General features: G+C 46.1%; 4 protein-coding genes and 1 pseudogene across 7 annotated transcripts; 2 read left to right on the top strand and 3 right to left on the bottom strand.

Moving 5' to 3' along the window:
* Positions 1-292: 292 nt before the first annotated feature.
* On the bottom strand, positions 293-17,922 carry LOC120643741 (disease resistance protein RGA5-like). Of its 4 annotated transcripts, none has more exons than XR_005663154.1 (7): positions 16,931-17,922; positions 14,327-16,342; positions 3,027-3,070; positions 2,165-2,276; positions 1,589-1,909; positions 1,231-1,416; positions 293-690 (listed from the first exon to the last, which is right to left on the bottom strand). XR_005663154.1 is itself a non-coding variant. In XM_039920212.1 (7 exons), the coding sequence occupies exons 1-7, from the start codon at positions 17,719-17,721 to the stop codon at positions 646-648; spliced, it is 1,866 nt and encodes a 621-aa protein (XP_039776146.1). In that variant the 5' UTR covers positions 17,722-17,922; the 3' UTR covers positions 293-645. The 4 variants fall into 4 exon arrangements, 3 of the variants coding, with proteins under 3 accessions (XP_039776146.1, XP_039776144.1, XP_039776145.1); XM_039920212.1 differs by having other exon boundaries at positions 2,165-2,295; positions 14,327-14,674; XM_039920210.1 differs by having other exon boundaries at positions 2,165-2,295.
* A 1,250-nt stretch (positions 17,923-19,172) lies between these two features.
* On the top strand, positions 19,173-20,483 carry LOC120643744 (glutathione S-transferase T3-like). Its single transcript, XM_039920216.1, has 2 exons — positions 19,173-19,604; positions 19,695-20,483. The coding sequence occupies exons 1-2, from the start codon at positions 19,209-19,211 to the stop codon at positions 20,292-20,294; spliced, it is 996 nt and encodes a 331-aa protein (XP_039776150.1). The 5' UTR covers positions 19,173-19,208; the 3' UTR covers positions 20,295-20,483.
* A 103-nt stretch (positions 20,484-20,586) lies between these two features.
* LOC120645366 (protein ALP1-like) lies at positions 20,587-22,293 on the bottom strand. Its single transcript, XM_039922158.1, has 2 exons — positions 21,701-22,293; positions 20,587-21,625 (listed from the first exon to the last, which is right to left on the bottom strand). The coding sequence occupies exons 1-2, from the start codon at positions 21,946-21,948 to the stop codon at positions 20,587-20,589; spliced, it is 1,287 nt and encodes a 428-aa protein (XP_039778092.1). The 5' UTR covers positions 21,949-22,293.
* A 3,413-nt stretch (positions 22,294-25,706) lies between these two features.
* Positions 25,707-30,806, top strand: LOC120643745 (disease resistance protein RGA4-like). The gene is made up of 3 exons (XM_039920217.1): positions 25,707-25,861; positions 27,281-28,109; positions 28,506-30,806. Exons 2-3 carry the CDS (start codon positions 27,334-27,336, stop codon positions 30,595-30,597), a joined length of 2,868 nt encoding a protein of 955 aa, XP_039776151.1. The 5' UTR covers positions 25,707-25,861; positions 27,281-27,333; the 3' UTR covers positions 30,598-30,806.
* Positions 30,807-54,107: 23,301 nt separating this feature from the next.
* On the bottom strand, positions 54,108-57,919 carry LOC120643746 (annotated as a pseudogene).
* Between the last annotated feature and the right edge of the window lie 13,194 nt (positions 57,920-71,113).

Here is a 71,113-nt window from a genome sequence, read left to right on the forward strand (position 1 = left end):
ACTCCGGCGTCCGGTGAGCCGGCGAGGGCGAGCACCTGCGGAGCCGGACGGCTCGGGCCTTGGCGGCGGCGTCCCGCCCATCTTTCGAGTGCCTTGGAATCTTGGATGTGTGGAGGGAGGTACGTCGCAAGTCGGTAACTGATAATGCCAGAGAGTGAATCGTCTCGATGACCCACTCGACTATATTTCAGAGTTCAGACTTATCCAATTCGAGTTCGGTTCTACTGAATTACGTAATTAACATGACCATGTGGGATGCGAATTGGGAAGATCATTTCTTGGGATCAAGTGGTTTTTTTTTGTGGGTGGGAGTTCTTGATCCCCATCCTATGCATGGTAAAGGAAGTGGTTTTTGTCAACAAGAAAATATTCTGGTCACCCTTAGTAATAAATCTAAATGTTTTTCTTTTGTTCCGCCTCATTTCCCACCTAGTAAGTAGTCACCCTGGAGCTGGAGCTTGCATCTATCAAGGACTAATTTTACAACCTCTGCCCTGCGGTTTTCTGGCAAGGGTTTTTGTCACTCTCCCTAAGCCTCCCTCCAGTACATTGTGACCTTTGCCATCGTCTTCTGGCTGGCCGTGGACATCCGCTTCTAGAACGATACAATCAACCCAGGCTGATCCAATCTTCAACTACAGGAGGCTACTTCTGTAGTCTGCCTCTGGACCACCCGAAGCATGAGCAGCCCTGCATGAGAGCAGAATTGTGAATCAAATATGCTTCTGTAATATTTTTCTTTCAACATACTGTAAAATGTTTCACTTAACACGATTGAATTATGGAAAGCTACTTCTAGAAGCAACTGCCGAACTTGCCCTCGGGAACAAACCCAAACAAATGCTACGTCAGTTGTGAAAAACAATGTACTGGTGAAGTGGTGATTAAATAGCTAGTATAGAAACCATAACGCAGAGATTAAGCTCATGTAGTTTGCAGCATGGCTTGCTTGAGTTTGGTCAATTTTCAGTTATTGCAGAAGTGTGCATGGGGCAATGATTGCTAAAATCATTAACGATGCATCAAGCAATTGAATTAATTAGTCCACTACGTATGGCCCATTTCTGAAATCAAGTTGTAGCCATTTTCAGTTTTCAGAAGGACATAAAAAAGCAAGAAAACTAAAAACTGTATGAGGCATATGCACGACAAATGCTCTGATCTGTATATTGGATCAAGATATAGTTCAAATCAGCAGCATGGAAATAAGTTTGAAGTGGACTCGCTCACCAATTTATATTTGCGGCCTTGATCAGAGCGGTTATAAGCTGCACCACTGGTCCTAGCTGGGGCATCGCTAGACTGTTTCTCCTCCCTCACTTTGTTAAATATGGCGCTGAAACCGTCGTCACTTACAGAGGCGTCATTCGATTCTTCCCAATCTCCAAATTTTGGCACAGCTGATCCTCTCTCAGGCTGTATGTTCAAGAAATAAATGCACATCTCTTCAGAAGTTTCAACTTTATTGTTTCAGATGAGACACACGTCAAATAGAAGTTTCAACTTTATTGTTTCAGTTCCGCTCCAACTAAATGTATCATAAGGACAATTTAGTTATGTTGTAGTACTTCAACAAAATTAAGCTTACTGTTTCATATCCACGGCCACTTGATTTCACCTTGAACCTTCCAGGTGTTGTCGGTGCGGTTGTACGGTGTTCCCATGAAAGAGATGAAACCCCTTCTTGAAGTACAATTCTTGCCTGCTGCCGACAAAGATCATCTTCTCTATTTGCACGTCTTTCATTCCTGGATTTTTGCACCACTGGATCTGACCCAGTTCTCGTGGGAGAAGCTTTAGCTGATGGTGGATCCTTGGAGAGCGCTTCGGGATCTCCCTTCTTGTAATTCTGACTAGCAGATCTGCCTGCAGATTTAGCCTTACGAGCAATAGTTGAAACTCCTTGATGCTGGTACAGTAGAGTAAAAAAATAATTGTTATCAGGCAGTTGTTGGAAAACTGATTTAACAACTAGTACTCCTTATTCTTCAAACGTAAGTAACACTGATTGGTGATTTAGCAGGTACCCAAGGTCCATGCATGTGGATTAGTGGTTTTGTAAATCTCCACTACTATTTAATGTACGTGTTCTAATACTATTTTTATTTCTAATGTAACTTCTACGTTTAACAAATAGAATTATTACATGGATTGTCAAACGTACCTCATCTGTCTGTTTGACCGGATCATTTCCCCCCCTGTATTCACTGCTAAGGGACACCTCCCGAACCTCATCGATTTCATTGGGTTGAGCAGTGACATCAACCATAGTAGACCTATTCATCAATAATTCATCTGAAAAAAATTAAAGAGTAACAGAATAGGAAATTTAGTTGTTTCAGTAAAATTATAAATTGTGAAAAGGAAAAAGTCTATTTTACTATTCCAGCATCCATTTTGTGTGCTAAACCTCCGAACCAAATTTAGGCTTGATATAATACCTCAAACTCTTTCAGTTGGTCTAGTCAACCCCTAAAGTGATTTTTTTCCATGTAGAAGTTGAGTTTTAAGTTATAGTAGTCATGAATAATATAAAGAGCATACAGAGGACAAACATGAATTTAACATAATGAATAGAAACAAGAGTTGGAATTCAATCAACAACAACGACAAACATCCCTGAGTTTGAAAAGTAAGAATGTAAGATTGAGAAATCATAATAACCTCTCAATAGTTAATAGAAAAGGCTATATGGCTTATCTGTCTATGTTAGATTTTTTAACTTTTTAGATTAGTTAGTATTACCATTGTATATTAGTAAACCTATATTTCAAATGTTAGAATTGAAATTATAAAATAAAATACGTCTTTTTTTAATCATAGACAGGCAACCATATTTTGATACATTGTTGAGCGATAGATATAGAAAACGAAACTATATTGTAAAACTATTAGAGCAATTGCGTGGCCCTTTCTGTCTAGTTTTTCTTTATATAACTGTCAATGTAACACTAACTTGATCTGTAAAATATATTTTTCCTACAAAATAAAATTTGTTATTTTTTGGTGGAGTGAAGGAGAACTACCTAACTGGGACGAACTTGGAGCCAGATCAGAAAATTGAGGAATCCTGTGAAAATAGCACCCACTTGGTTAAACACAGTTAGGGATAAGAAGAAAAACAATTAACATATCACATAGTTTCTACTTTAGTAGTCATTGGAAAATTATATAAATTTAAGATTGTAGTTGGCATTTGACATCCAAAACATACCAAGCAAATGTAGGCCATCAAGGTTGTTCACAAATCAATGTTTCAACTTTTGAATTAATTTTTTTGGTTAAACTACCCTCTCGAGATATGACTTTGATTATTACTTATATATTAATAATATTATAATTCTTATAAATATGAACACAACATGCTGTGATATTGGAAACATTTCATTCCTTGAGTTCAAATAAATCTCAGCGGTACTAAAAAAGAGAAATGTACAGAAACTCTACCATTAATTACGAAAGAGTGACCTCACTCAAGATATATATTTTGGTCGTGCACCTATATCACCGACACAAACATATTTTTGAATTTAAATGATTGCGCGCATAGTTTACTGATTATTAATGGCAAGATAATGAAACTGTAGGACCGAGAAATGCGACCAGAGGGGGGGTGAATGGGAGCCTTCGGAAATTATCGCGATCAAAAACTTCGGCTCACAATTCAAGAGTGCACCCCAACCCCAGAGTTCTAGGCGATGTGCAGAGTAGCTACAAGGGAGCTACACTAACACAAAACAAGCCTAGGAACCAAAGCGATCAAGCGCGGAAGCAATTGCACGAAAGCAGTGCAAGAACCAAGCAAGGTATATATCATCGGTTGATCCGACGCACACGTTTGAACGACGTCGGTTAAACCGGTGATACAGAGCCTGCAGCAAACAACCAGTAAGCACCGGTTGAACCGACGCTGGGTTTTGAACCTCGTCGGTTAAACCGGTGATCGAACGTCGGTTAAACCGACAAAATCGCAAACTCACGTCGGTGCAGTTGTCCAGAGGATCAACAAAATGCACCAAACCAAGCAATGAACACCGGTTAAACCGATGCTCCCAAAAACTCCATCACCGGTGCAGTTGTCCAGAGGGTTCACAGACCGAAGCAAATGAACGCCGGATGAACCGACGTTGACAAACCCTTATACACCGGTCGAACGCCCTCAACAGCAAAACCAAATTAGTGACGCCGTTTAAACCGACGTTGGGGAAACCAAAGCACCGGTGCAATCACACAAAACCCCAAAAACCCTAACCCGTGACAAAAGCACTCACCGGTTGATCCGACGCATGCGAAGGCTAGCGTCGGTTCAACCGGCGTTAAGGAAAAATCTGCCCGAGCAGAGCAGAGTTTTTCCAGCCCGCGACCTGAGAGAGATTTGACGTTTGAAAGCCCAAATCAAGTCGAAATCTAACCAAATTTCGCAGGCACGCTCACAAAGACCTTGTGAACCTACCCACCAAAGGAATTGACGATCCACTCCATGGATTGTGAGGAATCGACGAAGAACGAGGCAAGAACGGGGTTTTCAGAATTTTCCTAAAACTGAGTTCTTGAAGGCTCGCGATCTAGATGAATTCTAGCACTTGGTTAGGATGATTCTAGTCGCCAAGAAAAACCTTAAGAGCCACAGCAACAAGTAGTGGAAACACCAGAACAAGGAAATCAAGAACTAGGATGATTCATGCAAGTAGAGTTCAGATGAACATGAAACGAACCTTGATTTCAAAGCCCCGAGGGCACAAGGAGGGATGGGCCTCCTTTCCCACAAGATCTCCTTACAAGTTCTTCAAAAATCCATTCCAAGAATCCTAGAGATGGAAGGGGAGAAGAAGAACTTGAGAGAGAGAGGGCAGGGAGGAGGTGGCGCCTGGCTTTGTTCTTCTGTTCACTCCGGCCACCGCCACCCAGGGAGGGGCGCCATCCTTTTTTACTAGCCAGGCCAGCTGCCCTCCCACTTTTCCTTTCTCTCCAAGCCATCCTCTAATGACTAGACTACCCCTAAGTGCTGAAATTAAACTACAAGGCCCTTAGGGGCAAAACTGGAAAAGATACATTGAAGATCATCCGACGGCTGCGACGACTTGGAGTAGTTTGCTTCGACCCGACGCAATCTTCCCGATGTCGCCACGCGTCCTTCTGGAATCTTCGCGGGGGCAGTTTTGGGAAAACTGCCGAAACCGAGTTCGGGTGCGGTTTTTGAGGAACCGCGAAACCTTCCCGCGCGATGTTTCCAGGCACACCCGCCAAGCCCGATGACGCCACGTGTTCGACCTCCCGCCGAAACCTCTTCGACTTGGCCGACGTCGACGCATCCTGCCGTTGGTTTTTCCCGAGGTACCAACAAACTCCACGCCGTCCCGCCTTGGCGCCAGGAGTGGATCGCCTCGCGGCCCAGCAGTGGCCCAAGCATCTGGGCCGCCCTTCTCCACCGCACGGTCATCCGGTCGGGCCTCCAACGCCACCGCAAGGTCTCCCGCCTTCGCATGGTCGTCGAGCTCCCTGCCACCGCAACGCCGCCGCATGGTGCATCGGCACGCGCCACGCTCTTGTCCAAACCATCTCGCTGCAACCGCGCCATCCGTGTACCTGCACACCACAGACCAAGAACTGGCGCAATCTCCACGGAGTCGCGACTACACACTGTTAGTCCACTCCACATGTTGACAATCACTCATCACACTAAGGAGCAGGCCTCCACTGCCTCTCAATCTCCCCCTTGATGAGTGCATTGTCAACACCACACCCCACACGGGCACTGGTGAACACAAAGGATAACCAAAAAGAAATAGAAAACAAGAGAGAACTATCTCAGCGACCAAAAGCCAATGAAAGCAAGAAAAGATCACTTGAAGATAGCAAAGCCAAAAGAGTCAGCCCCTAAGACAAAGGCAACGGCTCGACGCACTGACTCCAAAACATGCTTGACCCCTCAAGAAAGAGGCAAGGCTCAACACAGCCAAGCATGTGCAAATCTGGTTCCTCCAGAAAGAGGCCAAGCTCAACGCAACCAGAAAAGAGCATGAGAAAGGCTCAAAAACTCCCCCTGAAATGCAGCTCCCCCTCACTATGCAACTCTCCCCCGATGTGTGCACACTCAAAGTCTGAATCTCTCCCTGAGATCAAACAAACAAACTCTCCCCCTTTGGACAAGGATCAAGAAATTTCACCCTAACCCCTAAGGTGAGACAAAAAAACAACATTCTCTCCCCCTTGTTGACAAGGCACACGTCAAGGAAACTCCCCCTGCCTAGATGCTCCCCCTGGAAATATGCCATGAAGTGCATGCGTGCCTAAAAGCTTCCAGGTACAGAACAAGAGCATTTGCAAGGGTCAAATCAGCACAGCTTATGAGGGTGCATATACAAAGACAATGCATGAAGAAGCTCATAAGAATATATCTATACAGATCATGAGCAAGCATTTGTCATTTGTAAAAGAAAAGCATCACCATAAAGGACCTAGCATACTAGAAGGCAAGCAAGCATGCTAGAGCTAGCAAGAACATACAGGTGAGCTACCCAAACCATATCACAGCAACTGCCACTCAAGCGGCCTTGATACCAATTGAAAACTTTCAAATTTCGGTGCCAGGGGTTGAAGGCTTGCAGGCGCTTAACTTAACGAATGTGCCAAGCCTAGGTCAAGGACCATCAGAAGCTTAAGACACCACTCTCAGTCATCCACAGCCTTGTCCAAGTTCTCCAGAGGAGCAGTCTCGATACAAGAACAGTGGTGCAAGCAATCCCACCTGGATCTTTTCACTCAAAGCAACCCAAGATAAACCAAATTGTTGGACTTTTTGAAATTAGATACCAATTAAACTATTCCAACAGAAAAGAGGGCATCTTGTTGCATGTGAGAGCAAGGGACCTAGCCACTAAGCATGATCAAGATAGCATAGGCATACAAACCTACACATGCTAGTAGCAGATCCAGAAGGTGACCATGTTTTATGATTTTCAAAGAATAAAATAGCTAAGCTCAGAGCCAATATACAACATATTCAAAGGAGCTAGCTACTCATGGTCAAAGCATATATACAACTCATAGCATAGCACAAGGCACAAGCAAATGCAGATATCATACATGAGAAGCTTAGTGCAAGTGTAATGCATATGAGCAAATGCAATGCAAGATGGTATGTACACAAAATGCAAGAAAAAGCAGAAAGAAGGAAAAACAAAACCTAAACTACAAAAACAACTACCCAACTCAAAATGGGTAGCACACGCCAAGCTCTCCCCGCAAGCGAGCATAGGTGGCTTGTTCTAGGGGCTTGGTCAAGATGTCGGCTACTTGATTTTCAGTGGGCACATGGGTCAGCTCGACATCACCCTTCTCATAGTGATCTCTCAGAAAGTGGAACCTCACGTCTATATGCTTGGAGCGAGAGTGTAGGACGGGGTTCTTGGCTAAGCTAATGGCTGAGGTGCTGTCAATGAAAATGGGAACTCTGCCATAGGTTAGGCCATAATCACTGAGAGTGTGTCTCATCCAAAGGATCTGGGAGCAACAACTAGCAGCAGCTATGTATTCGGCTTCTGTGGTGGAAAGGGCTACACTAGTTTGCTTGCGGGCAGACCAAGACACAAGAGAAGTTCCAAGAAACTGGCAAGTGCCTGAAGTCGACTTGCGATCAATCCGACACCCACCATGATCAGCATCAGAGAAGCCAACCAACGCAAGAGAAGAGGAAGAAGAGTACCATAAGCCAAACTCAGGAGTGTATCGAAGGTACCTGAAAATCCTCTTTACAGCGTTCCTGTGAGAAGTGCGCGGAGAAGCCTGGAACCTCGCGCAGAGGCAGACCGCGAACTGGATGTCGGGTCTGGTGGCCGTCAAGTACAGGAGCGAGCCGATCATGCTCCTATACTCCTTCTGGTCCACAGCAACACCTTCAGTGTCCTCATCCAGCGCCGTAGAAGTGCTCATGGGAGTCGGCATTGGACTGAGGTCCCCGAAGTCGAACTTCTTGAGCATGTCCTTGGTGTACTTGGCCTGGTGGACGAAGGTGCCATCCCGGGTTTGCTTGATGTGCAACCCGAGGAAGAACTGAAGCTCACCCATCATAGACATCTCAAACTCCCTGCTCATGTCATCAGAAAAACTAGAAACAAGAGAGTGAGAGGAGCCACCAAAGATAATGTCATCCACGTAAATCTGAACCAACAGAAAATCAGCACCACGCCTGAGGAGAAACAAAGTCTTATCTACCGATCCCATGACAAACCCCTGTTTAAGCAAAAAGGCTCTCAATCTCGCATACCAGGCTCTAGGGGCTTGCTTCAGACCATACAAAGCCTTCTGAAGCTTGAAGACTCGGTCTGGAAACTTGGGACTCTCAAAGCCAGGAGGTTGCTTCACATAGACCTCCTCCTCTATAAACCCGTTCAAAAAGGCACTCTTAACATCCATCTGATACAGCTTGAACCCCTTTGAAGCTGCAAAGGCTAAAAAGATCCTGATGGCCTCTAAACGAGCTACAGGTGCAAAGGTCTCCTCATAATCTATCCCCTCCTGCTGGCTGTAACCCTGAGCTACTAACCTAGCCTTGTTTCTCACAACCATCCCATCCTCACCCTGTTTGTTCTTGAAAACCCATTTGGTACCTATAGGGTGGCAATCTGGTGGAGGCTCTACAAGGACCCAGACTTGGTTTCGCTCAAAGTTTTCTAGCTCCTCATGCATGGCATTGACCCAGTTAGAATCAGATAAAGCATGTCCAATATCTTTGGGCTCAAAGGAGGCAACAAACGCTGAATGAGCAAAGCCAGCGATACTTGTTACCTTGGACCTCGTGGTTCGTACGTTGAGGTCACCTAACATTTGTTGAGGTGGATGACGACGCTGAATGTGTCGTGGTGCTTCTCTTGACGAAGTCGCCTCGCCACTGCCCTCAACATGGGTCCCGGAGGAAGAACCTTGAGCTGGACGTGGATCGGCCGTAGTCGAAGCTGTGGGGAGCGGGCCGCCATCATCGTCAGAACTCGAATCTCCAGGAAGTGGGCCTGCAGCCGGCGCAGGGACACCACCATCATCCTCAAAGGCCTCAGGCTCATCCTCATCCTCAAAGATGTCCTGGCCAAACTCATCATCACCTTTCCTCTGCTGTTATCCCCGAAGGTGATGTACTCTTTGTCCTTCATCGGGGTGAGGCTGGAGAACCATCTGTGACTTCCGGTCATGTGGCGCGAACAACCGGAGTCCATGAGCCATATGTCCTCCAGGCCTCGAGTGTCCTGCTCAGTAAGAAGAGAAAGAGCGGGCAAATGGCCCGACACTGGGGTTAGCACAGAAAGAAGCAAACCAGTGTCGTGCCATCTGCTCGAAAGCAGGGTAAGTATCCTCAAACGAAAACTGTGGCTGGCGACCACCACGCTGAGGAAAACGTGGTGCGCCTCCGCCACCAAAGCTTCGGCCTCGCTGACCACCACCGAAGGCACGGTGTGGAACAGGGCCGGCAAAACCACCAACAGGAGCACGGTAACCACCACCGCCTCCCCCTCCTCCACCTACACGACGTGGCCTGGCATCCCGCCTCTGCCCACGTCGAGCTGGAGTGTGTCCACCTGTAGCCTGGTGGAACACTTCCGGAGCACGCCTCTCAGACTGCCTGCGCTCAAACCTCAACCTCCGGAAGCAAAATTCTGCCAAGTGACCCTCCCTTTCGCACCACTCACACAGGTAAGGCTCTCTCTTGTGTGTAGGCTGTGGTGTAGAAGCTGGGGCTCTCTGAGGAACTCTGGGGGGCTGAGTCCTCACCTTGGGCTTAGGAATTGGCTTACCACTAGGAGGGAGTGTATCCAGTCGGTTCTTGAGATGGTTAGGCTTGGGAACCCACACTGGATTTTTAGGTGGAGCTTTAGGTGGCTCAGTGAGGATTCCGTCCTTAACTGGTGCTGGCTTAGGAACTGGTGAAGCTGTGGAAGAGAGTACATTCACACTCGGCTCAAGTATCTCACCAATCTTACCATAGGGTTGGACAAAGTCAGCAGGAGTAAAAGCAAAACCAACCCCAACACCATCAGGACGCTTAAACTGCTGAACCATCATGCCCAACTGAGGCTCGCGGGCGGACACCCAACTGAGAATCTCCCGAAGGTGGGAGTTCTCCTCCTCCATCCGGGTCTTATCCTTCCGTGCCTCCTCAAGCTCAGAGATCAGGCTTGGGCACACAGTACAATCAGCAGAGCAAGAGCTAGGAACTGCGGATTTCTCCAACTTCCTCAAAGCAACATTCTTCTCCTTAAGCTCTTCTCTAAGTGCTGGGCACTCCTTGCAAGCACCCAAGAGGGTAGGCCGAGACTTGAGCTCATCCATGGCCTTCTTGCCCTCCTCGAGCTTGAGCAAGTTTTCATCATACTTGCTCCTGAGCTCGGACAGGTCAGACATCAAACCGATGCACTGACTGCACTCATCCTCCTCAACACAATCCTCCACTACGGGGGAAGACTGAGCAATCTCTAAAGCTAACTTAGCTTCCTTCAGCTCCTGTCTCAACGCCCTAAACTGCCTCTTAGCATCCTTAATGATCAAATCCTGATTATCTAAAGCAGTGTAAAGATCCTCCAACTCCTCAGGAGTGGGGTGCTCAGGACGTACCTCAGAGCTTGACTCTAGCTGAGGTGCAAGCTCTGCAGTAGTGGAAGGAGTTCCGTTGGCGTCGGAGTCGATGGCCATGGTGCAGAGACCGGCCGCCTTCCCAGCATGAAGGCAAAGGCCAGTGAAGCCCTCTGTGGCCTTCTTCTTGGAGCTCCGCTTCTTTTCGCCGCGGTGGTGTGAGTCGGAATCACTGGAGCTAGATGAGGACGAAGACGTCGAACTCTGGCTGGTGGAGGAGTGATCCTCGCTCTGGGCGACGAACGCCTGCTTGTCCTTGTACTTGCCGACGTTCTTCTTCTTCCGCTCGTGGTGCCGCTTGGAACGTCCGCCATTCTTCTTGTGGGAGTGCCCACTCTTGTGCTTGTGGCGGTGCTCGCGGTACTCCTCGTGCTTGGAGCGGCCGTCATCATCCCTGGAACTCTTCTTCCTGGGGCACTCGGCGGCGAAGTGGCCGGTCTTGCCGCAGTTGAAGCAGGTCTTCGCTCGTACTTGTCTGTTGTTGAAGGCACGCTGGAACTTGTGGATGATCAATGCAAGCTCCTCGTTTCCCAGCACCTCCAGCTGCTCATCTGTCACAGACACAAGAGAAGACAAGCAAAGACCTCCAAGAGAAGGATCAGGGTTAGCTCCAGAGTTGCCTACCAGGGCCATAGACTTGGAGGCGAAGGCATCAGCATGATTGCCTTCCATCTTAGCTCGAGAGAGCTTCTCCACCTCCGAAGCCTTGAGCTTACTGAACAGCTCATCCACAGTGAGGGTCTCATAGCTAGCAGACTCTATGATAGTCTGGACCTTCACCTCCCAGACCTTGCGATCAAGAGCATAGAGAAGCTTCATAGCCTTCTCATGATCGGAGTAGCCCTGGGTACCCTGTGGCTGGTTCGCACGCACCTTGTTCACAATCGACTGAAAACGACTGAACATGGTGTCGATGCTCTCACCCGGCAACTGAGAAAAGTTCTCGTACTCCCGCCGGTGAGTCTCATACAGCCTCGACTTGACATGGTTGGTTCCTTCATGGAAATTGGCCAACCGTGTCCAGATCTCCCGAGCTGTGAGAAGGTCGCTGACACGATCGAACTCAGGACGAGAGAGACAGGCTATGAGAGCGTTGTACGCCTTGCTATTGACCTCATGTCTCCTAACCTGAAGCTCGGTCGTGCGAATCGCAAGGTTCACATAATCAGGGTCCACGCAAATCTCCCAGACCTCGGAACCTAGACTCAAAAGATAGGCACGCATGCGCACCTTCCAATAGTCGTAATCGGATCCATCGAAGATCGGGGGTTTGCCCGGTGAACCCATGGTCGCACAACGGTTTCGAACCGAAGAAGGCTATAGAGAAACCGTCCCGGCTCTGATACCAATTGTAGGACCGAGAAATGCGACCAGAGGGGGGGTGAATGGGAGCCTTCGGAAATTATCGCGATCAAAAACTTCGGCTCACAATTCAAGAGTGCACCCCAACCCCAGAGTTCTAGGCGATGTGCAGAGTAGCTACAAGGGAGCTACACTAACACAAAACAAGCCTAGGAACCAAAGCGATCAAGCGCGGAAGCAATTGCACGAAAGCAGTGCAAGAACCAAGCAAGGTATATATCATCGGTTGATCCGACGCACACGTTTGAACGACGTCGGTTAAACCGGTGATACAGAGCCTGCAGCAAACAACCAGTAAGCACCGGTTGAACCGACGCTGGGTTTTGAACCTCGTCGGTTAAACCGGTGATCGAACGTCGGTTAAACCGACAAAATCGCAAACTCACGTCGGTGCAGTTGTCCAGAGGATCAACAAAATGCACCAAACCAAGCAATGAACACCGGTTAAACCGATGCTCCCAAAAACTCCATCACCGGTGCAGTTGTCCAGAGGGTTCACAGACCGAAGCAAATGAACGCCGGATGAACCGACGTTGACAAACCCTTATACACCGGTCGAACGCCCTCAACAGCAAAACCAAATTAGTGACGCCGTTTAAACCGACGTTGGGGAAACCAAAGCACCGGTGCAATCACACAAAACCCCAAAAACCCTAACCCGTGACAAAAGCACTCACCGGTTGATCCGACGCATGCGAAGGCTAGCGTCGGTTCAACCGGCGTTAAGGAAAAATCTGCCCGAGCAGAGCAGAGTTTTTCCAGCCCGCGACCTGAGAGAGATTTGACGTTTGAAAGCCCAAATCAAGTCGAAATCTAACCAAATTTCGCAGGCACGCTCACAAAGACCTTGTGAACCTACCCACCAAAGGAATTGACGATCCACTCCATGGATTGTGAGGAATCGACGAAGAACGAGGCAAGAACGGGGTTTTCAGAATTTTCCTAAAACTGAGTTCTTGAAGGCTCGCGATCTAGATGAATTCTAGCACTTGGTTAGGATGATTCTAGTCGCCAAGAAAAACCTTAAGAGCCACAGCAACAAGTAGTGGAAACACCAGAACAAGGAAATCAAGAACTAGGATGATTCATGCAAGTAGAGTTCAGATGAACATGAAACGAACCTTGATTTCAAAGCCCCGAGGGCACAAGGAGGGATGGGCCTCCTTTCCCACAAGATCTCCTTACAAGTTCTTCAAAAATCCATTCCAAGAATCCTAGAGATGGAAGGGGAGAAGAAGAACTTGAGAGAGAGAGGGCAGGGAGGAGGTGGCGCCTGGCTTTGTTCTTCTGTTCACTCCGGCCACCGCCACCCAGGGAGGGGCGCCATCCTTTTTTACTAGCCAGGCCAGCTGCCCTCCCACTTTTCCTTTCTCTCCAAGCCATCCTCTAATGACTAGACTACCCCTAAGTGCTGAAATTAAACTACAAGGCCCTTAGGGGCAAAACTGGAAAAGATACATTGAAGATCATCCGACGGCTGCGACGACTTGGAGTAGTTTGCTTCGACCCGACGCAATCTTCCCGATGTCGCCACGCGTCCTTCTGGAATCTTCGCGGGGGCAGTTTTGGGAAAACTGCCGAAACCGAGTTCGGGTGCGGTTTTTGAGGAACCGCGAAACCTTCCCGCGCGATGTTTCCAGGCACACCCGCCAAGCCCGATGACGCCACGTGTTCGACCTCCCGCCGAAACCTCTTCGACTTGGCCGACGTCGACGCATCCTGCCGTTGGTTTTTCCCGAGGTACCAACAAACTCCACGCCGTCCCGCCTTGGCGCCAGGAGTGGATCGCCTCGCGGCCCAGCAGTGGCCCAAGCATCTGGGCCGCCCTTCTCCACCGCACGGTCATCCGGTCGGGCCTCCAACGCCACCGCAAGGTCTCCCGCCTTCGCATGGTCGTCGAGCTCCCTGCCACCGCAACGCCGCCGCATGGTGCATCGGCACGCGCCACGCTCTTGTCCAAACCATCTCGCTGCAACCGCGCCATCCGTGTACCTGCACACCACAGACCAAGAACTGGCGCAATCTCCACGGAGTCGCGACTACACACTGTTAGTCCACTCCACATGTTGACAATCACTCATCACACTAAGGAGCAGGCCTCCACTGCCTCTCAGAAACTGTCTCCACAAATACTATAATCGTTCATATGGATTTCAAATATATATCGTAGTGATTCAAATTACAAAATCAGTACTGATGAAGACATATTAAAAACAATAATTCTCACTTCTACTGTTAATCTAAAAAAGGGTTTCTTATGTTATGTTGGTAAAAAGCAGTAGAAAGGACAAATATTTTATTTACAAGACTTCAAAGAATTTTTTAGGAAAATATAGGCACGTACTCTTCCTCAAAGGTGTTTGCCCTTCGTACACTGAAGCTTAGATGCCTTGAATGCTTGCTAATGGTTTCCTTGAGTACAGATTCCGCGGCCATCTTGTCGGATTCCTCTGCACCGGGAGCTGCCCCAACTCGTACATCGATCTCTTGGAGGTTTGACAAGTGCTCAATGCCGGTGAGCATATCACCGTACTGCTCTCCACTGTGGGCATTGAATTCTAGTTTGAGCCTCCATAGGTTTGGAATTGCTTCTGCTTGAAAGGCGAGGCGCAGAACGCCACATCTGAATTTGAGATACTTTAGAACTGGGAATGCAGCGCAGTTGAAGATAATGCTTTGTGCAGTTGGTTGCCTGACATACAATGAGAGAATAGTGAGTGCCTTTAATCCAGCAATTCTGTTGACATCATCCCTCCTAAGTTTCCTAACAACAATTTTCAGAATGCATAGCTTTTGGAGCTGTCCAATCCATTCAGGAAGTCTTGAAAAGAGGCAAATGGGAGGCAACAGTTTGAGTTTCTCAAGGAAAACGGGTGGAGAAGATACTATAAGTGAGCAGTCTGTGTAAATGCTTGGGCACGAAACTCCTGGAGCAAGGGTAAGAGTTTTTAGGTTTTCATGTCTCCCAATCAAAGAGGCTAGAGCAATCAAGTTTCTCTCCAGATGGTCAGACTGTGCTGTACAACAGGTTATATGCAGTTCACGCAGGTTCGTCATCTCACCAAGGGTCCATACATTGTCTTCAGAATTACTGCTCAGGTCAAAAGACTGCAATGTGCGTAGGGATCTCAGTTGGCCAACATAATCGGGCAGCTTTAAATTACCTTGAAGGTGGAGGTGCAGCAGTTTTGGGAGGTGAACAATATCGGTTGGAACAGTCAATACACTTGCATATATTTCCAGTGTTTCCAAATATTTTAGTCCTCGCATCTTTACTGGTAGCTTTATAATGAAGTCAGTTGTAACCCGGAAGTACCTCAGCTGCAACAATATGCAAATTCCACTTAGGTCGAACATTTCTCGATCACCCCAAAATTCAAGGACTAAGACTCTAAGTAGCTTGAACTCCATAATGGAAGGCAGACACTCAACTAGTCCATAAAAGGTGAGTGATCGAACTGTTGATAGTGTGAAGCCTGCAGGCTTGGTTGCATATTTAGCATTGCTGAAGCTGAGAGACAGTCGCCGGACCTTTGCAGAGAGCTTTGGAATAGTTTCAGAGTAGTCTATTACCGTGGTGAAATTCTCTTCTACGGACTTGCGCCTCATAACGTCAAATATAGTGGAGTGCACTGTATAGACCATCACTTCATCTGCGAGACCGATATGATTACTCTGCACAAGTCCCCTGGTGACAAGCTCATCAAAATAGCACTCTGCAACTTCGTTGGGACCTTTACCTGCCACTGCACTGATAAAACCTTCGGCAATCCACTGCTTCACCAAATCAGTCTTCAAGAATGTATACCCTTCAGGATACAAACTAAAATATAGTAGGCATGTCTTCAATTGTTGAGATAGACTATAGTAGCTCAGGCTTATTATTTCGTTTAGCATGTCTTCCGAAGAAAGACCATTTATGGGAGACAAACATTCTTTAACATGGCTCCAGAGCTCTGGGTTCTCTGGTTGAGATGCAAAAACACTAGCTATGATAGTGGTTGCTAGTGGCAGACCACTGCATTTTCTTATAATGTCTTCTGAATATTTCTTCAGTTGTTCAGAGAAAACAGGCTTGGAGCCAAAGACTCTGTTGTAGAACAAGTCCATGGAGTCATCGATGCTCAGCGGCTCCATCTTAAAAATACCTACTTGGGCATGAAAATGAGAGTCCAAATCCAATGATGACTCAGGTGCCCAAGTAATACCTGCATTGGATTGATAGTCACAGCACTCCAGAGCAACCTCCTCAGTATCTGTCGTTATCAGTACTCTACTACAATGAGCACCCTCCGGAAAAGCATTTCTAATAATATCCCAAGATGTTGTTTCCCATAAACCATCAATAACAATGAAATACCTACCGAATAATGCAAATATAAGAGTTACGTTCGGCAGGACCAATACACACAAGTACAGAAATACCACAATGGAGCATGGCCAAAGCTATGAAACATAAAGATGATATTTTGCATTGGTTGCCTTGGTGTTCTAGTATACGTTTTAAACTAGAACCACTACTACCCTTTGGTCTGATCTGACAAACTTGGATGCATAGTTTGTAAAGTCCGAAGCTGATTTGGCCTCAGGCAATTAGGTTCTCAAGTCCAAACAAATGGAGGATTGTAAACACGCTTTAAACATTTTCTTTCAAGCACGGAGTTTGTTAGAAGAAAAACGATAAGCCTCACATCAATAATCAGATCTATGCTCTTCATTTTTCAAATTTTCTTCATCTTTCTGCTAGCTGTCAGAATTTCCTATGCTGCTTAGCTGCTATTACTATAATGAGTATAACGAATCTGAATATTGGAGTTGTGTACACAAGTCTAGTTAATTGAGAATTGGCTCTGGCTTCTGGGTCACTAAACAGATTCATCTCAATTAACTAAACATCTGAACGAATTGATGCAAAGAGCGCGTTAAAGAACAAGCCTAACATACATACCTCTTCTGCTGAAGATGTGTTCTAAGGTTGTCAACGAGCTCCTGCACGGGGAGACCGCAAGGTGGTCGTTGATGGCGCCGGACTTGAGAGATCATGCTCCGGAGAAGCCTCCTTGCATCAGGCACCCTTGACGCCCGCACAAAGGCTCGACGCTCGAACTGCCCTCCAATTTCACGGTACACTTGTTGGGCAAGCGTACTCTTACCAACGCCGGCAGGTCCAAGAATGGACACCACTTTCAGCCGCTCTTCGGCGGCGTCGTCGGCGTTGCTAAGCGGCTTGAGCCACCTGATCAGTTCACCTCTTGATTCATCGATACCAACAAGAAGGTCTGTGGCCTTCTTCCCGTTGAAACACTGAAGCTGGTCCTGCCCATCATCGACTGCCGTGCAGCTTGGATCTGATGCCCAGCGCGACAGCTCGTACCTCTCATGCCGTTCACGGGCCTGCTTCACAAGATTCCCGAACTGTTTGAGCACAGTGAGTATCTCTTTGTTCATCTTGCGGCTGCCCGTCGTGTTGGGGCGCATCGTGCTGTCAACATAATCCTCCATGTCGTAGGACAGCTCGCGCACCTCACTCATCCAGCGCCTGACCATCGCGTTGGTGCCTTCCAACCTTGACAGATCCACCAGGAAGCTATTTAGCTCTTCTAGATCTTGTTTCAGATGCTCGATCCCGTCCTTCAGTGATTCGGGAAGCTGATGCTCCGGAGAGGTAAGCTGCGTATGGAGCTTCCCGAGAAGAGATCCCATGGCGCCCAACGACGAACTCATCATCCGTCCCTCCATGCCTACTGCTTGGACGAAAACCAAAGCATCAAGATTTGAGATCAGGAGGCCCTAGTTACTCACTCCACGCCATCTTGTCTTGGACCGGTACCACAGGTGCAGAGATCTGAGAGCTCAAACCCAAATGATAATAGTAGAGCTGAGAGGAGGCGAAAAGAATTGGGGATTGTTGCATGCTTGGAAAAGCGAATAACAATGCCTTCCTTAGAGCAACTCCAAAAGCACCTTTATCTCACCCCTAATATCTTATTTAGGGAGAGAATTGAAAAAAAACAAAGTCCAACAGCTCCCCCAAACCTCTCCCAAACTATTCGCGATGCGAATCCCGTCCGACTCGCCGCGCATATCTTCGCGACGCGCCTTTGCCCCCAATCGTCCCGCAGCCTCCTTTCCCGCGCGCGAGGGATCCATTCCCGTGATTTTTTTCTGGCGTGCGCCACTTCGTGGGAGCCAAAAAGCTGTTCCTCGGCGGCGGCTACGGCAGCGGCGGCGCAAGGGCGGCACATGGAGCCACCACGGCAACCTGCTCCTGTCCGGCATGGGCAAGTAAGGCACATCGGCGGGATACTTCAACGGCGCGTGCTGTCTGTCGCCGGCCAGCACCCTCAGTGGCCCGGCGACGAGCGCATCCCTCAATGGAACGGCGGCTGCAGAAATTTGGAGAGGCCCAACGATGGCGACTTCGATCTGCCCGGTGGTGGTGACATACGAGGTGATCTGCTAGGAAGAGGACAACCCCGTCCTCCGATTGCAGCCCTTGCCGGCAATGATTCGGACTCCCTGTCGGCGGCGCCGTACCCATCCTGCGACGACCACTCTGCTGCCTTCGAACAAGAGGCCAACGGCAACCCATTTGTGAATGGTATGGATCATAAGCTCTTGAACTCAATTCCATGTGAGACTAGAAACTCCGTGCGAGCCGCTCGGTCCCCCTCTGTTCGTCTCTGTTCCTTGCCTTCCTTCTCTGAACGGCTGAATCTGAGTTATGTACTTATGTGCTCCCTTTTTCTCTAGATTCTATGTGCCTACTTCGAAAGATTAGAAAATAAAAGTTGTAGAGGACACTTTTATCTACGGTTTTTATTATCTTCGCTTTGTATGAATCGGCCTCTAACTTGATCAAAGTCGGCTCTGAATCAGGTCGGTTAAACTGAAAAACATAGCTTTCAGTTAACTTGCTCAAGTCTGAACCTGGCTGTCTACACAGAGTTCAGAACAATTGCAGAGTTTTAGCTAACTCCTTTAATTTGGCTTATTTTGAATTCGAATTTGAACACCCTGCAATTAATGGTAACACTTATCACTGTGCTTTCTTCATGCTACCTTGTTTATACAGCATGACAAGAGTTATGCAATTAACAGTAATATCTGAAAGTGCTTTCTTCATGCTACCTTGTGACAATGCATATATGTTCGTGCTATATTTAAGCTTTTACTGAAAACTTATCACTGAGTAAATACTTACAGGAAATGGATATTATTCCAACATGATGATGGATGAAACTAATCTAGGTGATTTTGATAATTATGGCAACACCTATGCTGACCAACAGTCACAGGCAACGCAAGTTGGTCCAGCAGCCCCCTCCGTGAGGCCAAACCATAAGAGATCAAAGAATTTCAGTGACCACGAAGATGAGGTTTTGGTTTCAAGCTGGCTGAATATAAGCTTGGATCCAGTCGTAGGCAAAGATCAAAAGGGTGGCAGGTATTGGTCTCGTATCTATGAGTACTTTCATGAACACAAGACATGCTCCTCAAAGCGTACCATTAATTCTCTCATGCACCGGTGGGAGACCATACAAAAATGTGTGAACAAGTTTTGTGGATGTCTAACACGGATTGAGTTAAGACGTCAGAGTGGTACTACAATGCAAGACAAGGTACTTACTCATTTTCTAACATGGATTTGTTTCGTCTATTTTATTTTTATATCTCATAAATGAAAATCCCTTGGATGTTGCTGTGTCCAGGTTGCAGAGGCATGTGCCTTGTACAAGTCTGAAGATGAACATGGCAAAGCATTTCAGTTCATGCATTGCTGGAATAAGCTGAGAACACAACCAAAATGGCTTGCTAAAATTGATGAATTGGCTGCTGGTAAAACATCTAACAAGAAGCAGAAGACAAGCTCTACTGCTGATCCGAGTGCAGCTTTACCAAGTGAAACAGAACCAGGTGCAGTTGAAGGCCTAGAGGCTTGTGCATTGACAAGGCCAATAGGTAAGAAGGCGGCAAAAGCAGCATTGCTGCAAGAGAAGAAAAAAAGTGTGACAGCAACCTTAGAAAATATGTGGGCACAGAAGAAAGAAACTGATGGGGAGAAAGAGCTAAAGAAAGAAGAGAGGTTCAATAAAGCATTTGCTCTTGAACAGGATCGAGTTGCAAATGAAAAACTACTTCTCCAAGTGAGGAGTCAGGAAGTTGAGGTGAGGAGTCAGGAGGTCCAGTTGCAGAAAAAGAGGGATGAAGAGAGGATTATGACCATGGACCTTACTGCCATGCCAGATGATGACCTAAAGAAATACTACATGTGCTTGCGGGCTAAGATCATGAGCCGAGTACTTAAGTAGACTTCTGTTCTTCTAAATAGTATTGGTAGCTACTGTGATGTTTTTCCCATTTGGTACTATGTGATGTTGGAACTTAATTGGTATTTGAATCTTCTAAAGAGTACTAGTGGCTACTGAGATGTTATTGTCAGACAATGAATTCCAAAAAAGCTATTCATGGTCAAAACAGCTTGGTGCCTGTAATGTGAAACAAATACTAGGTCTCATATGAATAACATTGTCTCAAGTACAAATAAATTTATAACGTAGGCATAATTATTGAAAGTAGCAAATAAATATAAACCACAGGTAATCATTTGTAGAGATCTGGATGATGTTGCCATAGGTGCTCAATGAGGTCATCTTGAAGTTGATTATGAATCTCCTTGTCCTTTATATTCTTGTAGTTTTTAATAAACTCCTCAAGTTCAGGTGTCCTATCGTGAGAAATCTTCACCTTTTCTCCCACTCCATCAAAACTTAAATCATCTTCCTCATCGCGTTCATCCTCCACTATCATATTGTGCATAATGACACAAGCCCTCATGATTTGTCCGAGGGTGTCTTCATCCCAAAATCGAGCTGGCCCCCTAACGATAGCGAAATGAGCCTGCAGAACCCCAAATGCTCGTTCCACGTCCTTCCTACAAGCTTCTTGGGCAGCTGCAAAATATTTCTTCTTGTTACCTTGTGGTTCAGGTATGGTCTTCACAAATGTGGCCCATGAGGGATATATGCCATCGGTAAGATAATAACCCAATGTATATTCATTATTATTAATGGTATAATTCACCTCTGGAGCTTGACCTTCGGCTAGCCGTGCAAATAAAGATGACCGGTGCAAAACGTTGATGTCATTGTGGGAACCTGGCATCCCAAAGAAAGCATGCCAAATCCAAAGATCTTTATCGGCAACAGCTTCAAGTATAATTGTAGGCTCATGCACATGCCCGGTGTACATACCTTGCCATGCTGAAGGACAATTTTTCCACCTCCAATGCATACAATCAATCGACCCAAGCATATCGGGAAAACCTCTATTCTCTCCAGTTGCAAGTAATCTAGTGGTATCATCTTCATTAGGTGATCTCAAGTACTCATCTCCGAAAACCTCCACAACAGCACTGACAAACCTTCTCAGACTCTCAATAGCAGTACTTTCACCAATACGGACATAATCATCTGTAGCATCAGCTGCTACTCCATAAGTTAACATCCGAAATGCTGCGGTGATCTTTTGCAGACTAGAAAGGCCAAGTATACCGGCAGCATTTCTTTTCTGCACGAAATATTGATCGTGTTGTTCTACGGCATTCCATATGCGTACAAATAGTGTACGCCTCATTCGAAACCTGAAATTAAAAAGTGATGAGACACATATAATGGATTTATAAAAAATGATCCAAATAATTCTATTGTTTACATACCTTCGTCTAAAATAACTATGTCCGTATGTTGGATCATCTGAAAAATAATCTTGATATAACCTATGATGCCCTGCCTGTCTGTCTCGCCGAAGTACTCGATGCCCTAGGATAGAACCACGATGTCTTGTTTCATCATCAGACTCATCCGCATTCATGGCCACATGAGTAACAGAGAGGAGGAAATCATCATCGTCGTCATCTGACGACGAATCCATCACCAGCTGCATGGAAAGGCTTCGTCGACTCATATCGAATCTGTTTTACCTATCTCCAATTGGAGTTGGAGATCGCGGGGACTCCTTTTCCTATGCACGGGCGTGACCTTCTGGCGGCGGCGGCGAGGGAGATCAGAGTGCAGGTGCTGTGCGGCAATGGAGATTGGAGAGGGAAGGTGCTGTGCGTGAGGGGGCAAGCCGCAGCCCAATTATGGGCCTAATTTTAATATGGGCCTAATTATAATGATGTGGTCTTTTTTGAAATATTGGGGACTAGTTATTAGCATTTTGATGTGGGTTGATATGTTTTTGGGAGAAATGTTTTTAGGGAGAGCCCCCAATACATTGTTTTGGTGAAGAATTTTTTGGCAAACTTTTGGAGTTGCTCTTACAACCCTTCGGGGCTAATTAAACACCACTATCAGGTGACCAGTGTGAAGAGAGGTGAAACCAGCTGTGCTAACACATAAATAAATTTTCTGATGGCACACAAGGATTTTACACTACACGATTCAGTCACGAGTAAGAGATGTTTTCATATAAGTCAATCACTGCCCTTTACTAGTACTTATATAACCTATGCTGCCACAAACGTCAATCATTGCTTCTAGTAATTTTAAGAGATGTAAGTGTTAGAAGTATGCAACTCACTCTTTGAGAAGTCCAATAATTCTAAATTTAATTATATTTATAAAAATACTAATATTTATATCTTTAAATAAATCTAATATAAAAATATATTAGATGGATAATCAAATGGTATTTATTGTTATAGATATTGCTAGCTAAAATATGATATCAAAGACCATATACCTGTTGGACTTGTATGTGAGATTGGAGAAGGTAAGATGCAATATCTTATTTGTGACAAGAATGATAGTTTGCTAAGTACACACGGAGCATCTCTGAGTCTTGAAAATGAGGAAAGATCAAGGAGTTTGCTATAATTTGGGTATGATTTGGTAGATAGTCATCACATCCTGACATAAACGCGGACATCAGCGCCCGCCGGCCCGTGTTGAATATGCTATCCATGACAGCTGGCCGGATGGTCCTCTCCCACCCAGTGGCGGATCTAGAATTTCTAAATAGGGTATTCTAAAAAAAATAGCCAGCTGCAATGGTCTAAATGAAGTATTTTGGTTCAAACATACTGAGTATACATACCAAATTACCTATGCATATATTTCATTTATTTTTCTAGCAGCAGGGTATTCCTGCGAATACGAGGGCATCAATACTAGGTCCGCCCCCTGCTCCCACCATCTAAAAAAATGCAACTTATTCTCCAAGAAGTCAAATAATTTTAAATTTAATTATATTTATAAAAAATACTAATATCTATATCTTCAAATAAATCTAATATAAAAATATATTAGATGACTAATCAAATGGTATTTATTTTGCAATATAATAATTTTAATTAAATTTAAAATTATTTGATTTATGGAAAAACCATAGTTGCATTCTTTCTGGAGTACTTGGCGCAGACCACATACCTCGTTAAGTGTACCTAATAAAAATAAGATTTGTTTAGAGAATAAACAGGAGAGGACAGATAAGCAAGATGTGACAAGAAATTTAATAAATAAATAAATAAAGGGAAAAACGTACACAAGGAATAGGAACTAACAAAATAGGAACAGCACAAGCAGAACCAAAGAGCTCTGACCTCTGAGGCTCCTCTACTGAGTCGTCTCTTCCCACACGGCCTCAGCGGTGTGATTGCAGCTAATAGAATTACATATATTTGCCAGTTAAGTAGTACTTATATTTGCATTCTTTAATTAGTTCAAGTTCTAATGTAATACTCACATAGATACCGAGTAATCTTTATTCGGTTGTGACACTAGTTAATATATATATATATATATATCTTTTAATTCTGATTCATAGTTTTTCCCTTTACATCACACCTCCATTGTGTTTTACATGTGATTAAAATCTAGGATAGACCTAATGATGATTAGAGTCTATCGAATTGACAGTAGGCTATTCTTGGATTTTATTTTTTTGAAAAGAATTCTTGGATTTTATGATCATCTGGAACCTGTATCATTTTTTCTAACATATTTTGGAGGAGTAATATGACAGCTCCAAAATGATTATCTAATAACGATTCGTGATACTAGTCCATCAATCCGTCCTCTTGCAGCAGTGTAATTTTAAGAGACATAAGTGTTGAAGATTTAGATAAATATGAAACCACAAGTAATGAAATTTTCTTATGTTTGCGCTCCCACTAATTCATGTTCTAATATAATACTTACATAGTTATCTCAATCCGGTTATGAGAAGACTTTAGTCATAGATTACCCTTTGTGCTTGTCCATTTGCATTACAAGTCTATAGTTAAAACCTTTTTTTGAACTACGTGTTTTGACATGGAAATCTACAGGCTCATTTTTCGTGGTGTGCATGATGACATACATCATGCTTGTATACTTCGAGTTAGTTTTTTCTATGTTAAAAATTAGAAGGGCGGGTGATTTGGATGATAGGGCATGTGATGTGTATAGGCCAATTTTGGTATATTGTTATAGATATTGCTAGCTAAAGTATGATATCAAAGACCATATACCTGTTGGACTTGTACCTGAGATTGGAGAAGGTAAGATGCAATATCTTATTTTATTTGCGACAAGAATGATAGTTTGCTAAGTACACACAGAGCATCTCGAGTCTTGAAAATGAGGAAAGATCAGGGAGTTTGCTATAATTTGGGTATGATTTGATAGATAGACATCACATCCAGACATTAAGTGCGGACATTAGCGCCCGCGGGCCCGCGTTTAGATAGACATCACATCCAGACATTAGTGCGGACATTAGCGTCCGCGGGCCCACGTTGAATGTGCTATCCATGACAGCTGGCCGGTTGGTACTCTCCCACCATCTAAAGGGGTGTTTAGTTCCCAAAAAATTTCACCTCGAAATTTGTGTCTTTTCTTTTAGACATATTCAATTTGTGTCTTTTCTTTTAGACATATTCATGAAGCGCTAAATATAATTACTCCCTCCATATTGAAATACTTGACGTTTTGGACAAGGGCACGGTCTCCAAAACACAACTTTGACTAATTATTTATATTAAAATATTTATCAAAGAGTGATATATGTATATTTTTATGAAAGTATTTTTCAAGATGAATCTATTCATATAATTTTTATATTTTCAAACTCAACAACTTGAGATTTATTCATCATTTATATTCCCGAGGTTTGACTCAAACCTTGTCCAAAACGTCAAGTATTTTAATATGGAGGGAGTAAACAATAAAACTAATTGCACAGTTTGGATGTAAATGACGAGATGAATCTTTTGAGTCTAATTAGTATATGATTAGCCATAAGTACTGCAGTAACCCACATGTGCTAATGATATAGTCAAAGGCTTCAAAAGATTCGTCTCACAGTTTCCAAGTGAGTTTTGAAATTAGTTTTTTAATTAGTGTCCGAAAAACCCTCCCGATATCTGGTCAAACCGTTGATGTGACACCCAAAATTTTTTGATTTGGGAACTAAACAGCCCTAAAAAAATGCAACTTATTCTCTGAGAAGTCAAATAATTTTAAATTTAATTATATTAGATGACTAATCAAATGGTATTTATTTTGCAATATAATAATTTTACTTAAATTTAAAATTATTTGATTTATGAAAAAACCTTATTGCATTCTTTCTGGAGTACCTGGCGCAAACCACATACCTGCTAAGTGTACCTAATAAAAATAAGATTTATTTAGAGAATAGACGGGAGATAACAGATAAGCAAGATGTGACAAGAAATTTAATAAATAAATAAAGAGAAAAACGTACACAAGAATAGGAACGGACAAAATAGGAACAGCAGCTCTGACCTCCGAGGCTCCTCTACTGAGTCGTCTCTTCCCACACGGCCTCAGCGGTGAGCTCGAGCTACCCTGGAGCTGATTGCGTCAGGCAGGTTCGTTCTTCCTTCTGCTTGCAATCGATTATGCTCAACTAAACATGAGGCGTTGTCTCGCCGCCCTGATCTGGGGTAAATCAGTTCATAAGCCTTGGATTCGATCTGTTACTGCTTTGATGCGTCGGAAGCCTCCTGCCTGTCCATGAGCAGCAAGATTTCCAAGCAGACTATATGTGCTCAGAATCTCTCTTGGTTGATTAGCTGGGCAATTTTTGTGCGCGCGGTCCTTGTTTAGAGCAGAAACAGTCACTACCATTTCGGTTCTGTTTGCATCGATCGGAGAACTGATGATGCGCATTTTCTTAACAAAAGAACGGAGGAAAGTTTTTTTTTTCTAATTCGATCTCGTTCTTTGGTCCAACTACCCATTCTTAAGGATCTTGAGAATTCCGCCAACTGCTTTGTATCTTAGTTATATCAAGAGCCCAAAGAATCATAGCAAGAAGATCATGGCAGAGCCGAGATCTGGCTCAGGTCAAGCTCAGTCCCTTAAAAAATCAGTGTCCTTCTCTTCTGTGAGGACGGCTAGATCTGAATTTGCATTGTCTTAAATATAGAATGCAATATCAAATGCGATTTTGCTTAACATATAAATATACAAGCTCTAATTCAGCACTGCTACAATGGTGTTTTTCTCTGATTTTTTCTCATACTGTTTTCTCCCTTTCCTACTCATTCACTGATTCACTAATAAAGAGAAACTCTGTTTAATTTGCATTTCGGTGTGATTTCCTGATTAGCATTAAGGCTTGTGTTGATTCTTTCGTTTTGTTCTCAATCTATCTGTGTTTTTGTTTTTTAGTTTGCATCGTTTCCATTAGGTACCTCTCCTATGCAGAACATCAAAATGTATTCATGATCTGCCTGAGTCAATAACGTTGTTCAAACCGTCAGAACACGACCTAGCTTCGCCAGGATGGGTGCACTGTGCTGCAACAACCCCCTGACCATGTATCCTCAAGCAAACTATATGTCTGTATTATTGTGAATTAGAACAGTAACACAGCCTGCACTTAAGAACTCCAGCACCCATCAAGCCGGAACACAAGCATCGACATTCATGCATTTTTGGCTCCACTCTGGTACATGATACAGATACATCTTGACGAAATCATTGTGTTTATGTTCTTGAACAAAATAGGCCATTGTATTTGGGTAGGGTTTCCTCAGCTTTCAATCTCCCAACCATGAACTACATTCTCCCTCCCGGCCCCAAAAAAGCTTAGCTGAAAAAAAAAGCCAGCATTCATCACAGGAAATATATACTTCATATGCAAATTAGAACTTTCTTAATCTCTGTGGAAAAATTATATGCATGATGGTAATGTTAACTGAAAATGTACAGAGGTAATTAACATTTCCATCCTTCCCGCTAGTGAATCTGTGTGCATGCTAACTCTTCCATCCTTCCCACAGCCATCAGAGCTCTGCATCTGATTGTGGGGAAACGACGAACGAACGGGTGATCGATGGATGCGGGCCTGTTGAGTGCATTTGTAAAGAAACTCGTGGCGAGGTTGTTCGTGTTAGCGGAGGAGAAATACAAGCTGTACAAGGGCTTTGAAGAGGATGTTCATTTCCTGATGGAAGAGCTTCCTATGATCACGAGTGCCATTGATGAGCAGCTGGCAGGGAAGGATGATCTCACATTGCATTTCAAGGTCAAAGAATTGCACCAATTGGCTCAAGAAATGGAGGACTGCATAGATTGCATCATGTATCGTGCCTCCAAGGAACAGCAACCATGGTACCGTATAAACCACGCACCTGGGAACAGGATAAGAACCCGTTTGCAGTTAGCCAAGGAGATGAAGAGACTCAAGAGAAGGTTGCAGGAAGCCCACCAGCGCAAGGAGAGATACCCAGTGCCCTGTCCGTCCCATCCTGAGCTACCTCCATCGTCCTCGGATCGTCTCATCGCTCAAGAAGATCTGGTCGGCATTGACGCGTCTCTGAAAGAGCTTCTGGAGCACTTGGCGGACGGGAAGGGGGCCCAACGGAATCAGCTGAACGTGATCTCTATCGTTGGGTTTTGTGGATTGGGGAAGACTGTTCTTGCCCAAGAGTTGTACGACAGTGAGGTCGGCAGGCAATTTGAGAAAAGAGCATGGGTTTCCGCTGGGCAGCGGAATCCGGAGGCGCTGTTAATGGAGATTCTCCGGCAAGTGCATGATGAACCACCGTTGGTTAACTCTGATGCCCGCCAGCTTAGCATTGATCTCAGAAACTATCTAAAGACCAAGAGGTAACAAAATTTCAACTTTTTTTGTCTGTTATTTTCATTCATCCCTTTTATATTAATTTGTCGTGCACACCGGATGCATCTCTGCCAATTTAGATGGTGCAACATGATTTGTTCATTTATGTCAGCAACGGATATAAATTTTTTTGTGTACAAGAATATTAAAAATGTGTATATCGATCCACAAGTATGTATATATTATCCACACCTAAAATAAGTAGCACGAGTTAATTTTTTTTTTACTGGAGAGACAGTATACTATTTCATATATGTGATGCTGAATGCAGTTCAACGTGAAAATTAACACTTCATCTTCCAAAAAGCATTGATTATTGTGGCTGTGGAATAAGGAAACTAATAATATTGTCTCTCTGCCCACAATTCAAATTTTCAATGTAGGTATTTCATTGTAATTGATGACATCCGATCAACGGATCAGTGGAACCGCATAAAATCCGCCTTCCCGCGGCTACAAGATGTTAGTAGCAGAATAGTTGTAACAACGAAATTCCAGTCAGTGGCGAATACCTGCAGCTCTACCAATGGCTACGTGCACAAAATGAGAAGACTTGATGACGAATGCTCAAAGCAGCTGTTACTAAAGGAGTCGTGTCTGCAGGAATGTTCAGATTCCTCGCAGTTGGATCCGAAGGTAATATTGGATAAATGTGATGGTCAACCACTTGCTTTGACTGCCGTGGGCCAATTCATTCAAAGTAGGAACTCAGTTGAGCAACCTGAATGGGAAGGTGTTTGCAAGGACGTACGGTGTCATTTGGACAGCGACGATGCCTTAAAGAGAATGCATCAGGTGCTGACCCATGACTACACCAGCCTTCCAACCCATGAACTCAAGGCTTGCTTGCTATATTTTGCTATGTTCCCCAGTGACCATCGAGTCAGGACGAAAAGGCTGATGAGGCGATGGTTAGCTGAGGGATTTTTGGTACCATCACCTTTATGCAGTGATCCAGCTGCTCAAAGTTTCAGGGAGCTCATGGACCGCAACATCATCCAGTCCATTGATGTAAGCAACAACTTGAAGGTGAAAACATGCAAAACCTATGGCATGATGCACGAGTATGTTGTACGCAAGTCTCTCTCCGAAAACATCATTGCTTTGTTTGATGATGGAAAGATCCAACCGAAACATGCTCGTCGCCTTTCTCTCCATGACAGCAGTATTTCAGATTCCACCAATCTGGAATTTGATCTATCCCATGTCAGATCTCTGACAGTCATTGGGGAGGCAGGTAAAGCTATGTTGGATTTTAAAAAGTATCAGTTACTGAGAGTCTTGGATCTTGAACAATGTACTGACTTGCAAAATGATCATCTCAAAGAAATATGCAACCTATTACTTATAAAATATCTAAGCCTAGGGGGCAAGGTTACATGCCTTACCAAGGAGCTAAAAAAGCTGAAACTTTTGGAGACGCTTGATCTAAGGAGAACATATGTAAAGATCCTACCTCTCGAAGTCATCCAACTGCCCAATTTAATTCATCTCTTTGGAAAGTTCAAGCTTCCAAATAAAGTAGTGCAAAGTAAACTGCACAAGTTTCTTTCTTCAGGACAATTTAAGTTACAGACATTATCAGGATTTCTTGTCGACGAAAGTGAAGGATTTGCAGAGCTTATGGTTCATATGAATAAATTACGAAAGGTGAAGATCTGGTGCGAGTCATCCGCAACAAGTAGTAGCTTGACTAATGTTAAGCAGGCCATACAGAAGTTCATTCATGATGTAAAGGACCCAGCGGATGACCCTCGTTCTTTGTCAGTCCATTTTGAAGGATGCTCCGAAAACTTGCTAGAAGGCTTGGAAGCTCCCTGCTATCTTAGGTCGCTGAAATTACAGGGTAACCTACCGAAATTGCCTGAGTTTGTCACAGCACTTCGTCGACTCAGGGAATTGTGCCTTCAATCAGCTAGATTGACAGCTGATCTTCTAACAGCTTTGGGTAATTTGAAAGACCTGCTGTACCTGAAGCTGGTTGCAGATAAACTTGAAGAGATCACCTTTAGGGACAGGGCATTGCCCAACCTGCTCTGCTTGTGTTTTGTGGTGAAACATCCAACATTTCCGAAGGTTGAAGATGGTGCTCTGCCACTTCTCGTATCACTTCAGCTGCTTTGTGAAAATTTGGATGACCAGTGCGTTGTCCAGATCAAAGGCTTTACACGTCTGAGGGAAGTAGTTCTTTATGATGAACTCAACACTGATGTTAAAGCAAATTGGGTACAGGCAGTTAAGGAACATCAGAACAGGCCAAAAGTTCTTCTGCTCAAAAAGGCTGATCCACCCGAAGGGGCAACTGAAAATGAGATTACAGAATGTTTTGCTATGTCAGAGGGACAAGTACAAAAAACAGGAATCCAAATGCCACCAGAAGAGCCGAAATTTGCTTCCAACAACAAGGGACAGCCAGTGGCTTGTGTTGCTCTAACTGGTTTGCCCATTGCTGGTATTGGCACAGTGTCTTCTTAATCATTTGGGACAATTGCATATATGCCCTAACTATGAATTTGCCCCTTTTTTTCTCACGTTGCTTTATTTCCCCCCTCTTTTTCAAAATGAACTTGTCGTTTGTCTTGTCCCTGTTCTGTGCTGCCTTTTGAGGCTGGCCTATTAAATGATCTTTTTTTTTTCAAAAAGAAACCAGATTGACAATAGAGAAACCACTGGTTTTGTGAAAATTGGTCCAGATATGTTTAAATTTTATCCAATTTTGCTGTCAGAATATACAACTCATGCTGTGGAAATATACCGATGATATTGTCACAATAGGCCCAGATGCAATTTGAAGTGCAAAAGTAGAGGCAATGGAGCAAGCACATAAATGTTTTGTGCTCTCATTTTACGCGGTCAAGTCTCCTAAACAGAGTAGAGGCAAAGAAAATGCTCAGTTTAAAATACAGGGATAACGATGCAAAGTTGAAAAAACAGAAGCAAATGAGTAGCTTAATTCTTACAAATCGGGGCAGATATGCATTTAAGATGCATAGTATGACAACAATTTTTTTTTGTTAGTGCATAATAAGTTGAACATGGTATGAATTTAAGACCGAAGGTGCAAGATGTAAAGTGGCATATAGAAATATGTAACTGGGTACAAAAATAAAGAAAAGGAGGTAATCAATACAAGAGGATGATGCTGATCACGGATCATGTGCGAGCTCCTGCAACGGAGCTAGCGCTGATTCTTGGCCTCCATGGTACGTAGCCGCCCTTGCAGTGGTGAGCAAGGAAGATTATTCCAGCTCACCATTTGCACTTGATTCGTGTCAGGAAGCGAGGAGGAATTTTTGTGGGTTGGGCGCTTATTGCTGCTTGTTTGCATGTGAAGAGAAGCACAAGACGGAGATGGATTGCGAGATAGCAGAGCAGAGCATGGACCTCGTCCTCGAGGCCGCCGCCAAGGGCCGAAGCCGTCGTCAGGAGCGCTGAGCGCCTGTACGGATCCGGAGGGGCACGGAGACGTGCGGGGTTGTCGACGGCCCTGAGCCTGTGCGGTGCTCACTGCTCACGCGGGTTAGCACACAGGGTCGCAGTGGATGCGGCGGCGTGAAGAGCCGCGTGGCTGCGCCCGAGGATGGCCGGCGCCAGAGTCCGGCGCCGAGGGCGGACTCGTCAAAGCGAAGGAGCGGATCGGTCCATCTGTCGGAGGCGAACATGGACGCACGAAGCGGAGTTCGCCGCCGGCAGCGGGGTGGCTCCGCCGAAGGCGCGCTAACTATTTACAGAATACCCCTCTAAATATTTACAAATAGATCCTCTAAATTTGTAAATAGGACCCTAATTTGGATCGTGATTAATAGTACTCCCTCCTTCCCCGTTTATAAGGCACGGTGGAACATGACACGGTCTTCTAAACAACACTTTGACCATTTATTTATCATATATTATATCACTTTTGATTATAAGCTTATAATCATTGTAAACTATATTTGATTATGAATCCAATCATATGAAATTTGCATTATAAAAACAAAAATTTAATAGTCAAATTATTGGTCAAAGATGAGAAGGTTTGAATCTTGATATACGTGTATGCCTTATAAACTGGGAAGGAGGGAGTACGTAGCACTCTGAAGTTTACATTATACCCCCTGAATTGAATCGCGATCCGATTTTTTTTCACATAGCCCCCTGGTTTGTGTCGGGCCTCCGCTACCGAGGTCTTCCGCTTCGGCCGGAGGTGCAAAGCCCTTTTTTTTTTTGGAACAGAGGCGCAAAGCCCCTGGATCCCGCAGCAATGAGTAGCGGAGTAGCGGCGGCGCCGAGGCATGGAGGCCCGGTCATCCATCTGCACCCTGTCTCTTGGGGACGAAATACATATGGCGGGGCGTCCTAGATGGATGTTTTTTTTAAGATAATGGAAGCATGTTCCAGCATCTATATCTATGAAAGATGTACACAGCCGTTCGATACATAAATGAGCTCTTAAGCCCAAACTACCCATGAAGGGTAAAAACAAATAATATATATATAGAGATTTACGTTGGTGTTTAACCGCCAAACTCTCCGAGGGATGCCCCGAGGAGATTGATTGTAGGCAGTGACTCGCTAAGATCAGAACGCGATGGTGCAAGGAACACAAAAATTTAGACAGATTCGGGCCGCCGGAGCATAATACCCTACGTGCTGTGTGGTGGTTTGTATTGCTTAGTTGTAGATGATTATTTTGGAGGGGTTCCTGCCCGCTCTTATATAGTTTGGGGAACATGGTTACATGGAAAGTCTTAGCCGAGTACTAGCAGAGTCCTACTCCAATAGGATCGGATAGTTTCTTTGTACATCGACTAATCCTACTTCTGTATGAGTAGTTACAGTATAGTAAGATACATCCATGCACTATCCCTAACTCTAGAATATTCCACGCCTGTGAGCAGTCCCGCTGTGCCGGGTCTGACAAGCCCCCGAGCTCTTTGTAGTCGAGTCCTGTAGGCGTCGAATACTTCAGAAGACGTTGCCGAGTGCTTTGAGTTCTTCCGGAATTCTCCAATGCTTCATCGAGTGCTTCGAGTAGTCTTCCGAGTAGTTCCTTAGCTGCATCGAGGCTATGAGGTGCTTAAGCCCCGAATCTTCTTTTATATGGTGCGCTATGAACTCGCGCTCCTTAGGAGTAGCCCCCGAGCCTTAGGTTGAATCGTAAAATCATGCTGAGGGTCAAATCAGTCTTCAAATCTCCTGGTCTTTATCTTCCAAGAATTTAAAAAATAAGCCATCGATGACACGTATCCCGCAGCCCCCGAGCCTTGAATCCAAATTCCAAGATTTGGAATTAAGGATTCAAAAGTCGTGGCATACGGTGTAGAATTTTTCTCGCCCCCGGTCTTCATATGAAACAGTATCGAGTAGTTTTGCGGCGTTCAGCCCCCGAGCTTGCGAGCTAGGCGAGCCGTAGATCTCACATCGAGTAGTTTTTTGTGTCGATGAAGTGATAGCCAAGTAAGGTAGCTCTCGGGAGCATACCTTACCCAGCGGCATGCTCCAGGTCCAATCTCCTGCAAGACAAATATAGAAATATGTTGTAAAATGATATACATAATATCGAGTCGGGTGCGAATCCCAGTATTATAGAATGCATATAAAAAATCACGAGTAAAACCCAGCATTGTAGAATGCACGTAAAAACCATTCATGTCTTGCTCTTGCTAGGCCATGTAATTTCCCCGAGCAGTTAGCCTATTACGTTTAAGCACCTGATCCCTGATAGTGATAGCCGTAGCCAATAGCACAGGGATGTGGCCATGTGCACGTGTAGAAATATAGGCATACAGAAGAGTCTAGATTCCACGACTTAAGGCGTGAGCTCCTCGAGTACTTTAGCAACCGTTAAGAGAAGACAACGAAAATAGAAATAAAAATCAGATGCGCAGCGTGCATAAATCACTCGGCGAGAGTGCGAACTCGCGCACAAATGGTCGGCGAAAGTGCGAGCTTGCGCACAAAAGTTCGCCGAGAGTGTAACTCCCGAGCGTAACTCCGGTCGAGAGGCGTACTCCAAAAAAAATAGTCGATCTTATGAAAAATAAGTTAAAAAAGATATAAGTGACTCAGCATGATTGAAGCTGATTAGTCGGAGTTGGTTTCGACTAGTTGTTGATGGTGCAAGACCCACTCTCGACTAGTTTTCTAATCAGAAAACGTAGTCGAAGCAATTGACGATGCATCGGCGAGTAGTCGAAGTAGTCGACGGCTGGTCGCCGAATGTCCTCGTGGTACGTGGCAATGTTGAAAACTAGCTGTAGTCCGATTTGTTAGACAAGAGCCGTTAATCCATGCATGTAAGCAAAGGTTAGCAAAACAAAAAAGTACGCCTTGCAGATGTAACAGAAAAGAAAAAAGAAAGATTCTTTCCTCTATTTTTGTGGAGTCAAACTCGCCATGTAGCCGGCCAATTAGCCAGACCGAGTTGTCGAAGCTACAGCACGAGCTGGAGTCGAAGTAGTCAATCGTGTGTCGGCGAGTAGTTGGAGCAGTTGATGGCGCGCAAGCTAGAGTCGAAGTAGTCGACGGCGCAATCTGGAGTCCTAACCGAGTTGTCGAAGTCGATGCGGCCGGATGTTGTTGTAGTAGTGCTCACGTACATCTCGTGTGTACTTTGAGCGAAATTTTTGGAGCTTGGTGAAATCATGGTAACTCTTGCATGCGCAGCAGGGCTATTATCCAATTAATTTTGCCCTTGCGTGGAGAGTAGTCGGCCAGCACACGCGACTGTAACTGATCTCCCATCTCAAATCAGACTTGCCTTTGCCTTGACCCTCCAGTTGCATGACTTGCCTTTGCCTTGATCCACGAGCAATGTGCAGCTCGGTCTCGGACTCTTCTTCAACTCGCGCTCGAAATTACCGACCGCCCGTTGGTCAGCGTGCGCAAGTTGGAGTTTTTTTTGGCGTCGCGCTACAATTCGCCCTGCTGTCTCGATTCGAACTCAGTATTCGACTGGAAAGCGGAGCACATTGATTTTTATCTCCGTCAGCTCGGAACTTCTACTCGGCGACCGGCTTTTCGTCGAGTAGATTGATTTCAGTGCGGTCGTCGATGCCGCGGATGCCTCCCGCCCCCTGGAGTTGGCTGGATACTCCCTCCGTCCACTTTTGATAGCTATATTTCAAAATTTCAAATGTTCAAAAATAATAGCTATATTTGCTATTGGCATGAGTTATGGCAATAAATAGCACTAAAAATAAGGAGTTCGTAGTTAAAACATTAGAGAACCAACAAAAAGTCTATGTTACATTTATGAGATTGATAAACACACTTGTGCCCTTGGTCATTATGCCATATGGAAATATATCTATCATACTTGAATGGAAGGAGTAGCTGTTAAGGCCATCCGAGCCATTGGTGATGCAAATCCAAGAGCCGAAGACGAACGTTGTGCTCTCCACTACTAGAAAACACGCCAAAGGTCCACCCCAAAAGTACCGGTATGAAGATAAACCAGTACCTATACTAGATGGAATCTATGGACGAGTCTTAGGTACCGGTAGATAACACCAACCGGTACTTAAGGCTTTCCATAAGCACCGGGTGGTAATTTTTACATTAGTACCGGGTGGTACCACCAACCGGTGCCTATGGATGAGCCTTAGGTACCGGTTGGTGTTAACCGGTACCTTAGGCTCATCCATGTATTATTTTAAAAAGAAAATATCTCTCTTCCCATCAGAAGTGATGTGTGAGTAAGATGGTAAGAAAGGTGCATGTGAACTCAGAGATCCTGAGTTCGAATCCCGGCTAGACCTTTTTGACAAAAATATTTTGGTAAGAGGGCCTTAGGCACCGGTTCTTTTACCCGGTGCTGATGACCCTAGCCATTGGTACCATTTTTCGGGTACCGGTTGGAAAAACCGATACCAAAGGCCCTCTTCAACCGGTGCCAAATGTCTCTTTTCTAGTAGTGCTCGTTGAGCGCGACGCTGATGAAGTCGAATGATGCCATCGAGCTCTTGCGATGATCGTTGGCGAAGCCCCCTACCTGGCGCGGTGTTTAACCGCCAAGCTCTCTGAGGGATGTCCCGAGGAGATTGATTATAGGCAAGGACTCGCTAAGATCAGAACGCGATGGTGCAAGGAACACAAAGATTTAGACAGGTTCGGGCCGCCGGAGCGTAATACCCTACGTCCTATGTGGTGATTTGTATTGGCTTAGTTGTAGATAATTGTTTTGGAGGGGTCTCTGCCCGCTCTTTTATAGTCTGGGGGACAGGGTTATATGGAAAGTCTTAGCCGAGTACTAGCAGAGTCCTACTCCAATAGGATCAGGTAGTTTCCTTGTACATCGACTAGTCCTACTTCTGTATGAGTAGTTACAATATAGTAAGGTACATCCATACGCTATCTCTTACTCTAGAATATTCCACACCTGTGAGCAGTCCCGTTGTCCGGGTTTGACAATTTATGCCATAAAAAAAGCCACTATGCAAAAATTCTATTTCTAAACCTCCAACCAAACATAGCAAAGACCTCCATGATCACCGTCTCCAAGCGCATGCACCCATTCTTGAAACATGATCTTGTTCCATCCTCTTTATGCAACAAAGGCCAGGTACGAATCCAATATATTGCCCTGAAAATTACCTGCAAAAAAGTATTAGATTTACCACCCTTGAATACCATATCATTTCTATTCAACCAAATTGTCCAACAAATAGCTGCTGCACCTACTAAAATTCGGCTTTTGAGTTTAGGCCGAAAGCCATTAAGCCACGGACCAAACATATTTGCAATGCTAGATGGTGGTTGAATTCCACCTTTATATGGTACAATTCCACCTTTTATCATAGACATATACATAGAGCGCACCGAAAAAATACCACTACTATGAAGGTTCCACACAAAAGTATCTTTGTCATTCGTTAGTTGAATCAACACTAACTTTGACACCAGATCATGCCATGCCCTCAAGACTCAAGTTATCCTCAACCAGTGCTCTATGGAAGGAAATATTCAGCGGGATGGTGCTTAACACATGAGCCACCGTGGCATCTTTTTTTCTTGCAATGTGATAGAGAGAAGGGTATGTAATTCCAAGTGGTTCATCTCTGATCCAAGTATATATCTTCCCAAAATCTAATTTCAGTGCCACTACGGATCCGAAAGGAGCCATACTCCAAAAATTGATCCTTAACTTTCATGAGTCCGGACCAAAAGTGGGAATCACCTTGTTATCTTTTAACCTGAGTTAAGGTCTTATTTGACAAGTACTTCCTTCTTAGAAGGTTTTGCCAAATTCCTTCCTCATTGATAAGTTTGAATAACCACTTGCCTAAAAGACATTTATTTTGGATGTCTAGGCTTTGAATACCTAGGCCACCAAAATCTTTAGGCCTACAAAGTATGCTCCACTTAGTGAGCCTATATTTTTTCTTATGCTCATCACATTGCCAGTAAAACCGGGAGCGATAGTACTCTAATTTACGAAGAACTCCTCTATGCACTTCAAAAAAAGAGAGAGCATATACATGGCTAAATTAGTCAAAACTGAATTTATTAGGACTAGCCTGCCTCCAACAGAGAGAAGTTTTCCTTTCCAGCTGCTAAGCTTCTTTTGAACCTCTCCTCAATCACGATCCAATCACTATTAGGAAGCTTTCTATGATTCATAGGGATGCCAAGGTATTTAAATGGGGTACACTCTGATTTGCACCCAAAGAGCATAGCATACTCGGCCTCAAATTCCTTTTGTGGAAATTGATTTTAGGACCTGATAATTGCTCAAAAGTGCTTAACACTAGTTTAAGATTTTTAGCATGTTCAAGGTCGTGTTTCATGAAAAGAATGGTGTCATCCGCATATTGGAGGATTGAAAGGCCATCATCCACCAAGTGAGGAATAACTCCACAAAATTGATTGTCTACCTTAGCTCTTTCAATGAGTATTTTGTCTACCTTAGCTCTTTCAATGAGTATTGCCAACATATCTGCCACTAGATTGAAAAGAATTGGCGAGAGGGGATCGCCTTGTCTAAGTCCTTTCTTAGACTGAAAGTAGTGACCGATGTCATCATTCACTTTAATACCTACACAATTTGGTCAATCCATTTGCACCATATTGGTGCAAATCCTTTCATCCTCAACGTTTGTTGAAGGAAATCCCAATTGACCTTGTCATAGGCCTTTTCAAAATCTAGTTTTAGAATAATGCCATCCAATTTTTTCCTGTGCATCTCATGAATGTCTCATGTAAAATAACTACTCCTTCCATAATGTTTCTACCGGTCATAAAAGCAGTTTGAGAAGGTTTAATAACCTTCTGGGCTACTAGAGCCACTCTCTTTGTTGGGTTTTGTTTTTGATTTAGCTGTTCCCACGTGCACAAAGAGGGAAGATTAATTGGTAGGTTTAATCATGAGGGACCGAAACGGCGACCAGAGGGGGGGGGGGGGGGGGGGGGTGAATGGGAGCCGATTGAAAATTTATCGCAATCAAAAGCTCGGACTAAGATCCTAAGTTTGCACCCAACCCTAAAGTCCTAGGTGAAGTGTAAAGTAGCTATAGAGGAGCTACACTAACACAAAACACCCCTAGGAACACGCGAGAAGTAATGCAGAAGCGAGCAGCGAGAAGTAGCTGCTAAAGGACACACACGGTATATACACCGGTTGAACCGACGTGCACAGAGGCACCACGTCGGTTTAACCGACGTACAGAGCCGGAAGCACGAGAAAGCACACACCGGTTAAACCGATGCCTTGGTTTAAACTGCTTCGGTTCAACCGGTGATAGAGCACCAGATGATCCGACAAAATCGATCACGAGCACCGGTGTAGTTGTCCAGAGGGACTCCAAATCGGTCGGTGAGCACCGTTTAAACCGACGTGAACAGATGGCACCTCGTCGGTTCAACCGTTGTGCAAAAGCAGTCAAGACAAGGAGTCACTCACCGGTTAAACCGATGAGAAATGAAATGAACTCGTCGGTTGAACGGGCAAAAACAGCGAGCACTGTGGTTACACCAGTTGATCCGATGCATGTAGAGATGAATGCACCGGTGCAACCAAACAGAAGGCAGAAAACCCTAACGAGCGAAACTCCCACTCACCGGTTGAACCAACGCACCATGTTTAAAGCGTCGGTTTAACCGGTGATAGGTAAAATCTCAGCCCGATGCCAAAAACCCTGTTTTTCAGCCCGCGCCTCGTCAAAAATTCGATGTTCGAGGGATCAAACCAAGTCCAAATCTTACTAAATTTTGTGGGCATGATCACAAAGGACTTGTGAACACATCCACGGAAAGAATCGACGAATTATTCCATGGTTTGAGAGGAATCGAGGAAAAACCTAGCTAGAATGGAGTTTTCTCAAGAACGTGAAAACTACAAGAACTTTAATCCTAAAAAGCTCATGATTACTAGAGGTTTTGCACTAGGCAAGAGGGATTAGAATCACTTCAAGGAGCTCAAAGAACCATCACGATCTCGTGCATAAGAGTCGACAAATGAAAATCGAATTCATCCAAAAGCAAGCTCAAATCGTACGAGATTGAAATGAATTCAAAACCCCGGAGGGCACAAGGAGGATTGGGCCTCATTTCCCACACAATCTCAGTGCAAAGTCTTCATGAATCCATCCCTAAAATCCTAAGCCTAGAGAGGAAGGAGGGAGGAGGAAGAGAGCCACGGGAGAGAGGAGGGCGCTAGGAAGGTGGCGGCTGCTGTTTGTGCGCCCGGGAAAAAGGAGAGCGAGAGGGTGAGGGGGTGAGGGGGTTTTTAACCCCAACAACTCTCAACCCAAAAGACTAAACTACCCCTAGACTCAATTAAATACTAGAAAGCCCGTAGGGGCAAAACCGGAAAAGATACAAGGACTCATCCGACGGTCGAGGTTCTTTCTTCGAGTCGAAGTCTTCTCCGCGATGCCGCCGTGTCGATGAAGATCCGGTTCACGGTTTTTGGGGGAGGGGGGTCCGCGAAACCCGGGTAGGTGGCCGGTTTTGAGAAAACCGCCAAAACTCCACGCGGGGGAAGATTCCCGCCTCCACGCCGTGGCTCTAGACGCCATTCCCGCCTCGCCATTCTGACGGCCCTAGACAACGCTCGACGCCCGTCACCTCCTCGCCCGCAGCGAGGCCCTAGACGCCGTCGACGCCCGTCGCCTCCGTCAGTCCCGAGACCGACGCCCGTGCCTCCACGACTTGGCATCTTCAACCGCCGTCCGCCTCCTTGGTTTTGTGGCGCAAAGCAAGAAACCCGCCTTCCGTCGCCGCTTGCGTCCTCTATCCAGGAGTGGACGCCACAGCTGCCGCCCGGCCCGAGCTCCTTCACGGCAACTCTCCGTCGACACTCGACGCCCGTGTACCTGCAATCCAAAGACCAAGCGGACGATCACACCGCACGGTTGACAATTCACTCATCACAAGCAGGATAGAGTACTCTCATTCCTCAATCTCCCCCTTGATGAATGCATTGTCAACACACCACAAAGCGAACCAAGAGAGAAGCAAAAACCGAGAAGAACAAAGAAGAAGCAGAACTCAAACAAGCGACAAAAGCTCGAAAGAAGCAAGAAAAAGTCACTTGACCAAGCAAAGATCGATTCCCTCAGACAAGGGCAACGGCTCGACGCAATCGATCAAACACCAGCATGACTCCTCAAAGACAGAGGCAAGGCTCGACACAGTCATGCCAGAAGCGAGAGGAAAACCAGGAGCTAAACAAAGCAGAAACTCCATGCATTTCCCCCTTTCCAGTGCAACTCTCACCAAATGTATGCACCCTCAAGGCCCTGTGCTCAACAAGTTTTTGGTTCTCTCAAAAATCAAACAATTTTCCCCCTTGTTCGATCACTAACCTTCTCCCCCTTGTTGGCACATGTACACATCAAGGCTAAACAGACCTAAAACTCCCCCTGAAGCTGAGACTCCCCCCTGAAAATATGCTATGCAATGAATGCAATGCAGGAGGTGTAAGTGAAAGCATTCAGGGATACAAGGATATGAGCAGCAACTAGTCACAAGTATGTGTGCATCCATAAACAAGACCTGCATCTAGCTCAACAGGGTATATCAAATCACGTCTAGAGCTAGGCAAGTTCAGTTAGGAGAAATAAAAGCATCACCCATGATCTAGCACTAACAAGTAGGGAAATGGAAAACAGTGCTAATCAAACTCATACAGGTGAGCCAAAAACAGCCATAGCAAGTTGCAAACATCCATTATGAAACTGAGACTCCCCCTGAACATATGCTATGCAATGAATATAATGCAGGAGGTGTAAGTGAAAGCATTCAGGGATACAATGATATGAGCAATAACTAGTCACAAGCACATGTGCATCCATAAACAAGACCTGCATCTAGCTCAACAGGGTATATCAAATCAGTCTAGAGCTAGACAAGTTCCAGTTTAGGAAAAAATAAAAGCATCACCCTTGATCTAGCACTAGCAAGTAGGGAATGGAATTCAGTGCTAATCAAACTCATACAGGTGAGCCAAAATAGCCATAGCAAGTTGCAAGCATTCATTTTTCAATCAATTTATTAATGCCAGGGGTTGAAAGCTTGTCATGTTTTACTTAGCAACGAGGCCAAGCCTATGCCAAAGGCAGTCAGAAGCTTAAGATACTCGTTTCAGTCATGCATAGCCTTGCCCGAGTTCTCACAAGTGCAAAGTGAGTCATCCCAAAAGCTCGATCAGTGCGACAAGCAATCCCACCTGGATCTTTCCATTCCATTTCAAGCACCCAAAAGCTCGATCAGTGCGACAAGCAATCCCACCTGGATCTTTCCATTCCATTTCAAGCACAATTCAAGCAGTTTTATCAATTTTAGATCATGTCAAGTATGAATTGCTGAACAAAAGGCTACACTAGCATGAATGAGATAGCAAAACATATTAACACGCCCTAACATGCTAGTAGCCAAGACAGGGTGACCATGATTTCAAATTTTCAAATCAAAATAGCTTAACTCAGATGATGTCATATACACAATGGAGCAAGCTATACATGATCACATTTATAAACTCACACTAGCAAGCACTAGGAGATCATAGCAATGTATACAAGAATGCTAGTGCAAGTGAAGCAATGCAAAATGCAGAAATGTACAGTGCATATGCACAATGCAACTACCAAACCTAGAAAATGAAGAGAAAAACAAACAAGACCTACAAAGCTAACCAAAGAAAAGTCAGCGATCAAAAGGGGTAACAAACCCCAAGCTCCCCTCGCAAGCGAGCAAAGGTGTCCTGCTTAAGAGGTTTGGTTAGGATATCTGCGGTTTGCCTCTCTGAAGGGACATGGACCAAGTCTATGTGGCCTCTCTCATGATTGTCTCGCAGGAAGTGGAACCGGATATCTATGTGTTTGGTTCTGGAGTGTAGGACAGGGTTCTTTGCAATGCTAATAGCGGACATGTTGTCTATAAAAATGGGAACCCCATCAAAACTCAGTCCATAATCCTGCAAGGTTTGTTTCATCCAAAGTATCTGGGAGCAACAGCTAGCAGCGGCAACATACTCAGCTTCTGTGGAAGAAAGCGCTACGCTAGCCTGCTTGCGAGAGGACCAAGACACCAAAAATGTACCGAGAAATTGACAAGTGCCGGATGTCGACTTGTGATCCAACCGACACCCACCGAAATCGGCATCAGAAAAGCCAACCAAAGCCAGAGAAGAATCCGCAGAGTACCAGAGACCAAACTCAGGGGTGAATTTCAGATACTTGAAGATGCGTTTCACCACCTGCCTGTGGGAGGTGCGAGGCGAAGCCTGATACCGCGCATAGAGGCCGACGCCGAACTGAATGTCCGGCCGCGTCGCCGTCAGGTACAGGAGAGAGCCGATCATGCTCCTGTACTCCTTCTGGTCCACCGCCTCACCGTCCAAGTACTCATCAAGCGCCGTCGATGTGCTGATCGGAGTCGGCTGAGGAGACAAGTCACTCATGTCGAACTTCCGTAGCAAGTCCTTGTTGTACTTCGCTTGATGGACGAACGTGCCCTGAGGAGTTTGCTTGATCTGCAGCCCGAGGAAGAACTGCAGCTCACCCATCATGCTCATCTCGAACTCCCTGGACATCTGCTCAGAAAACTTGGAGACAAGAGCGTGAGAAGAGCCACCAAAGATAATATCATCCACGTATATCTGAACTAATAGAAAATCAGTGCCAGACCGCATGAGGAATAAAGTTTTATCCACACATCCCATTTTAAAACCCTGAGCCAACAAAAAGGTTTTCAATCTATCATACCAAGCTCTAGGTGCCTGTTTCAAACCATAAAGTGCTTTCTGAAGTTTATAATCACGGTTTAGAAAATTTGGATTTTTGAAACCAGGGGGTTGTTTCACATAAACCTCTTCTTCGATAAAACCATTTAAGAAGACAGATTTAACGTCCATTTGGAAAACTTTAAAACCCTTAGAAGCAGTAAATGCAAGAAAAATCTGAATCGCTTCCAAACGAGCAACAGGGGCAAAAGTTTCCTCAAAATCAATTCCTTCTTTTTGGCAAAACCCCTGGGCATCAAGACGAGCCTTGTTCCGAACGACCAAACCATCCTCACCCTGCTTGTTTTTGAAAACCCACTTCGTTCCGATGGGATTACATGCAGGTGGAGGCTCGACTAAAACCCAAACTTGATTTCTTTCAAATTTTTTGAGTTCCTCATGCATGGCATTGACCCAATTAGAATCAGAAAGAGCGTGTCCAATATTTTTGGGCTCAAAAGAGGCAACAAACGCTGAATGAGCAAAGCCAGCGATACTTGTTACCATGGACCGTGTGACTCGCTCATTGAGGTCACCTAGCATCTTTTGAGGTGGATGACGACGCTGAATGTGTCGCGGTGCTTCCCCTATCGAAGTCGCCTCCTCCTCAACCAAAGCTGGTGCCTCCTCAGGTGCAGCTGGGGAAGATTGTGTCACCTGCTCGACTAGCCCCCGGGAAGTAGACTAGTAGGATCGGGGCCGTCATCATCGTCCGAGCTCGTGGCTGAGGTGACTGGGTCTACAGCAAGCGTGGTAGCCTCAATATCACCCTCAGCAGCTTCTTCCTCCTCATCTTCAAAGATGGAGGTCCCGAGCTCATCTTCTCCTGCAACTTCAAAGACAGAAGCATTGCACGGTGCAGTCTCGTCAAAAGTGACTTCACAAGTCTCTCTGACGATGTTAGAATCAATAAGCAACACACGGTATGCTCTAGAATGAGATGCATAACCGAGAAAAATGCCGTCAGATGAGCGAGACTCAAACTTATCAAGATTTCCTTCTTTCAACACAAAACACTGGCAACCGAAAACTCTGAGATGTTCAACACGGGGCTGGCGTCCAAATCGCAACTCATAAGAAGTCTTGTGCATGAAAGCACGCAAGAAAATATGATTGGACACATAACAAGCGGTATTAACCGCCTCAGCCCAATACTTTCGAGGAGTCCTATGCTCATCGAGCATCGTCCTCGCCATCTCAACCACCGTCCGATTCTTCCGTTCTACAACTCCATTCTGCTTTGGAGTGTAGGGAGAAGAGTACTAGTGTTCAAGCCCTTGATCACTGCAAAAGGTTTCAAAACGAGCGTTTTTGAATTCTGTGCCATTATCACTGCGAATCGCTCGCATGGCTTGGGGTAGCTCGTTTTTCAACCTCAAGATCAAGTCTCAAACAAACTCGAAAGCCTCATCCTTGGTTCTCATGAAAAAGACCCAAGAATAGAGAGAAAAGTCGTCCACGATCACAAGAACGTACCACTTCCCACCAACTGACATCACCCGAGAAGGACCTACTGTGTCCATGTGTAGCAACTCTCCAGGGTGAGCGGTCATCACCTGATTAACAGGCGGATGAGAAGCGGCAATCATCTTCCCGTGGCAACACAGATGGCAAACAAGGTCCTTTTCAAACTTTAATTTGGGTAATCCTCAGATTAGGCCAAGTGAGCTTAGTCTAGACAACAAGTCGAAGATCAAATGTCCAAGTCTCCTATGCCACTTCCACAGATCAGAAGAAGGACCAGCCAACAAGCAACAAGAAGGGCCAAAAGGAGTCCCAAAGAAATCGACCAAGAAAACTCGGTCACGAGGAACGATCCAGCAAACCAGGTCTCCTCTGGAATCCAACACTCGAGAACAACCCTCTTTGAAGTGAACTTCAAACTCCTCATCAAGAAGTTGCGAAACAGAGAGCAAATTAAAGCCAAGATTCGAAACCAAATCAACTTTCTCAGGGTGAAGTCATCAGAAACTCTAATAGCGCCAACACCACGTACCTTGCCCTTACCATTATGCCCAAATATGATGTATTCTTTGTGGCGCGTTGGGGTGAGGATGGAAAACCATTTGTCATTCCCGGTCATATGGCGCGAACAACCGGAGTCCATGATCCACCTGTTCTCCAAGCCTCCAACCTGCACATCAATAGTGAGACAAAGAGTGAGCAAATGTCTCAACACTGGGGTTAGCAAAGTGTGAAGCAAACCAGTGTCGAGCCATTTGCTCTACAGAAGGGTTAGCAAACTCAGGCAAAACGTATCCCCAGTCCTATCTACCGTGTGGCTGACAACCACCACCGCGAGGAAAGCGTGGTGCGTCGTAACCTCCTCCAAAGCCTCGGTCCCATGATCCATAGCCGTACTGAGGACGACCAGGAGCACGACCGACAAAGAGACCACCCGCTGGAGCACGGTAAACACCACCGTCTCCCTGTCCTCCACCTACACGGCGTGTAACACCCGGTTTATAAAAGGACATAAACCGAGCAATCATATACGTGCCAGGATCAAGTCACACGTATATACAACAGAATGAACAGTATATCACAGTACATATCACGAATAAGACTTAATAAATCAAAATACGAATGTTATTTATTACATTAATGATAAAAATGTCTGATACAGCGGAAGCGAAGTACAAAATACGATAAAGACTCTCCGAAGCTGAAGCAGGGTGCCACAGGGACGTCGACTGGGAGACGAACGCCTAGAAGTCCTCGTAGTCCTGGTAGCGCTGAGTGAACTCCCTCGTGTCGGCAGGAACTGAGCAGCAGTAACGTATCCAAGAGGAAAAAGTAGAGAAGAGGCAAGAGTGAGTACACAACTTGTACTCAACAAGTATAACACAAACTATGAGGCTCTAAGGTTGGCTGACTCAACTGCATTAGCTTTTAAGTGTTGGTAAAATTTTATTACAGCTATTTACTACGAGTTGATGAATTACCATTAACCCAGTTACATAGTAATTAATCAGAATTAAACATGTTGCTACTGAAAACCAAACCACAACCATACCAAACCCCGAGAGGCACCCCCTTGTCGGAAGGAGCTAACCCCACTAATCAAAAGGAGGATCTGGGCCGCTCATAACCGTGAGCACGGCTAGTATACCAGTTTTACACTCTGCAGAGGTTGCACATCTTTACCCACAAGTCGTGAGCTACGCTAGTTGTTCATCACACTTCCTTAGGTGAGATGGCTAGCAAACTCACTACGAGGCCGTTACAAAGGACACGTTGGTAAGGTGTAACCGCTAAGGATTCAGGCAATGCATGGATGGTACCCACCTCGAGGGGTACGCACACCAAGCCTTGTAGCCTGGGCACCATTGAGGCTCGACTCCCCTCTTGCCCCGTCGGTAAGTTACTCCCGAACCAAAATGGCCTAATTAGTAGTCCAAGACCGTACCATTCCAGTCTTGTGGTAGCACTGTTGTCCCAGGTTGTCGCTCTATGAACCGGTCCTTATGGAGAGTGGCCAACCAGGCAGTAAGCACCGTGCTGGCCCCCTAAACCATGTTTCTAACAAAACCAATTTTAACGAGAAGTGAGCCACTCAAGCCACACAGAGTGCCACTCTCAGAATTAAGTTTAAGTAAACCATTAATCAAATTAATTAAAAAGGACCAAGGTGTGTTATAGCGCAGCAACCTAGCACAACTAACCAAAATGCAACCCAAAGGTAATATATATAAAGGATATAAAGTGGCTAGGAAAGTCCTTATAGGCATACAGTATTAAAATGCAGTATGAAAATGTATTTAAAATGATAGGTGTTGTTCATGTTATACTTGCCTTCTTCGTACAGATCCTGCTGCTGCTCAAACTGCTCAGAAGACGGCTGCTCCAGGTACTGGTACTGGGGCTCCTCAACTGGATCAGCGTCTACTCACGAACACATGGCCAAAACAATGCACAACAATAAACATACATGCAAACACTAGCAAAAACTAAGAAACAGTACAACAATACATGAAAACAGCACACAAAACTAGTCTAGAACTATTCTACGCGTTACAACGATCGCGTGAACATAAAGAACGCCTAAAACGGAGCTAAAACGCATAAACTAGAGCTAAAACAAGTTCTAGGGGCTTATTTGTAAGAAAACTGGAGTTTCAGGGGCTTTTCTGCTAAAACTGAGGGCCTAAACGTAATTAAACTAAAACTCTGGGGTCTAACATGCAAAACTGCAAAGGGTGGACGGCGGGTTCAATATTAAAGAAGCTCAGGGGGCTAAGTGTTAAAACCTGGACCTAAACCTAATTATTTTTCAACGCGCTAGGACTACGGGTTTATTTCAATAAAACCCAGGGGCTCTTTATGAAGATTGCCAGGCTGAAGGGGTACGCGCCGATCTGGATCGTTGGATCCAGATCTGATGGCCTGGGTTTTAAGGGCGCTGGAACTAATCGTGGGCGCAGGTTCTCGATCGAACGGCTCAGGGTGAAAGGGGCAACGGCGGCGGCGCGGGTCGCCGGAAACAGAGCAATCGCGGCGGCGCTCGGCTCGGGCTCGCCGGAGTGCTGCGATTTTGGGGTTCCCGGGCTTGATTTCGACGCGGCTTCGGCCTAGGAGCATCTCCAGGGTATGAGTAGTCCTCCTGGACACTCATGGGAGGGAATTAGGGCGCGGGACGGGGTGCTCGACGGCGAGGGAGTATCTGGGCGGCGCACCTCGCCGGCGTGCGGTGTCCTACGGGCTCTATGGGCTACGGCCTAGTCCATTCTAGCGCAAAACGACCAGGGGGCGAGCTGGTGCTTACCGACGGCGCGGGGTGGTCGAGATCGCAGCGCAGACGTGACGACGGCGAGGACCGGTGGCGGCGCTAGGCGGAGCTCGCGGACGGGGATGACGCAGCGATGCTCCGGGTTCTTGGGCTCCACGGGTCGATGTGCGAGCGTGCTGTGAAGTTAGAGGAGAGGTCAGGCGGCCTGAGATGCGGCGGCGGCGAGTAATTTCCCCGAATTCAACTCACCTGCGATGGCGGGGTACGGGAGAAATTCCGGCGCGGCGGAGCTGGACTCGGGGAGCACGCTCTCGGTGAGACTCCGGGTGCCAAAACGGAGCCGATGCGGGGGTCTACGGGGCACGGGACTTCACGGAGCAGCGTGGCCGCACCGGCGCAGCGAGCTCTGTGGTGGAGCAGAGGCGTGGCGTGGCTAGTTAGGGTTTGGGGCGGCGCGTGGGACAGATAGGATGCAGGGGGTCGCAGGGTGGTTTAAAGGGGAGGCGCCGGAGATCTCGGCGTCCGCGCCCCGGATAGGGATCCTGGCGAGATTCCCGGCCGTGATCTGGGGGCCGTTGAGCGCGGGCGCGAGGAGGACGGAGAAGCTGACGATTGGGGTCGCGGCGTCAGAGGCGGTGGCGATGTGCTGGGCCGCGTGCGGAAGAACGGGTCAGGCTGCGGGGAGGGGGAAAGGAGTCGGGCCGCTAAGTGCTGCGTGGAGAGAGCCGGGCCGTGGCCGGGAGAAAAGGGAGAAATGGGAAATGGGCTGCGGTCCACCGAGCCGGGAGCTGAGCTGCCTGCTGGGCCGCGAGGAATGGGCCACGGGAAAAAGAAAGGATAAGAGCTGGGCTGGGTTGGCGGTTGGGGTTTGGGCCGGGTTTCAAGCTGAGTTGGGTTGCTTTGGGTTTTCTTCTTTTCTATTTCTATTTCCTATTCTTCTCCTTTCTAAATCTAATTCAAACAAAGTTTGAATTCAAATATGAATTTGAATTCAAACCACACTCAATTTAAAAGTATGCACCAGCATGAATGCACAACAAAATTTAAACCTATGATAAAATTTTAATTACTTACGAAACAAAATTTAAATTAAATGCAAGGCTAAACACAATAAATCTTAGGAAATTAAATAAAGCCATTTAAATTTATTATTAATTACTGAAATTTGAATTAGGGTGTTACACGGCGCGCCCTAGCATCTTGCCTACCACCACGCCGAGGAGGACCATGCACCCGAGCAGAGTACATGTCCGGGTTACGTCTCTCCTGCTCACGCCTCACAGCCCACTTCCTTCTGAAGCAAAACTCCTCCAGGTGACCCTCTCTGTCACAGTACTCACAGTGGTACCTCACCTCTCTCTTGGGAGGTGGAGGCCTAGCCTGCGGACGGAGAGGAGCAGTCCCCTTCTTCTAAGCAACCTGGGCTGTGGCAGCAGGGAGCGTATCGAGGGGATTCCTCAGCTCATTGGGCTTTGGAACCCAAACCTGCTTCTGTAGAGGTGCTTTTGATGGTTCCTTAAGCACACCATCCACGGGGTCAACAAGTGAAGGCTGTGTGCTCGTGCTAGCAGTGTTCAGAGCACTTGGAGCTCTAGCAGCCTTGCCGATCTTATCATACAACTTGTCAAAGTCTGACTTTATGTATGTGTAACCGACCCCAAACCCATCACCACGCTTAAACTGCTTAATCATCATGCCCAACTGCGACTCACTAGCAGAAACCCAACTAAGAATCGCCCTAAGATAGGTATTCTCATTCTCCAAGTTGGCTTTCTCTACCGCAAGATTATCCAAATCAGAAATCAAACCAGGGCAAACATGACAATCAATAGGTGGGTTAGACTCCACGACCTTAGTCTTTCCCAAAGACTTAATCAAGGCGTTCTTCTCATCTAGCTCCGACCTAAGCGTGGGACAAAGCTTACAAGCACCAAGCAGAACAGGTCTTGACCGAAGCTCCTCTAGTTCACAAATAACAGTGGCAAACTTAGACTGCAAATAAGCTAGATCAGACTTAAAGATAGGACACTCATCGCATTCAAGCACATCACTAACAATGGGAGCGTCCTTAACCAGTTCAAGCTCATGCTTGGCCTTAGCTAGCTCGTGAGACACATCAGAAAGCGAGGTCTTGGCAACATCCAAGTTTGCGATGTTCTCATCATGCTTGGCACGGAGAGCAACAAGATCATTCATGTGAGATATGCAGCCAGCACACTCATCCTCACTAGATTTCTCCCTAGCACAAGCCAGCTCAGCCCTAAGCTTTCTACGCTCTCTAGTTGCTTTCTTAAGCAGCCTCTTCTGGTTGTCGAGACCGGCGTACAACTCCCTAACCTCAATATCAAGGAGGTCGATGGTGGAGTTTACCTCTGAATCACTCTCGGATCCAGGAGAGGAGTCGACGAGCGTCGGTGTAGCATGTTCACCCGAAGACGCACGAGCACCATTTGCTTCACCCGCCATGGTGCAGAAGCCCTTGCGCCGACCGGCCGCCAAGCAAAGGCCGATGAAGCCGGTGGCATCCTTATCCCTCTTCTTCTTCTTCTTGTCATCATCGTCAGAGGTCGGTGAAGAAGAGCGGTCAGTATCAGAGCTCTTGTCGAGGTCGCTGAGCTGCGCCAGGAAGGACTTCTCCCGCTTCTTGGCCTTGTACTGGAAGCGCTTCTTGAATGACTTCTTGTCGAAGCGTCCTCCCCGGTCACGACTGTGGTGCTTGTGGCGCCGATGCTCCTTGTTGGAGCCTCTCTCGTCGCGGTCGCGGTGGCGGTAGTAGTCGGGGTTGTTGTTCTGGCCACCGCCGGACTTCTTGGGGCACTCGGCGATGAAGTGGTTTGGATCGCCGCAGTGGTAGCACCCGGGGTTCTTCCGCCTCTGCCGGTTGTGGTAGACACGCTGGAACTTGCTGATGAGAAGGCACAAGTCGTCGTTGCCCAGCGTCTCTAGCTGGTCATCTGTAACAGAGGGCAGAGAGGCAAGGGAAAAGCCAAGAACAGAGTTAGCGTTAGAGCTCGATCCACCTGAGCCAGTCACAAGAGCGACGCTCTTGGAAGGAGGGGCACCATTGAGCTTAGCTCATGTCTGGTTATCCACCTCGGTGGCCTTGAGCTTGCTGAAGAGCTCATTCACGGTCAGTGTCTCATAGCCTGCAGACTCAATGATCGTGTTCACCTTGAGATCCCACACAGAGCGGTCAAGTGTGTAGAGCAACTTGAGGGCCTTCTCATGCTCTGTGTACTCAAGGGCGTCAGCAGATCTGTTCGCATTGATTTTGTTCACAATCGATTGAAACCGACTGAACATGTCGCCAATGCTCTCACCCGGTCCCTGTGTGAAGTTCTCATATTCACGCCGGTGAGTCTCGAAAATCCTGGCCTTAACCTGATGTGTGCCCTCGTGGTAGTTCTCAAGGCACGTCTAAAATTTGTGGGCTTCCTGAAAACCCTGGACGCGTGAGAACTCCGCACGAGAAACACCAGCGAACAAGGCATTGATAGCCTTGGCGTTAGCCTCGTGCTCGGACACCTGAAGAGGAGAGGTCCGAACGGCAAGCACCTCGTACGCCTGGTTCTTGATAATATCCCAGATCTCGGCTCCCATGCTTTGCAAGAAGGCACGCATGCGAACCTTCCAATAAGCATAGTCCTCGCCGGTAAACACTGGGATCTTACCAAGACTCGCCAAGGTCGCCAAGTGGTTTTCGAACTGGTCAAGGTACTAAAAACCTCAACCAAGCTCTGATACCAATTGAGGGACCGAAACGGCAACCAGAGGGGGGGTGAATGAGAGCCGATTGAAAATTTATCGCAATCAAAAGCTCGGACTAAGATCCTAAGTTTGCACCCAACCCTAAAGTCCTAGGTGAAGTGTAAAATAGCTATAGAGGAGCTACACTAACACAAAACACCCCTAGGAACACGCGAGAAGTAATGCGGAAGCGAGCAGCGAGAAGTAGCTGCTGAAGGACAGACACGGTATATACACCGGTTGAACCGACGTGCACAGAGGCACCACGTCGGTTTAACCGACGCACAGAACCGGAAGCACGAGAAAGCACACACCGGTTAAACCGACGCCTCGGTTTAAACTGCGTCGGTTCAACCGGTGATAGTGCACCGGATGATCCGACAAAATCGATCACGAGCACCGGTGTAGTTGTCCAGAGGGACTCCAAACCGGTCGGTGAGCACCGTTTAAACCGATGTGAACAGATGGCACCTCGTCGGTTCAACTGTCGTGCAAAAACAGTCAAGACAAGGAGTCACTCACCGGTTAAACCGATGAGAAGTGAAATGAACTCGTCGGTTGAACGGGCAAAAACAGCGAGCACTGTGGTTACACCGGTTGATCCGATGCATGTAGAGATGAATGCACCGGTGCAACCAAACAGAAGGCAGAAAACCCTAACGAACGAAACTCCCACTCACCGGTTGAACCGACGCACCATGTTCAAAGCGTCGGTTTAACCGGTGATAGGTAAAAACTCAGCCCGATGCCAAAAACCCTATTTTTCAGCCCGCGCCTCGTCAAAAAATCGATGTTCGAGGGATCAAACCAAGTCCTAATCTTACCAAATTTTGTGGGCATGATCACAAAGGACTTGTGAACACATCCATAGAAAGAATCGATGAATTATTCCATGGTTTGAGTGGAATCGAGGAAAAACCTAGCTACAACGGAGTTTTCTCAAGAACGTGAAAACTTCAAGAACTTCAATCCTAAAAAGCTCGTGATTATTAGAGGTTTTGCACTAGGTAAGAGGGATTAGAATCACTTCAAGGAGCTCAAAGAACCATCACGATCTCGTGCATAAGAGTCGACAAATGAAAATCGAATTCATCCAAAAGCAAGCTCAAATCGTATGAGATTGAAATGAATTCAAAACCCCGGAGGACACAAGGAGGATTGGGCCTCCTTTCCCACACAATCTCAGTACAAAGTCTTCAAGAATCCATCCCTAAAATCCTAAGCCTAGAGAGGAAGAAGGAAGAGAGCCACGGGAGAGAGGAGGGCGCTAGGAAGGTGGCGGCTGCTGTTTGTGCGCCCGGGAAAAAAGAGAGCGAGAGGGTTAGGGGTGAGGGGTTTTTTTACCCCAACAACTCTCAACCCAAAAGACTAAACTACCCCTAGACTCAATTAAACACTAGAAAGCCCGTAGGGGCAAAACTGGAAAAAGATACAAGGACTCATCCGACGGTCGAGGTTCTTTCTTCGAGTCGAAGTCTTCTCCGCGATGCCGCCGTGTCGATGAAGATCCGGTTCACGGTTTTGAGGGGTCCGCGAAACCCGGGTAGTTGGCCGGTTTTGAGAAAACCACCAAAACTCCACGCGCGGGAAGATTCCCACCTCCACGCCGTGGCCCTAGACGCCGTTCCCGCCTCGGCCTTCTGACGGCCCTAGACGCCGCTCGACGCCCGTCACCTCCTCGCCCGCAGCGAGGCCCTAGACGCCGTCGACGCCCGTCGCCTCTGTCAGTCCCGAGACCGACGCCCGTGCTTCCACGACTTGGCGTCTTCAACCGCCGTCCGCCTCCTTGGTTTTGTGGCGCAAAGCAAGAAACCCGCCTTCCGTCGCCGCTTGCGTCCTCGATCCAGGAGTGGACGCCACAGCTGCCGCTCGGCCCGAGCTCCTTCATGGCAACTCTCCGTCGACACTCGACGCCCGTGTACCTGCAATCCAAAGACCAAGCGGACGATCACACCGCACGATTGACAATTCACTCATCACAAGCAGGATAGAGTACTCTCATTCCTCAAATCATTGATTGAGCAGACCAAGGGGAAATCTTCTACTCCTAGATGCCTAATTGCTTAGGCTGTCTCCAGCAAGGCCGTGCATACACTGTATGCGTACTATTTTACACTGTAGCAATACTGTTTACAGAGTGGAGTTTGAAATGAGGATGGGAATGGGGAGGCTTGTTGGAGACAGCCTTAGTTCTGCTAACCACTGGGAACCTTCCAGCTCAACTCTCACTCACAGAGTCACAGTGAGACGCATAATTAATTTATACTAGCACTGGAACATCAAGTTCATGCAAAATTCAGGACCTTTCAAGAATGACATCAACCTGCCTGCCGTGGATAGTGAACCTGTGTTCTGTTGCAGAGTACAAACCACAATCACAACATATCATACAGTAATAGGCTTCTGCTAAAACACACAACAGTTGAAGCTGCCAGAATCTCCTAAACATCCTATGCTATGCACAAGTAATTTTATCCACACCCCAGTCTCCTAGCCGAAATTTCCAATTGGTTTTCTTCATCCTCATTGTCGTCCATCACTATCAGGTGCTTGTCTAACGTAGCACCTTGCTGCACCATGTTCATACTCAGCTTGCCATCCTTACTGTCTTGCACGGCAGATGAAGTTGCTCTCCTACTGCAGAAGCAAGCGAACATTACAGACAACCAGACGCAGCATACAAATAAGGCTGATCAATTTACCGACCAGCGCTCTGCAATTTTACCAATGCCATTTTGGTGTGATCCGTTTTTATCTTGTTCAGTTTCACCACCGCATTGCTCATTGACATCCTTTGTTCAGGCGAGTCGCTCGAGCAGAGCAAGCCCATCTCAAATATTGGCAGAAGAGAATCATTCAGGTCGCATATAGAAGAAGCAGCTTCCTGCAGGAGCTGCTCGTCCAGAACAGAGGCAAGTTCAGATCGAAATGCTTGCTGAACCCACTGCCTGATGCCCAGTTCTCCATCAAACATCGGATCGGTGGGTCTCTTCCCAGTGAAGACTTCAAGGAGCATGATTCCGTAGCTGAACACGTCACTCTTGCGTGATGCCTTTCCAAGAGATCCATACTCTGTTTGAGAGATTCACAAAACAGAGACCTAGCATGGTTGATCAACACAATAAACAGATTTTAAACTAGGATTAGCAAGAGTACAAAATGCTCCCGTACCTGGTGCCATGTACCCAAGTGTTCCAGGCATGGTTGCAGTGATCATGGAACTGTCATCACCCAATAGCAACTTTGCGATACCAAAGTCTGCTACATGCGCCGTCATGTCGTCGTCAAATAGCACGTTGGTAGGCTTCAAGTCACAGTGCAGGACCACCTCATGGTGCTCATGGTGTAGATACTCCATCGCCATCGCCACATCCAGCATGATATCGAGCCTCTTGAGGAGCCCCAAGTGCCTTCTGCCTTTAGCATGAAGGAGCGTATCAAGGTTTCCATTGGGCATGTACTCAAGCACCAATATTCTGAGATCCAGGTTAGAGCAGGTGTTTAGAATCTTTATCACATTCCGGTGTCGAGCCATGTGAAGCACACGGCACTCGGCATCGAAACTTCTAATTGCTTGTTCCAGCTGCATGTCTAGAACTTTTACTGCAACCACCAAACCGGTGCTCAGTTGGCCCTTGAAAACTTTTCCAAAGCTCCCAGTCCCCAAAAGGTTATTGTCACTAAAATTATCGGTGGCGCGAACAAGATCATGGTAGGAGAGTAAGCTACGGTTCATGAGATCACTTGGGCCAGCAGCAGAGGCATGGATTTGTCTCTTGTTTTTAAGTTTCCTTTTGATCACTAGGTAAACACAGAAAACAATAGAACCTAATGCTATGGTAGCAGCAGGGAGCACCACATAGGCCAGCATTCCCAATCAATGATGTCAAGGTGATGTTTGAGAAAACGCCTCCCTCTGGTATCTTGCCATCCAGCTTATTGAAGGAGAGATTCAAGGTTGTCAAGGAGGTGAAATTAGCAAGGAACTTGGGAATGCTACCGGAGAGATTGTTGGAGGAGAGATTGAGTGATGCTAAGTTGGTCAGCTCTTGAAACGATTCTGGTATCGTGCCCTCAAATGAGTTGTGTGATAAATCTAGCTGAGCCAGCATCCTGAGCTTTCCGAATGAATCAGGAATATTTCCAATCAAAATGTTGGAATTTATTTCAATAACGTACGCTATTTTTAGCCCACTAACATCAGCCGGTAGCGCACCAGAAAAATAATTGTTAGAAAGGTATACATCGACAAGTTTATCCAGGTGGAATAAGCTAGCCGGTATTGTTGAGCTCAAGTTGTTGTTGAACACAGTCAATGTTTCTAGCTTAGTAAGATTACCAATGCTATCGGGTATAGAGCCAAACAATTTGTTTCCATGGAGATGCAGCCTCTCTAAGCTTCTCATCATACCAATTTGTGTTGGTATAGGGCCTGATATGTCATTGTATGAGACATCAAGGTACACAAGATTCTGCATCGATGTGATCCATTCTGGTATTGGTTCCGTGAGTAGGTTGTTGCGAAGATCAAACACGTCAAGACTACTTAAGTTTGCCAAGGTTGATGGAAGCACACCTGTTATCTTGTTGTAGCCTCCATGAAACTCACGTAACTTTGTAGACAGGTTTCCCACATGGCCAGGGAGTTCCCCAGTGAAAGAATTAGAAAATATGCCAAGCACCTGGAGTTGTCTGCAATTGGAAAGGGAGGACAGGAATCCAAGGGTTCCGTTTAAATTATTATATGACAGTTCAAACTTGATCAAACCTGGGATGTTCCCAAGTGTGTCTGGGACTGATCCAGACAACTGATTTACTTGCAGATTTAGGTCATATAGCTTAGATAAATTTGTAAGACTGGCTGGTATTTGACCTGCTAGCTGGTTGGACCCGAGCTGCAGTTGCGAGAGTTCTTGCATTAAGCCTAATTCAGTTGGAATCTCTCCGGTCAGGTTGCAGAAAGAGAGGCCTAGTCGAGTAAGACTAGTGAGATTGCCAAGGACTGCTGGGATAGGTCCAGCAAGGTGATTATTACCCAAGGTAATACCTGTGAGTTGTGGCAGTTGACCCAACCAAGCTGGCACAGTATCAACAAAAGAATTGAAGGCCAAAGAGAGAACTCGCAGGTGCCGGCATGCTGAAAGCGCCAGCGGTATCCGACCTGCAAAGTTGTTCTTAGGCAAGTACAACTCCTGCAACTCCGGCAGGCTAAAACTTCGATTGCCAGGAACTGACCCCGTTAGATTGTTCTGTCCGAGTGACATGACCTGAAGCAGTGACATGTTGAACAAGGTCGCTGGTACTGAGCCGGAGAGCTGGTTGAGTTGCAGATCCAAGTACACTAGCCGGGGCAGGGAGCCCACGCCATTTGGTATCAGACCTGATAGCTTGTTGTTTCCAAGGAGGATGTACCTCAGGAAAGGCGTGCTATTGAATAGATGTGGCGGTATCTGGCCACTCAGCTCGTTATCATTCAGAGCAAGGGTCTGAAGATTGGGCAGGTCCTGCAGCAGCTCCGGCAAGATCTGCTCGGAGAGGGTGTTGTAACCAAGGTTGAGAAGGCTCAGCTGCGAGAGATTGCCCAAGGTGCCAGGAATTGCGCCCGAGAGGTGATTATCGGAGAGGCTTAGTTTCCTAAGCCGGTGTAGCCTACCAAGACCGGCCGGGATGGTGCCGGAGAGGCTGGTGTTCGTGAGGTCGAGCACGGTGAGGAAAGAGAGGTTACCGAGACCCGGGTCGAGCTCTCCCCGGAGGGGCACGCCTGGCAGCGACAGGGCGGCGACGCGCTGCCGGCGGCGGCTGCACGAGACGCCGACCCAGCGGCAGAAGGACACGTTGGCCGTCCAGCTTCTGGCGAGGACGCCGAGAGGGTCGGAGAGCCGGGCCTTGAAAGCCAGCAGCGCGGCGAGGTCGGTGCCGGCGCCGCTGCCGTTGAGGTTGGGGGTCGGGCTTGGGCGGCCTGGGGAGGACGAAGAAGCAGAAGCGAAACCGGTAGATAGAACTGGATCCGAGATGGCCAACAATATTACCAGCACGAAGAACGAGCTGCCTGCAGCGGCCATTGGAGAGCGTCTGGCCTGTTGGTGGTGTGGTCTCTTCAGCGACGAGACGCACAAAGAAAATGCAAACAGAGAGTGTGTTGGGGTGTTTTGTAGGAAAGTAGCCTGACTATATTATTTTTTCCTAGTTAATTTCCAAATGTTGGGCGTGTTTAGCTAATATGTTGACTAATTACCCATTGCCGGCCAGAGGCAAGACTTATTGTAGCGTGGTAGTGCTTGCTGACACGAGCTGCCTGCAGGGGCCATTGGAGAGCATCTGGCCTGTTGCCCTGTTGGTGGTGGTCTCTTCTTCGACGAGACGAAAAAATTGGAGTATTAGGACCGCAAACATTGATTGGCACATAAAAAATGCAAACAGAGAGTCAGAGAGTGTGTTGGTGTTTTGCAGAAAAGTAGCCTGACTATACTAAGGTTCTATTTAGATGTTGAAAAGTTGTTGATTTTGGTACTGTAGCACATTTCGTTGTTATTTGACAAATAATGTCCAATTATAGACTGATTAGACTTAAAAGATTCATCTCGTGCTAATCAATTAGACTATGTAATTAATTATTTTTTCAACTATATTTAATACTCCATGCATGTGTCCGAACATTCGATATGACGGGTATTTTAGAAAAAATTTTTGGAACTAAACAGGGCCTAATTTTTCCTAGTTTATTTCCAAATGTTGGAATTTGTCTGGGCGTGTTTGGCTAACATGTTGGCTAATTACCCATTGCCGGCCAGAGGCAAAGACTTGTTCTGGCACGGTAGTGCTTGCTGGCACCTGGCTACTCGTAATGCCACTAGGTTTGTATCGAGATGGACGTGCCCGTACTAAAATTCAAGGTCAGTCAAGCTCCCCTTTTGAAAGCTTTATGCTGGTTGGTAGACTAGCCCATCCCCAAAGATCTCTCTTTACAAACCACCCAAGCTTGACCAATGCACATTTAATCCATATATAGGTTAAACTTTAGACTATGTTACATCAAAGAGAATCTTAGTATTTATAATTATTAAATGATGGTTAATTACAAAACTAACTACATAACTCCTGAGCTAAACTGCAAGATGAATCTAATGAGGTATATTAATTCATAATTAGCGGATGGTTACTGTTGTACTAATGTAGCAAATTATGGATTCATTTGGCTCATTAGATTCATCTCGCGAATTAGTACGCATATGTGAAAAAAAATTATAAACAGATTTTGTTTGATACTTCAAAATAGTAAGATTTCTTTGGATGTGTTAGGGACTAAAAAAAAGTCTCTAGAAACAAACAGGATCTGCGAATATGAAAGCCCATGGTGAAGCTAGAAGGGCGAGATGTCCACGTCACAATTAATACCATATATTCAATCAAGTGTGAACCTATGGATTCAACTTTGTTACCACGTTAAGCTGCTCAAGCACCGATGCCTCTCCGCGGTGAATCTTTCTGTATAGACAACTAACTTCCAAGAAGTTTAGACTTATAAGGCTAGTCTCAATGGAAGTTTCGTATAGGATTTTATGACATTAAATACTGTCATTTTTGTTGACATGACAAGAGAGAGAAGGATGAAGTTTCATGAGATGTGAGGAGAGTTTTATCACCAAGAAACTCATCTGACACAGTTATCTAATTCTCAGTTTAGGTAACTGTGCTCATGAAACTTCCACTAAGACTGATCTAAACAACTTATGGACATGCTCAAGTCCACCCAGCTTCCCGATGGGTTTTGGAATTCCAGCCGCCGGAACAAACACAAAGTATTTTGCTGGCTCCTACTTAAATATAGAATGAGCATGAGAAATATCTTCCGGCGAAAATCAATGGTTCTAGACTCGTATGATTGTGCCCTATGCAATGCTTCGGTCGAAGAAACTGCAAAACATCTCTTCTTTAAATGCCCATTTTCAGAATGCTGCTGGGATCTCCTACACATACAAATTCCTCTCAAACTTCAATTCTTGAGACATTGGAAATTCTAAAAGATGGGTTACATACACACCGTTTCATGAGCATAATCATCCTCCTCTGCTGCCTGCTGGTCAATTTGGACAACCAGAAATAGACTCATTTTTAAGGACACCAACCACAGTGGATGGTTGCCGTTTTCACTTTCAAGAAGGAACTTGACCTGCTTCAGCATCGAGTGAAGAATAAACTCAAACAGCACCTTGAAGAATGGTTGACCCGTTATGCATAGATTGTGTTCTGTTTTTTACTTTCCTTTGTCCCCTTGAGTTTTCCTGGACTTTGCAGTTACTTTTAATATATAACCAGTAGGGGCTAAACACTCCTCCTGTTTCATCAAAAATAACCACTAAGACTTTATTGTCACATTTGTGTTGCTGTGAATGTAAACTATGTATCGTTGCTGTGAACGTCTACAGTCCAGCTCCGGCCGATCTTCTACCAGAGAAGTTACGAATGCCTGTGTCTGTGATGTATCGTTGGGACGTCTGGCAGTGTAGGCCGGTGTTTAGGTTCTTGCATATTGGAGGGCAAGTTGTTCTGGCCTTTCGTTGTATCCCTAGACTGTGAGTAGTTCTTTAAGTTATTTTCGTCCAGCGTGACAGTCTGTCAATCCTAGAAGTTGTTGGTGCTACTTGCACATGTAATTCTCTTTCTCCTTATGCCGGCTTGCTCTGGATCTTTCAAAAAAAGAAAGACGGGCCTTGACACTATTAATTTTTTTTTGGTGAATACGCTGGTGACAATCCATATTGTCCGGGGCTTGATCTCTCTTTCTACCACTTGCCAACTCGGCCTGTTGAAAAACAATTTGCGATATTATTCCTATGCTCATAGAGTCACAGTGCAAATTATGATTTACTAGCAAACATGCTCGTGCGTTGCAACAGGACGTACAATTTATTATGCGGTGGTCGTACTAAAGGCGGCATGCTTGTGTAGACAAGCTATATATGTACATGTGGCATCATATGCATGCCATACATGTATACGTGAACTCTTGGCCAGCTATTTTTTTTTGAAGGTCACCGGGAGGGGAGAGAATCCCCCGCCTGAATTTTCATTTCATCCGGCCCTGAAGTGGCCCATCAGAATGTTTCAATACATTTTACAACAAGTTCATTTGGTGTTACTCCTAGCCAGCTATGATATATGCACAGAGCCTTGCCCCTTGCTTGCCACAGATCGGCGTCGACTGCGTTGACGATAGGCCTTCATCGATCGATCGTAGCTGATCGTAGCTCACTTCACACCTTGCCGTAGATGATGTCCTGTCACCACTCATCTTCATCGGCTCGCAATCGCGGCATGGTCTGGTAGTATATACTTGAGGAGACAGCCGGCCAGCTCGTCGGTGCAAGAAATTTTTTGAGAAAATAAGACTGGTCAAGTATCAATAACATGCATTCTGACCATGGCGGACGTGGACAACAACATATCTGTCGACACATGTGGGAGCTCATCGGACGATGACGTTCTTCATGGGCGTGGAGGGGGTGAGGAACTCTTCGGGGAGGTGCGTTTAATATGAAACTGTTGAAGAATAAATACACAAAACAATACTCTTTGTAGGCGGGGAGTAGGTTGTAATTTATTAATAATTTTTTCATTATACTCTTTGTAGTATTAATTATGACAGACTTTTCATTTTGTCTTGCATAATTTTTTTAAAATTACAATATCTGCAGCAAACTACATCTATTTTTTTAATAGCCAGTAATCTAGGTTTTCAATAAATATCCAATTGTTCCTTTTTTTTCTTAATGAGCGATGTTAGAATAGAATTGAAATATAAAATTATATCGGTCAGACGTTTCTTTTGTTGCATTTTTCTTTTCTTGAAAATTAGAACTGTACCATTAAAAGATATGAAGTTTAGAAAATAGCATCGAAAGATTCTGCTTTACAAAATTAGCATAAAAAAAGTCTACCTAATTCAACCATTTTTGTTAAGTTGCCGTTAAAATTGACATCTTATAAGACAGGAATGAAAGAAACAAGAAAACAAACTAAAGTTGTAAAAACCCAACTCACTGGCGCACACCCAGTCAACTCACGCACGCAAGCACCCAGCCAACAGCCCAACACACGCACAGCCGTACAGTACAGGCAGCCCAACATTATATTTTATAGAGGCACAAACTCTGTAAATAATTAAACAATCCTAATGCAAAAGGGCATCTAACCTAGTGGTTACAAGAGCCTCAGTAGCACCTGAGATCCTGAGTTCGACTCCCCGTGGGAGCGAATTTTCTAGGATTTAATGGTGTTTGTGCTTTCAGTGGTAGGCGACGTCCCCGTCGACAGCGGAGCACCTGTGGTGACTTTGTCAATAATTTGCTGGCTCAGTCTCTCGGAGGTGCACATAGGAGTAGGGTTGTGTGCGTGTATTTATAGGGATGAGTGTGCGTGCGTGTTTGTGAGCATCTGCTGTTGGAATTATGGGCTTGGCCCATTTATTCTAATCAATACAATAAAAAAATTTAAAGCCCACTATTAAATGCTAGGAACCAATTGCTTAATTCCGTACCGGGATTTAAGGAGGATCTCAACCGACTTAAATGGTGGACTTTATGTACACTACTTGTGAAGCCGGTAAGAGGAGGTCGGTGAACCACACGCGCGCGCTCGCTCGCCTCGCCGAGCTGGGCCGAGGCCGTGGGCGAGGCGCGGCTGGCCGGACGGGCGGTGCGCGTGCGCGGCCGGACGTGACGTGCAGGTGCGGTGCGACGTGATGTGCTGAGATGAGAAGAACATTTTGCTGTTAAGAGCATTAAAACAGAGAATAAACGTTAACAGTAATGACTGGAGAATCACACCAGTAACTGCCGCTCATCAAAGCTCTTTACGACGTCCAGGTTCGTTGAACCTGAGGCACCTCCACGCCTATATAAATCACCCCTTCCTCCTCTCATCAACACACACTTCAGCATTTGATCCAGGTACTCCTGCTTAGGAGACATCTCCCTTCTCCCTCTGCTGCTTTCTGCCGTTCCCATCGCTAGTGCTGCGCGCACAGCCCTAGCGAGATCAGGCCTCCGTAACCTTTGCTCGCTGAAGGTCCTGCACGGGACGCGGGCAATCAGGTTTTTGGGGAGCGTCTTGACGCGACTGCTCGCTCCCTGATCGACTACTTCGTCTACTTCCTGGCATGAACGAACGACTACTTCGTCTACTTCCCGGCGTGAACGAACGACTACTTCGTCTGCTTCCTGGTGACCGTTCGTGGTACTGCACTGCGAACCTCTTCATGCATCGACATCGTTCGGCTACTTCAGGCAAGGCCAGTCGAATAGAATGTCTATTCCAGCTAGTAATGGCGCAACCGGTGCCTCCGGCACTGGTCCCGCCTTGGGGTACACTCTAAACCTATTCTGGTTTAACTTTTTATTAATGCTTATTAGTAAGAATAATATGAACACATGCACATATCTTATTCACACATTATCACTCATTTTATGCCATGAAATTGCTAGTAATATTTGGAATTAAAATATACCGAAAATTGCCTAGTTATCTAACAATCCAAAAATCTAATTTTGTTAATAGGCTTTCGGTATCTAGCTTTGCTGCATCAATCAAACCACCACCTTTTGATGGTTCAAATTACAAATGTTGGCAAGAGCGGCTTATACTATGGTTAACAATATCAAGAGTGATCCATGTAAAAGAGGGTAAGCCTGAACAGTTCACTCCAGAGGAAGGGAGTGCGTTCGATGAGGCTGATATCCTCTTTCGAGGCTTGGTCATTAGTGTTCTCGGTGAAAACCTGGTGGATTCCTATATCCGGCTGCCAACTGGCAAAGCGTTGTGGGATGCTTTTGAGGCTCAATCTGGAGTGTCTGACGCCGGCAGTGAGTTGTATATGATGGAGCAGTTCCTTGAATATAGGATGGTCGAAGACCGTTCTGTGGTGGAACAGGCTCATGAAATACATACTCTGGCAAAAGATCTAAAAAATTGTAGCAAAGAGTCACCATGTGTGTTACCCAATAAGTTTGTGGCCGGAGGTATTATCTCTAAGCTGCCACCTTCTTAGAGGGACTTTGCTACTTCTCTAAAACACAAGAGACATGAGTTCACCATAAATGGACTCATATGGACTCTTGATGTTGAGGAGAAGGCGAGAGCAAAGGACATACGTGGGAAAGGAGTTGTTGGTGCTTCTAGCGCCAATCTTGTTCAGAAGAACAACTCCCACAAGAATAAGAAAAAGCCACCGCAGAACCAACCAAAGACTAAGCAGACAACCACCTTCAAGAAGAAGAAGAAGAAGAAGGGAGCTTTCTATGTGTGCGCTAGTACGGAACACTTTGCTGCAAAGTGTCCGAACCGCAAAGGCAACAACTCCGCCAACATGGTCATTAGCGAGCCTGGAGGAACATCGGGGTACGGTAATTTATTACCTACAGTTCTTTCAGTTTTTTGTTCACCCAAATTTTGGGTTGACACTGGTGCTAATATTCATGTTTGTGCTGATGCTTCTTTGTTTTCTTCTTACCAGGACGGCGGGACTTCCTCCTTGCTGATGGGGAACGGATCGCATGCGCGTGTTCTTGGTGTTGGTATGGTAAATCTGAAGTTTACTTCGGGGAAGACCGTGCAGCTGAAGAACGTGCAGCATGTCCCCACCATCAAGAAGAATCTAGTCAGCGGCTCTCTACTGTGTAGAGATGGTTTTAAATTAGTCTTTGAGTCCAATAAATGTATCTTGTCTAAATTTGGTACTTTTGTTGGAAAAGGTTATGAACGCGGAGGCTTGTTCCGTCTTTCTTTGTCAGATATTTGTAATAAAGTTGCATACAATGTTATTAACGTTGATAAAACAAATGTTTGGCATTCGAAGATTTGTCACGTTAATTTTGGTTGTATGATGCGCTTAGCTAATTTGAGTTTAATTCCAAAGTTTACTTTTGTCAAAAATTCTAAGTGTCATGTATGTGTTGAATCAAAACAAACTCGCAAGCCTCATAAGGCCGCGGAGGCGAGGAGCTTGGCACCCTTAGAATTAATTCATTCCGATTTGTGCGAAATGAATGGAGTGTTGACAAAAGGTGGTAAAAGATATTTCATGATTTTGATTGATGACAGTACTAGATTTTGTTACATCTATTTGTTGAAGTCAAAAGATGAAGCTTTACACTACTTTAAAATCTATAAAGCTGAAGTAGAAAACCAACTTGAGAGAAAGATCAAAAGAGTTAGGTCAGATCGTGGTGGCGAGTACTTCTCAAATTTATTTAATTTATTCTGTGAGGAACATGGTATTATTCATGAGAGGACGCCTCCCTATTCACCTAAGTCAAATGGGGTTGCCGAAAGAAAAACCGCACTCTAACGGATTTGGTTAACGACATGTTAGATACAGCGGGACTTTCCAAGGAATGGTGGGGCGAGAATATATTGACTGCATGTCATGTCCTAAACCGTGTTCCTACATAGAATAAAGAGATAACACCATTCGAGGAATGGGAGAAGAAAAGGGCAACACTTTCATACTTATGTACATGGGGTTGTTTGGCAAAAATGAGTGTGCCAATAACCAAGAAACGTAAGCTTGGACCTAAAACTGTGGATTCTATCTTTCTAGGTTTTGCTATTCACAGCGTTGGGTATAGATTTTTAATAGTGAAATCTGGAGTACCTGACATGCATGTTGGTACTATAATGGAGTCTAGAGATGCTACATTTTTTGAAAACATTTTTCCAATGAGAGATGAAACAAGTTCATCTAGGCAAGAGTTCATCGAGGATGATAGCTCTGCTGAGCCGATAGAACACAATGAACATACACTTGTGGAAAATCCTGAGGAGGATAACAATGATGCTTCGAGAAAGAGCAAGAGACAAAGGACTGTAAAGTCTTTTGGTGATGATTTCATTGTATACCTCATAGATGATACACCCAGAACCATTGAAGAGGCATATTCATCTCCTGATGCTGACTATTGGAATGAAGCAGTGAGTGAGATGGATTCTATTATGTCTAATGGAACCTGGGAGGTCGTTAAACGTGCTTATGGATGTAAACCGGTTGGATGCAAGTGGGTGTTCAAGAAAAAGCTTAGGCTAGATGGTACTATTGAAAAGTACAAGGCTAGGCTTGTGGCCAAGGGTTATACCAAAAAAGGAGAAGATTTCTTTGACACTTATTCACCAGTTGTCCGATTGACCACAATTCGAGTGTTACTTTCCCTGGCAGCCTCTTATGGTCTTCTCGTTCATCAGATGGACGTTAAGACGGCTTTCCTCAATGGAGAATTAGAAGAGGATATCTATATGGATCAGCCGGATGGGTTTGTATCAAAGGGTCAAGAAGGAATGGTTTGTAAGTTGTTGAAATCTTTATATGGTTTCAAGCAAGCGCCTAAGCAGTGGCATGAAAAGTTCGACAGAACTTTGACGTCTGCTGGCTTTGTTGTGAACGAAGCTGACAAATGTGTGTACTATCGCTATGGTGGGGCTGAAGGAGTGATTTTGTGCTTGTATGTGGATGACATACTGATCTTTGGCACTAGCCTTAATGTGATTAAGGAAGTCAAAGAGTTTTTATCTCAAAGTTTTGAGATGAAGGATCTGGGAGAAGCTGACGTTATCCTTAATCTAAAGCTGGTAAAAGAGAGCAATAGTGGGGTGATTCTTACACAGTCTCACTATGTACAGAAGGTGTTAAGTCGCTTTGGTTATAGCGACTATAAACATGTCTCAACACCATATGATGCCAATTTAATTCTTAGGAAGAACAAAAGGATAATGCGAGATCAGCTGAGATATTCTCAGATCATTGGTTCATTGATGTATTTAGCTAGTGCTACAAGACCTGACATCTCATTTGCTGTAAGCAAACTGAGCCGGTTTGTTTCAAACCCGGGAGATGATCATTGGAAGGCTCTTGAAAGAGTAATGCGCTATCTAAAGGGGACAATGAACTATGGAATTCACTACACCGGGTACCCAAGGGTACTAGAAGGGTATAGTGATTCAAACTGGATTTCTGATGCTGATGAGATAGAGGCCACAAGTGGATATGTGTTTACACTTGGTGGTGGAGCTATTTCCTGGAAGTCTTGCAAGCAGACCATCTTAACGAGGTCAACTATGGAAGCAGAACTCACAGCATTAGATACCGCCACTGTTGAGGCTGAGTGGCTTCGTGAGCTCCTTACGGACTTGCCGATAGTTGAAAAACCGATATCGGCAATTCTAATGAACTGTGACAATCAAACGGTGATTGTCAAGGTGAACAGTTCAAATGATAACATGAAGTCATCTAGACATGTGAAAAGGCGGTTGAAATCTATCAGAAAATTGAGAAACTCCAGAGTTATAGCCCTGGACTATGTTCAGATGGCTAAAAATCTGGCAGATCAGTTTACAAAGGGTGTTTCACGAAATATGATAGACAATGCATCTATGGATTTGGGCTTGAGACCCACATGAGTCATTCTATAGTGGAAACTTGTCCTATGTGATCGGAGATCCCGTGAATTAGGATGGTGAAACAAACTAAAGTCTGACTGAGAGAAGAGAACCTTTGTGAAAAGGGCTCATTCCGTGTATAAGGTGCATTTCTCTTCTAATCTGTATGACAGGTTGGTCTATACCTTAATGTGTTCCAGGTGGTTTCTTTAAAACAAATGAGTTGTTTTCTTGAAACAAAGATGTTGTCCTACAGAACATCTGAAAGGAACACACCTATATGAGTCTGACTACTGGTCATGGTATATGAGAACTGGGTATTCTCTAGAAACTCATGAAGGGCCTGGAGTATGACTTATAAGCTCCAAACCGCGGGGATGCTTTTGCAGCCTAGTACCAGTGTAGGGCTCTGGTCAAACTTGTTTGCACAAGACTGGCAATTCAAGGCATAGTCCATTGTACAATTGTGAATAAGTGTATCTTTTGTCCTAGATGGAGGTTCAACTTAACAGTCTCTGTCAAATACTGGTATATCAATGAGGGAATGAGGGCATTTCTAGTGTGGCTTAAATTTCTTGGTGGGGATTGTTGGAATTATGGGCTTGGCCCATTTATTCTAATCAATACAATAAAAGAATTTAAAGCCCACTATTAAATGCTAGGGAATCAATTGCTTAATTCCGTACCGGGATTTGAGGAGGATCTCCACCGACTTAAAGGGTGGACTTCATGTACACCTCTTGTGAAGCCGGTAAGAGGAGGTCGGTGAACCACGCGCGCGCGCGCTCGCTCGCCTCGCCGAGCCGGGCCGAGGCCGAGGCCGAGGCCGAGGCCGAGGCCGTGGGCAAGGCGAGGCGAGGCGCGGCCGGCCGGACGTGCGGCGCGTGCGCGTGCGCGGCCGGACGTGACGTGACGTGCAGGTGCGGTGCGACGTGGTGTGCTGAGATGAGAAGAACGTTTTGCTGTTAAGAGCATTAAAACAGAGAATAAACATTGACAGTAATGACTGGAGAATCACACCAGTAACTGCCGCTCATCAAAGCTCTTTACGACGTCCAGGTTCGTTGAACGACCTCTCCCTTCTCCCTCTGCTGCTTTCTGCCGTTCCCATCGCTAGTGCTGCGCGCATAGCTCTAGCAAGAGCAGGCCTCCGGAACCTCTGCACGCTGAAGGTCCTGCACGGGACGCGGGCAATCAGGTTTTTGGGGAGCGTCTTGACGCGACTGCTCGCTCCCTGATCGACTACTTCGTCTACTTCCCGGCGTGAACGAATGACTACTTCGTCTACTTCCCGGCGTGAACGAACGACTACTTCGTCTGCTTCCTAGTCACCGTTCGTGGGACTGCACTGCGAACCTCTTCCTGCATCGACATCGTTTGGCTACTTCAGGCAAGGCCAGTCGATTAGAATGTCTATTCCAGCTGGTAACGGCGCAACCGGTGCCTCCGGCACTGGTCCCGCCTTGGGGTACACTCTAAACCTATTCTGGTTTAACTTTTTGTTAATGCTTATTAGTAAGAATAACATGAACACATGCACATATTTTATTCACACATTATCACTAATTTATGCCATGAAATTGCTAGTAATATTTGGAATTAAAATATACCGAAAATGTCCTAGTTATCTAACATCTGCTTCTGTACTGTGTTTCTCAAAAAACAAATTAAACAATCCTAATTCTATACAGACTCTGAAGGAGGGGAGGCAGAAAAAAAAACTACCGTAGAAATTTTGCCTCTTTATTATTAGGTATAGATTCACGAGATAGTATATGCTGATATACAAGATTTTGTAACGATTTACGCACAGATTTAATATTTACATACATAGAGTTTACATGGTTCCAGTTACACCCATATTGTCTCCTTTGCGGGCCAATCTTCGTTGCGTGGCCATAGTATACTTACACAGACCTTTTATTATTCTGAAAAACACGATACAGGACAAAGAAACAGCTAGCAGAAGCCCTCGGATGTGGTGTCTAAGCACGGCCAAGCACAAAGTCCCAGCCGATCCCTCGGTTAAGGAGCAGGAACCTGACATGGGTGATGAACTCGCCGCCTGTGCAGAGGTTCTTGGCGTGGAAGCCGGCCTCGCATCTCGTGGCGAGGTGGAAGAGCATCTCGATCCAGACCGACGCGATCAGCTCCCACACACGATCACCGTCGCCGCCGCCTGTTTCGGTGTCCTGGCCGGAGAGCAGCATGCGAGCAAGACTCCACGCGCGCGGCAGCACAGGCCTGATGGTCTCGTACTTGTCACGCGCGAACTGCCAGTACGCCCCCTCCGGCGCCGCGTCTCTCTCGCCCCCGCCGGCCTCCAGCACCTCGCTGACGACGGCCTCGGCGTCGACCTCCTTGCCGTGCTCCACGTCTCTCTCGGCGGGGTCCCTGCGCACGCCCACGCCGGCCTCCAGCACCTCGATGATGGCCTCGGCGTCGTCGGCGCGCACGCCCACGCCGGCCTCCGGCACCTTGCTGACGTCGTCGGCGTCGACCTTCTTGCGCACGCCCACGACGGCCTCCAGCACCTCCCTGACGGCCTCGGCGTCGTCGGCGTCGACCTTCTTGCCGTGCTCCGCGAGGATCTGCTTCACCTCCTCGCGGGCCTTGCGGTGCGCCACGTGGCCCTCGCTGCTGATCAACACGCGCCGCACCAGCACTAGGTCCATGAGGTAGTCGGAGACCTCCATGGCCAGAAGCATGCGATCCCGGCTGTTGGCGGCGAGAAGCAGAGAGCAAATGTGGGTGATGAGGTGCCACATGACGACGCTGGTGGAGAAGTCCACCTTGTCGATGCTCTCGTACAGGTCCGAGCTGGCGAGGCCCCTCAACGACAGGATGCCCTGGCCTCGGACGTGGCTGAACTGCTGTATCCTATCCGGTTCGTTTAGCTCGTTGCAGATGAGCTCCTTGGTCCTGTCGGAGATGGGGCGCAGCTGGGTATCCCCCAGCAGGCCGACTTGACGCATCATCCTTGCGACACACCCGGCTTGCTTCTCCCTGATGCAGCCGGCCAGCAAGTTGTACTGCGCCCACTTGTTGGACCACAGCGGCTTGTGGTAGGGTCGCACGGATTTCAGCGACCAGAAGACGGCCCTGGTGAGCCTGCTGCCGGCTCCCAGTTTCTCCCGCAAGAAACAGTAGGACCGGAAGGACAGCACGAAGGTGAGGATGGAGAGCACCTCCAACGCCACGGCACCGGCGAGCAGGACGTAGGAGACGGCCACGTCGGCGGCGCTGTAGCTGTACGTCGTCGTCGTCGTAGCAAATAGCGCCAGAGCCGACGAGGTGGTGGCGAGCGTCAGGAGCGGGAGGCCAAGGGTGGTGAAGACGACCTCCGGCCTGCGCTGGTCGTGCGCGTACCTCAGGCCGACCTTGGTGTAGAGTTGGTCGTACAAGAGTGAGAGCTGGATCTCGCCCATCTTGTACGCCCTGGACGGGAACCACTCCTCCTCCCCGGATTCCAGCATCTCCTCTATAATGTCCCATATCTGAGGTAGCACCCATGGCGCCACAGGGATGTCCATCAGCGCGTTTATGCAGTTGGGGAAGCTTTCGCCGGCTGCCTCCACGAGGTCGGCGTACTCCTCCTCCAGCCACCATTTCCTGCGGCCCACGATTTCCTTGTTGTACCTGTCGATCGACGCCTGCGATCTGTCATGGGCTTGGTACCTCCACATGGTCTCGCAGAGATCACCCATGCGTCTTCCCTTGATCGTCTCCGAGGTGGCCGTCTTGAGCGCCCATGTCCTTTCCGCGTACTTGATGGTCCCCGACACAAACATGAGGACGACGGGAACAAGGAGCTCTTCGTTGCCGCGCCGCCACGACGACGACTTGGCCACGACGTAGACGGCGAGCACCACCTGCGTCACCAG

This window comes from Panicum virgatum, chromosome 8K (genome assembly GCF_016808335.1).
Source record: "Panicum virgatum strain AP13 chromosome 8K, P.virgatum_v5, whole genome shotgun sequence".
Taxonomy (NCBI): Eukaryota; Viridiplantae; Streptophyta; class Magnoliopsida; order Poales; family Poaceae; genus Panicum; species Panicum virgatum.

Bases quoted from the DNA above. Each gene is read 5' to 3' on its own strand.
- LOC120643745 (XM_039920217.1), top strand. From the start codon at position 27,334: ATGGATGCGGGCCTGTTGAGTGCATTTGTAAAGAAACTCGTGGCGAGG. The intron at 28,110-28,505 runs GTAACAAAATTT...TTTTCAATGTAG, and splicing joins AACTATCTAAAGACCAAGAG to GTATTTCATTGTAATTGATG.
- LOC120643741 (XM_039920210.1), bottom strand. From the start codon at position 17,721: ATGGAGGGACGGATGATGAGTTCGTCGTTGGGCGCCATGGGATCTCTT. The intron at 3,071-14,326 runs GTACGTGCCTAT...CTATTTTCACAG, and splicing joins GCAAACACCTTTGAGGAAGA to GATTCCTCAATTTTCTGATC. The intron at 691-1,230 runs GTGAGCGAGTCC...GCTCTCATGCAG, and splicing joins AAGGCCGCAAATATAAATTG to GGCTGCTCATGCTTCGGGTG.
- LOC120643744 (XM_039920216.1), top strand. From the start codon at position 19,209: ATGATGATGGATGAAACTAATCTAGGTGATTTTGATAATTATGGCAAC. The intron at 19,605-19,694 runs GTACTTACTCAT...TGCTGTGTCCAG, and splicing joins GTACTACAATGCAAGACAAG to GTTGCAGAGGCATGTGCCTT.
- LOC120645366 (XM_039922158.1), bottom strand. From the start codon at position 21,948: ATGAGTCGACGAAGCCTTTCCATGCAGCTGGTGATGGATTCGTCGTCA. The intron at 21,626-21,700 runs GTATGTAAACAA...TTTTAATTTCAG, and splicing joins CATAGTTATTTTAGACGAAG to GTTTCGAATGAGGCGTACAC.